Genomic DNA, 51996 nt, shown 5'->3' with positions numbered 1-51996 from the left:
TTTAAGGGAGGGTGTTAAGATTTAAATGTTTTATTTCATATTTATTAATATTTATTGGAAGCTCTAGTCATTGGTAGGAGTTGTGGTTAGTGCTAGCTTGTGATCCTATTTTATAGGAGTTGTGATTAGTGCTAGCATGTGATCTTATCTTATAGGAGTTGTGGTTAGTGATAGCATGTGATCCTAATTTATAGGAGTTGTGGTTAGTGCTAGCATGTGATCCTATTTTATAAGAGTTGTGGTTAGTGCTAACATGTGATCTTATCGTATAGGAGTTGTGGTTAGTGGTAGCACGTGATCCTATTTCATAGGAGTTTGTGGTTAGTGCTAGGATGAAGTGTTCTGATGTAAAGCCTATTTATAGGCTCTTTTCTTATCAATTTTTAGATAAGAGCTTTACCATTTTAACTTGTCTCTTTTGTTTTCTCTTACCTTTGTATCAACACATGCCCTTGTCATACCTTGTGAAATTTACTTTTTTTTTTACTCTCTTTTTCTTAGAGTTGTTTAGATATTTATATAAACGACACCCTCAGTTTTTTTTTACTTGAATAATAATAGAGCCTTAAATCTTTTAATTATGTTTCATTACCAAACCTGTATTGGCCCCTTCAACCCATAATTTCTGGTTCCAGCCCTGCTTGTAATAGTGGCAAATAAAACTTAGTTTATACCTTTGTTTGCTCAAATGCACGAATAATTTTGTCATAATAAGCTTCTCTATTCCAATTTTTCATGTATTTATAAGATTTTATTGGGATATAATTCGCTTCCAATTAGTCACACTCACAGTTTTCAATCACAAATCACTATAATTTGATTTTTATGTATTTTATTTGTTAGCTCATTGCTCTCTCTAGGTTGGTTGTTTGTGTGTGAATTTTAGCTCTCTCTAGGTTGGTTGTTTGTGTGTAAATTTTATCTAAAAATGGTCATGATTTATGATTTCTCTTATCTGCATTCAACCAAATTTTTGACATTCCCATGCATGCAATTGTGTGTCTTGTGTTAGGATTCGCAAATTAATTAGGATTTATAATTAATGTGTTAGGATTCCCAAATCTATTGGGATTTCTATTTAAATTATAGTTCCCAAACTGATAGGGATTTCTAATTAATGTAACCCTATGGGGCTCTTTCATTCACGCAATAACATAATTAAGGGCCTTTGGCTAATTTGGGGGTAGATCCCCTTGAAGTGATCAACCCTCTATTCTCTTTCTATTTTCCATCCTTTTGATTTCTCCAATTTCCTTATGATAAAACCCTAGGGTCTTATCAGTTTGTTGAACTTTAATCTATTTAGCACCTTGGCATTCCATCTGAGCAATATTGTGGTAATTTAAATGTTAATTGCCTTGTTTTGACAATTGAAACGTAGGCCTAGTCAAGCACCTGTGAGGAGTGAGTTAGTTATTGTTTATGGCATGAAAAGGGGTACGGGTAGGCCTAAATAACTCGGAATGAGGTAGTGAGGAAGGATTTAACAGTCCTTAATCTAATAGAGGAAAACACTCTCAATTAGGTGAATTGGCGGAAAAAATTCATGTGGCCAACCCCACCCAGTGGGACTTCAGGCTTCTTGTTGTTGTTTGTTGTTGCCTTGTTTTGACAAGTATCCTGGTCCAAGATTTTCTCCTGCTCCGTTTTTTCAGCTTTGGTCCATTGTTTGCTCCAAGATGGGGTCTCAAATTTTGTTCTTCAGTTATTCTTCCATTTAAATTGTGAAGATGAGCTTTTCACGTAATATGCTGCAAAATGCAAACAAATAAAATGGGAAATTGTATCGTGACTATATTACATTTTTTTTCATTTCTTATATTTTATTTGGCTGGTTTTGGTTGGTTTAACAAAGTTCTTTAAAAATTAAAAGAATTTATGTGCTCAAGAATGGTGTCTTAAATTCACTTTTCCATCTCTTTGGCAATTGGGGTTTTGGAAGTTCATTCATTTAATCAACCTTGACTCATGCACATTTTTTTTTTTTGAAAATAAAATTTTCATTAGACAAAAGACTTCAATTTAGGTTGCAAAAGAACCTAGTTGCTCATGAATGGCTTGGGAGCTTGGCTCGCTAAGAACTCGCTCAAGATCGTTCATTATATAAACAAATGATTTCTAAGCCAATTTTGAGGCTTGTTTAATAAACAAGTCGAACCTGAACATGAACAGGCTTGACTCGTGGGTGGCTTGGTTATAGGCTCTTTTGTGCTTATTTAACTTGGTTTGGCCACATGCTTCTTTAGCTCAAACTCCAAAACTTGAATTTAGTGATGGTGCCAGTGCCCAAGGGAAATAGGTAGGCTTGGTGGGGGCGATAAAACTTCAAAGAGGTCTTAATGAGAGCACCTTTTTCACCTTGTTGTCAACAAATCTCTAAGAGCATCTCGCTTGTCACAGTGAGAGATTTCGAAAGAAGCAAATTGTTTGCGATTATCTCGGTAGCTCAGGTAAGGACTTGTTAGCTCGTTCATTTGCATAATGAACAAGTATGTTAAAGTTTGGTTTGAGCTCGGTTAAAAAACTTTGAGGAGGTCTTAGTGAGAGCCCCTTTTCACCTTGTTGTCTTAACAAAACTCTAAGAGATATCACTTGTCATGGTGAGAGATTCCAAAAGAAGCAAATTGTTTGGGATTATCTTGGTAGCTTGGCTAGCTAAGGGCTTGTTAGCTCATTCGTTTGCATAATGAACAAGCTTGAGCAAGTATATTAAAATTTGGTTTGAGCTTGGTTAAGAATTTAATCAACGAGCTTGACCATGGCAATGCTTGGGTTGCTTGCAATCCTAAGTATGACACTAAATCTTTAAAATTCATATGGTCCTAAGGTTCCTCTGTCTTCAAATGTGATATAGATCATCCCAACAAAAGAACTATTTCTCATTATGGTTTTGATTTATTCCTTGATGAGTTACTGGTCCACTAGTCTTCATTACTCAGTGGAGAGAGATCTTGAGGCTGGTCTCCCCACCCTAAATTCACATTGATGACCCCTTCTTCAGTTTCTATGTTCTGTTAATCCAAGAAATTACAATAAAATAGAAGACATTTTCTTTCTAAAATGAAGCCTTTTTATTTTGATTTATTTAGGGTTGATAATCTTAACATCACTAGAGACTTAGCCTTGTCCTGTAGCTTCATAATTTTGTCCTAAATTCAAGGTAAAGGGCTTAGGTACTCCATGAACTTACTCGGGTCCCTGGAAAAATTATGTGAGATCATTGATTCTGGGTTTCCTTATTATAGTGACCTTTTAACCTGAAGCCACTTTCTTTGTTATAATACATGAAGCAGCCGGACTCCTCATTTCTCTGCCCACATACCAGATTCAACAGTTTGAAGGTCCTTTCATTATGCTTCATGGAAGAAATGGACTGCACAATGAAAAAATAATTAGATTATTGTTTTGAAAAATGAAGGTGTAAGGTGAAGCGCTTTAACCCTTAAGAGGTGAGGTGTAAGCTTTAAGGCATTGGGGTTTAAGCCATTTAAGAATTTTAGTTTTAGATAAAAATATGTAAATAAATTACATATATTTTAAAAATAAAGAAAATAAGAAAATGACTTATACAATGTAAATAAAATCAAATATAGCGAAGTACTTGTTGGCTATTCAAAAAATTGCTGACTTGAATTCATTACGTAAATCATAACAAGGGATAGCTATAACACTACAAAGTTCAAATTATTTTCAACATCTAAGATATAACTCTCAATTATTTTGGAATGACTGAGGTTCAAGAGTTTTAGAAATCAATTCATATTAAAACATTCCTTTTTATGTAAACATGGAGTTTAACCTTTCTAGCCAAATCTGACTTGAGAATCATACATCTAAAATGCGTAAGCCTCAACTAAAAAGGCAGAAAAGGCGTGCCTTTTATGCGAACTTGTAAGCCTCAGTGTGTAATGTGTTAGATTTTTTGCGATTTGGTATTTTAGATTGAGCCTCAAGGCATTTTGGGTATTCCTTGCCTTGAAGCAAGCGTCGATGAGCCTTATAAAACGTTGATTTAGATTGTAAAATATAATAGACATTGTTAATCGAAGTTGATCTGCGAGTGAGGTTGAGCATTTGACAAGTATGATTTGATGCATTATGTGAAATAATCCTTGTGCTTTAACCATTGTCCAGCATTGAGTCTTCTTCGTAACAGTGAGAAACTCTGTCTTGCTGGTAATTACATTTTTGAGAATACCAAGTACCAACTTCCACACGAGCTAAACCTTTTCAGCCCAAGCTAGAAAGATATAGGAAATATTTTCAATAAGAGTATTTGAATTTAAATGCCTTTTCACATGTCATAATCTCTTTTAAAAGATATCAGGCCATAAATAAAAGATAAGTTAGTTATGGGAACCTTAGCACAACTGGATGTAAATGTTTTTTGACATGCTATTGCGAAGCTCAGAATATTATTCCAGCACCCAGACAAGGAAGCATGGTTGTAAAGCCATGAATGTTTTGATTTCTGAAGAGACTGTTACATCAAAAGAAACTAAACATATTTTGAAATACGTCTGGTGCAGAGCATTATCCTGGAATTACAGCCAACCCATAATTCAGGAGAGAGAGAGGAGAGGAGAGGAGAGGAGAAGAAGGAAGAAGATACAAGGGGGAAATCACATGTTCACTTTGTTAAAGCTTGTTATAAATTGTTAGCCCACAACCTAACAGCTTAGTCTTTTTAGAAAAGAATATGTTATTTTAATAATTAGGTTGTGTTAATGGGGGTATCTTAAGACAATATTATTATTAATAATATATAAGAGTGCAGACCTGGAGCTGTATGTAGACTCCAGGAAACTGCTGCTCAGTTTTTTCCTCTCCTTTTCTCTTTTGCTCTGCCCCTCTCTTCTCCATCTCTACCTTTTCAACATGGTATCAAAGCTAGTTTCCAAGACGCCCTGGGTTCTTGTATTGTTAGCCACGGTTATTGTGTGGTTTTTTTTAAATATTTTATTCTCTGTTATGGGTGTTATTTATCATTCGTTTATCTCTCCACGTGTTGTTGGGCTGCTTGTGCAGGGGAGTGTTAAAGCTTGATATGCATTGTCAGCCTACAACCTAACAGCTTAAGCTTTTAGGTAAAGTGGTATTCAAATACGCTTCAATTCATATTCATCAAAAATCACCTCATACATGGCTTTCATTCACTTTATATGAAAGCCTATAACCCTGAAGATACATGAAAGTACAAAAAACCCCTAAATACACGAAAATTACAATCCAACCCTTACACATAATCCAACTACTATTAAACTAGACCCACATAATAAATTAATTAATTAAACAAAACCACCCTTGTCCAATTCTTCTCAATTAATCCCCAACGAGGGTCTATCCCTGGTCAGTCTTCTTGTCGTACATCAACATTTCTTGCTTATCTTTTTTCATCATCCACTGCTTTGAATATGGTTCATATGTCATATTTTGTGGTTATTATGGTTATCTGAGCGACAAATTAGACCTCAGGGTTGGTGGGCTAATAAAATAATGCAAGGCTTTGCGACTTTTGTTAGAACAATGTTAGTTGTACTTACTACTTATCTGTAAGTAATTCATTTTTGAAGGATGAAACATCAGAAGATGAAGTGAGAGGTGTGTATATTGCTGAACCATCTGCTACTGGATCCGTAAGTGGAACTCCTGAAAATGAAAGCTTTAATCCGGAGATTGTCAACACTGACTCACACATGGATGAAACAGGTAATTGGATTTATTTCCTATTCCATTCTTAACCTTTTTGCTAGAATCCACGTGCAAGAGAAGCATCTTTTCTATGCTTTCCTTGTTAACAATCTAATTTGATTGAACCAGGTACGAACCCTTTTTATTCTCATCCATGAACTTTATGAGTTGCACGAGTTTAATTTCATAAAAACCACCCAGGATTCTTAGCTGGTTAAATATGCTTTGTTAAATTTATTGTATTCAATCGAATAACTAATTCAGAATTAGGGCCCGTTTAGTTGTGGGAAATAATTTTCATTTTTCAAAAAAAATTACAAAAATTTTTGCTAATTTTTCATTTTTTGTAGATAAAAAAAAATATTTTGGGCATTATTTACTTGTGGAAATAGTTTTATTTTTCATTTATAATTTTTCAAATAATTATAAAAAAGCCCTTTTTTTTTTTTTCCAAATTTATATGGAAAAGTTGGAAAACATCCTTTCATTATTTTTTTTAGATTTCTAACTCTTTACTTTGCATATGGGAACATGGAGTTTAAATCTTAGACTTAAATCATTTTTGTGGGTTATGTATTAAATTTCTTCTAAATCTAAAAAAATCGAAATTCTAGTCCTAAAATTCATGATTCCGAATATTATCTTATATAAATTTTGGAAAATTAGAAAGCTAGTCGTCTTTTTTGTGATTATTTTGAAATCTAGAAATAAAAAATGAAAAAAATATTTTGCACATTTGAAGAAAATAAGTTAAAATTTATATTTCTTTGGAAACATAAAAATTGGAAAATGGAAATGGAAAACTAAAAATTGGAAAATGGAAAATGCTTTCCACAACCAAACGGGCCCTAGCATGCTTAATAAGAATACATTATCATTTCTTTTTTCAATGTGCGCACTTTTTCTAAATTTTTTTGTAGGACAGGACCTTCTTCCCCAGGCTGAAGGAGATCGAACTGCTTGGAAAGACATGGATTTGGGTCAACATTCTAGTCCAGAACGGGTGGACAATGCTTTTAGGGACAATGATGGGAACTCGAACAGTGGAATAAACATTGAGAACAATCTGTTCCAGGAGAAAGGTTGTGAAACAGATAATTAGTTTCTCACTGTTTTCTCACTCTTAGTTTACATGTCACTCTTTTTTGGGGCTAATGATGCATGTTGAATATGAACCATGTGTAATCACTTCTTTTCTGGCAAAGATAGTTTAGGCACATTTTTATATTCAGTAAAACCCATTAATATCTTGAGATAAATCAGTATATATTTTGTGACAATGCATGCTTTTATTTCCAGGAGAGGGCCATTCTCTATCAGCTAAAGGAGGAGAAAAAGCCTGGAACAATCGCCTCCCCTCACCTGAAAATGTGATCAACTCCCCATTCCCAATGAAAAATGTCCCAGTTCGGAAGCGTGGACCGTGCCATGGGTGGATCGGTAAAGATGAAGATAATGACGTATTTCTGGAGTTAGCACCAGCCACACTGCCAGAAGAATTGAAAGTTTTGATTGCTGGGACTAGCATGAAGAGGGAACAAAGATCACGGTGGGATATGAGGCCCAATGGTACTTAAGCCTCCCTTCTTCTCTGCATGTGCATTCTTGCTCTGGATATTGTAGTTGTTTCATATTATATGGCACTGCTGCTAGTGGCGCTTGGATGGTAATTTTTTTGATGAATCCTTGCGTGTGCAGTTCATGTTTGTTGTATGGTAGACCTAGGTTTACTTTTGTAAACCTAGTGGTGCTGAGATGTACCATTTATACTTTTCTGATCTACCCTCTCTCCAATTCTCTTTGAGACCCTCTTGTGGAAATTGGATCATCTGTGCATGAGCTTTTATATATAGTATTAGGAGCGTAGTGTTTATTGTTAGCTCTTTAGATGAAATAGATTTGTTTTCTTTGGACAGTGGTTTAAAGATGGTTATTTGCCAGCTTGTTTGCTCAATGTTGTGTGAAGCAGACGTCAATTTTTTAGGAAGTCCTACCATCCTTCCCCTTGCATTTCTGTTAGGACCTGCCTTTTTGACAGGACCTTTAATTCTTTAAGACGAGAGTATACCATTTTGAACTCACACTGCATTTGAAATCAAGAATTTTGAGTTTTAGATTTAAATTTGTTTGGATTCGGATTATTCAATACAATTTTGTATTATAATTAGATTAAACCCAGACAAACTCAAAATTCCAAGGCCTCTTTCAAACACAAGGTCAAAGATTTTGAACTTAAAACTTTTGATATAAGCATGTCGGGTGGAAATAATTGGTTGTCCTATGAGAATACAAGAGGAGATACATTAGCTATTTTTTTTGGATGGCATTGATGGACCCCAATTGCCAATGCCACCAAAAAATTTAGTTTATATTTATCTAATGTTTTTGGATTTGGATTTTTGTGAATTTGAAAAAGATGTAATATAAAATTATATTAAATTTTGTCTAAATTTACTCAAATTTAAATATGAAACCTAAAGTCTATGTTTCCAAACACAATGCTAGTTTTTTATCTCTTATAATTTGTGTTATATATAACAGCTTCGAACATGTCAACAAACCAAGCTTACAGTTTAAAGGAATGGGTTTTTTTTTTTTTGAAAACGTTTTTCCTTTTTGAGGATTTTAGCTTATAATTTTGAACATGTGAACAAATCAAGCCCATAGTTTTTAGGAGGTTTTTTGTTTTTTATTTTTTTGGCCGGGGGTGGGGGTGGGGAAGATTTCACCTTATAATTTTAGTTAAAAAAATTTGTTCTTGTTCACATTGTTTAGGATGCTTCACACATCATTTATTTTTTGGAAGATGTACACAACGAGCACCAGCAATGTATAGTGACAATACATCATTGTTATTTTAATCATATTGTGTGGATGGATGGGTGGGCATCCAGATAAATGAATTGATTAGACTTTTGTAAACTTCTTAATTTTTTTTAAAAATGTATCTTGTTGAGTTACACGTAGAACAATGTTTGATTTGGTAAGTAGAAGATTTAAAGGTATATATTTTTAAAAAATTTATTTCATGAAAAAAAATTAAACACTTAAATTAAAATAATAAATTTTATTCTTATCTTGTAATAAATTATATCTTTATTTATAAGTATTAACAAAAAAATATATGACAAGAAAATATTATTCATCTTAAACTAAAGTTTTTTATTTATATTGTGAGTTAATTTATCATATAGTCGTGTTCTTTATAATTAAGAAGGTCAACTCAGAATTAATTATAACACTATAACTGAATTTTGTAAAAATTAGAAATTAGAAATTATTGTACCAATCAATTGATTTCACAATTTGTCATCAAAATTGAATAATCATCAAAGAAAAATTATTCTAATAAAAAAAATTATGGGCAAAGTTCTCTTTCTAGGCTTTATTTGAAAGTTAAAACTTTGGAAAGTAGTAAAACATGAAATAAAAGGAAATAAATATTTTTTAAAATTCACTATAAGAAAATAAACATATAGTAAATAGATAAAAATATATATTTTAAATCTTACATGTCTTTTATATTTTGTTTTTCCTAATCAAAGAAATTATATTTGAAATAAAAAAATATAATAAAAACTAATTTTCTTTGAATTTTTTTTTTCATTTTTTCTTTTAAGCGTTTGACAATTACACGTGTATGATCTTGATTGGCAACTCCGGGATCGGCTTTCAACATTAGGCGCGGGCAACGAACAGAACAAAAAACGGATAATTCCTTCCATTTCATCGTTACTCAGAACACCACTAACCACGCGGCCGCGCCTCCCATACTCCAAAGATAAGATTTAAACCCTCTCATCGCGTTCTTCCATCTCTCTATCTTCCAAAACCCTAGCTCCCTTCAATTTCTCATCGAAACCCTTAAGTCGGAGAGTCAATGGCGTTTGCTTCTTCGTCGAGTTAGAGAATTGTTTGCCGACGCCGCAGATGAACTTTCCGGTGACTTTTCGCGGGAACTTCTGTCCCCTGTCGCCCTGCAGTTCTTGTTGTTACATTCGTTTCGTGCCGGTCACGATATCTTCGGTCGTTTCGCGAAGAAAAGTTTCGAGGTAGCATGTGCTTTATGGTCATTGTAACTCTATATTTATCTGAATCCGTTGCTGAATGTTTGGTTTGGTATTAGGTTAGGGTTTCGCAGGAAGCGGCGGGTTGTTTGCAGTGTGACTGATACAAAGACTGAACCCGACAGCGATAATGATAAGGTGCTTCAAACATATGCCTATGCTCTTTATGAATTTACGACCTAGTTGATTCAATTTACTTACCTTTGAGGCTCAGTATTAATTGTTTTCTTTGAATTACTAGACTATGCGTTTTTCTTTACGTGATGCTTAATCGATGCCTTAATCTTACCTCAGATTTAGCTACCTCTAAGTAGTGTTAAAGCTTGCCTTAAAACTTTCTAGGAAGAAGTACATGAAGACGGAGGAATGCCACTTTCAAATGATTCCTCCACAGAGAACAAGCCACTGCTTGAAAACCAACAAATGGCCATTGACCAAGTAACATTCAAGTTCTTCTTTTTCCCTTCTTGTTCTTGGTGTTGTTTAATATTTTTAGTTCGTATAATCTTATGTGGGTTTATGCTTGAATATGATTGTTTGATAGGACAACGACCAGTTTGTTGGGGGACGACCTATTTCAGACAAGATTGTAGACAATAATGATGGAGAAACTAAAGCCAATGAAGGTGTCCAGGTATTCATGTCTTTATGTTGACATAAATGCATAAATGGATGGGAGGCAGTTTTATTTGCTCCTTTTGTTTCTGATAGTTGCATGTCTGCATCATTGAACAAGATAAAATGATAAATTGAGTTTCAATGCCTTCCCACTTTCAATGAAGTTTACATTGGTGAGAATAGCTTCTATTTATTAGAGCCCGTATAGATGAACTTGATTTGTGTTTTATTTCCTTCCATATTGTGGAAGATCATGCTTCCTTCATGGGCTTGTTCAGTAGCAGTTAAAAAGAAGGGTATATACTTTTGTTTATCATAAATGACAGTGAGATTGACCCCTGACCCAACAGTGTAAGGTTGTTACACTTAAACTTGAAGGTTGAAGGTTTAAGTCATGGAAGCAACCTTCTCCAAATGTGATGGTAAGGCTGCATACATCATGCCATCCCAAGACCCGTGATATGGCATCTGAGCCTTGTGGACAGGGTCCAGTGGCATTTGTATTTGCATTTAGAAATGACATTTAGTCATTGCATTGTATATGAAACCATTGGCCCTTACACTATTTAGTTTAAAATTTTCCCATGAACTATCATCCTTGGACTTCAGACATTCATATGATATGTAGTGTTGGATGGTGCTTCAACATGTGAGTTCCATTGTGTTTATGGACCTTATGATATAATTTTTAGTAACACTTAGTAATTTAGTATAGTCTAGGTAGTCCTCAATTCTTGATTTCATTTCAGTTTTTTTTTTTCCTTAAAAAGATCAAGCAAAAAAATGGACTTTGTTTAGTAGGCAGGCATTAAACTTCACTTACACTGACCCATGCATTAATGTTTTGACAGGATCAGGATGTTAGTAATTTAGAAGTTGCGAGTGGATCACCTCTGCCAGGTGTGAAGGTGATTGTAATAAGAGTTGTTATTCTTTTTATTGGAATATTATAATCGTTTGGAAATACTTGTAGAAAATTACTTTTTAGGAAAAAGTACTTATTTGAAGAAGTATTTATCTAAAAGTAGTCTAGAATTACTTATTATAAGTACTTTTTTAGATAAGTACTTTTTCAGAAAAATACTTTATCAGAAAATACTTATTTTCCTAAAAAAAAGTAGTTTGGAAAAATAATTTTTGAAATAAGTACTTATTTAAATGTAAACCAAACACTACTTTTTTAAACAAGTACTTAGTTGAAGTATTTTTCATAATAAGTACTTGAACTTTAAGATGTTCCAAATTGGGGCTAAATATCTCGTTTTCCTAAACAGCCACAGCAGCTGGATGATTCAATCAGGATTTCAAAGGAGACAATTGAAATTCTTAAGGACCAAGTGTTTGGTTTTGACACATTTTTTGTTACAAGTCAAGAGCCTTATGAGGTGAGTGGGCTATATAAATAGCTTTTTCTCTTTTTTTATTGACTTATGTTGGAGGGTTGAAGGGGAGCTTAGTGCAACTGTAAGGTTGTCGCCGTGTGACTTAAAGGTCATGAATTTGAGGCGTGGAAACAACTTCTTGCAAAAATGCAAGGTAAGGTTGTATACTATAGACTCATTATGGTCCATCCCTTCCCTGAACCCCGCATATGTGGGAGCTTTGTGCACTGGGCTGCCCTTTTTTATGTTGGAAGGTTGCATAAATAAGGTAGGGAGTTACAAGATGGATTAGGGACCATAATTAGTGATAAAGTTCATAAATGATATTTGGTGGAAGATTTCCTTCAAGAGGAAGTCTAAAATAAAGAAGATTTTGACCATTTCTTGTAATTGTGCTTCCTAGTTTGTCTATGGATGATGACCTTCATGGCATGTTTCATTTTATTTAGCCATCCCTTTAAATACTGATTCATTGTATTACCCCATGAGCACTAATGAGTAAGAATACCCTCACCTCAAGAATGTGTCCTCTTTGATGTCAGATTGATAAAAAAATTTAACCGTTCAAGTAATTGCAACAAATTTTATTGATTTATATAGCCATTACATTAAATATTGATTCATCTTACCGCCCCATCAATACTCTTGGTAGAATGAGTAGGAATATTCTCTCTTCTAGAGTATCCTTAAGGAGGTCACTACAACATTGTTGGAGTGGCTTTGTTGTTGGATTGATTCAAGAGTTGCCTAAGTATATGTGAGAAAACATATAAATGATTTATCTATTGAAGATATAATGCAATTGCCAATTAATAATTTATTCAGTTGTTTCTTTTAACTATTTGTGGAGCACACGCTGTGCAAATGCCATATTAATTTAGACACGAACAATAATAAAATTAGATTTATATTAACAGAGCCATAATTGAATTTTCAGTTAATTATATATAAGCCCATATATTTCTACTTAACATTGAGTTGAATAAAATAATGGTAATCCATATGCGTGTATGGAGATATTTGTAGAATTTGTTTGATGCATATTTTCAAAACTTATATAGATAGTTAACCTAAAAAATAGCAGAAAAATAAACATCAATTATGAATACACATGCGCATGCGTACGCATGACACATGCAATGTAATAAGCCTATTTTTCTTGAAATCCAAAACTATCATATGGAATTAGACAAAAAGCACAAGATTGGCCTATGCAACAAGAGGGGGGGGGGGATTCGAATTATGCAATATTAAGTTAAAAAAATGTAAGGCAATGTGTGAATGATGATCCCAGTGAGCTCTCTCATTTCTTTTGTGAATTTTTTTTAGAATCTCTAATATATTTTTATTGAATCTTCAAGTTCTAAAAAAAATTTGTTTATTTTTTTTGGTAAGTGAATTTTTATGGAAGTTGTTCTTTTTTTTTAATCAATTTTGAATTTTTTTTTCTGAATTTTATGAAAATATTGGGATTTTCTGAACAGTTATGATTATTTTTTTTGGGAATTTTATGGGTTTTTTGAAAATTTTGGGATTTTTTTTTCCGTCTATAATATTTTTGTTGTTTTATGATTTTATTGGAATTTTTGAAAATTTCTAATTTTATCAAAATTCTAAAATATAATTTATTTGAAAACTAATTTTATTTATTATTATTTAAAAAAAATTGATTTCATGATTTTCTTCAAAAGAAAGTAAAAGAAATGAAACAGAAATCATTAAAAGGAGGCTGGGCTGAGCCAATCATCCATCGGAGTTGGGCTAACTCGGAAACCTCACTTCGATTGAACACGACAAACTAACCCTGTGAGCTGCCAACATCCCCTCTCTCCATCAATGCAGCCCCCTGCAAACACTGTTGCCTGGAACTCATTCATCATAGCAGCTGCAGGCTTTTCATCATGTTGCAAAATCCCTAGGCATCGCAAATCTGCTGGTGTCTCTTTGGCTGACACTGTCCTCCTTGATGATCGATAAGCTCCTTAATTTGATCCACAAATTGCAAGCATCTCATGAGAGATCAAATGCCCAACCTCCTTGTCAGCGTTTGTTGGTTGCACCACACCATTCTCGCCCATGTATCCATATAGCTGCTGCTAATGGCCTGACAGTAGTTTTCTTTTTTTCTTGATTGAAATTTGATATTGTTTTCTGATTTTCAGTTGTTTTCACTAATAGGTTTTCCTAATTTTGTGTGTGTGTGTGTGTGTGGGTTTTCCCTTTTAAATTAAAATTTTAATGATTTTTTATGGATTTTAAAAGGGTTTCATCACCAGGTTCTTCTGAGCATCTGTGATCAAACAAATCTTTTTTTTTTTTTATCAGTAAAGGAAATCTATTGGAAGGGCATCAAAGGGGTGCCAACCCAAAGTACAGACAGTCAACCACCCTGAAGGGTGTCACAAAAATAAAAAATTACACTGTTATCATTTACTACAAGTCCACTATGCTAGCTAGTAAGTGCAGTAAACCACTACTTTTTATTGATTTAAAGCTGTGAGATTGAATTTTTAAACACTGTCCTCTCTTTCCAAATGCACCGAAAAATTGCTAGAGGAATGAGAGACAAAGCCCTTCTGTTTCCCTTCGTTGCTTGAATCCTTCCCCAGGCCCAAAGCTCCCCTGCCACAGAGCTGGCGGTAATCCATTGTTTGATAAGAGTGAGAGCCATATCCAAAGATTCCTGGTGCATGGGCGATGAAGAAGGATGTGCTCAACTGATTCTGCATCAGCCATGCAAAGGGGGCATCCACTGGTGGTGGAAAACCCCCTTCTCTACAAGTTGTCCAAGGTCACGATCTTTTCATGAGTTGCCTTGGTAAGATAGGCAACCTTTGTAGGGGAAACTGTCTTCTAGATCTGTGCCCAAAGGGAGTAAGTGTTGTTTGACTCCAAGGGAAAAAGTCTCCTGTAGGAAGATTTAATAGTGAAGACCCCTTCTTATCTAAGGTCCAAACTGGATGATTTGTAGTGTTTTGGTGTTGGAAGTAGTAAAGATTATTGTAGAAGTCAGTGAGCTGATGAAGTTCCAAGTCTACACATTTTTATGGAAGGGGATGTTCCAGAAAACCCCTGATTTAATGTTTGAAGGTGTTGACTGATGTGGGCATCTTTATAGCAGGACAAGTTGTAAATGGCTGGAAATAAGACACTTAGGAGCCTCGTGATCACACCGCACATTGTGCTAAAAATAAATGTTGCCCCCATTGCCAACTTGGAATCTAATACAAGAAAAGAAGTTATTCCAATGTTTCTTGATGAATTTTCACACCCCTACACTGTGTGATCTTCTGCCAGCCTGGGGGATCCACTCATTATGCTCTAGCCCGTATCTTCCTGGCAATGATTTTCCGCCAAAGATGATCTTTCTATGTCATGAATCTCCACAACCATTTCCCAAGAAGGGCTTTATTGAAAATGTGGAGGGACTTCAAACACAAACTGCCTGAACAAATAGGTCATTTGACCATGCCCATTTGACAAGGTGGAGAATTCCACCCCCAAGCTTTCCCACAGGAACCTCCTTTGAATATTTTCAAGGCTCTTGGCAACAGAAGCTGGAAGTGGGGGTGGAGGGGGGGACATGAAATAAATGGGAAGATTTGTCAAGGTGCTTTTTTGTAAGAGTGAATTTGCCACCTTCTGACAAAAAGTTCCCTTTTCCATCTTGCTAGCCTTTTCTCGAACTTCTCAATAATGGGGTCCCACACTCCTTTATCTTTGAGTTTGACCCCAAGAGGTAGCCCAAGGTAGCTGATAGGGAAAGATGATCCCATCTTACAGTCCAAAAGTTCCACAAGGAAAGACCCTTCTAAAGTATCCCCAAATAGAATAATTTCACTTTTTCCAAGATTTACTTTCAAGCCCGAGACAGCCTCAAATGCTGCCAAAACACATCACAGATTTAGAATGTGGAGAGGGTGATCCTCACAAAAAATGGTGTCATATGCTAACAAGAGATGTGAGACCTCCATGGACCTTCCATTTTTGCCAACTTTGAGGCCTTTAAGGAACATCCTTCAGTAGCCTTTTTCAACGTATGAGACTCCATCAGCACAATGGATAAGAGAGGGTACAAAGGGTCTCCTTGTCTCAATCCTCTAGAGGAGTGAAATTAATCAATAGGGTACCCATTGATGAGCACTGAGAAGATTGGTGTATTGATTCAATGGGTGATCCATCTACACCAATGCTCCCCAAAACCCGTTTTTTTTATAAAGAAGATAGAGAAGAAAGTTCTAGTTGAGATCAAGCTTACACACAAATCATTGTTCTTTCAGTGATAGTCTGCTGCCTTTTGTAATGGTTTTGAGCCCAAGATCCACCTAGTACACATCCTGTGTGGGACCACGATATGCTCTCTTGTCCAAATTTGTGACGCCCTTGTCAGAGTGGCTTACATCTCTATGTAGGATACACCCACATGATAGTACCCGCAGGGTGACTCTAATACCAAACGGTCTTCGCCCCAACTGCATTGAGGTATTGTCCTCTTTGGTCCACGGGCCTCATGGATTTGTCCTATAAAAGGCACCTCAATAGTTGGAGTCCAAATTGTCCTTATAAGCCCAATATCCTTAGTACACATTCGATGTGGGACCATGATACTCTCTCATGGCATCTGATTTAATGTAGGTGTTGTGGTGGGTGGTGTTGCGACGTCTCGGAGCGCGGGTGCCCCGGGTGGCGAAATGAAAATGTTGTTTATAATTTTCGGGGAAAATAAGGAATGTCGGAGTCGCCACTAACCTTTTAGTGTGGTTAGAACACATAATTACTACCCCGTTAAGGGTAGAGTGAGTCTACGTTATCAGAGCTGGGGTCGGGAGTTTGGTTACGCGAGGGGAAGGTACGAGCACCCCCTACGCGCCCGTTCTTACGAACGATACCTAACTTATTTGAAATTATCCCTAAGTTAATTTAAAAAGTCTTTCACATTACTCCTCTATTAGTGGATTTACAAATATACATGCAATATAAATAAATAAATAAGTGAATCATACAAAAATATATGTACTATATATATTCCCTCAGAACTAAAGGTACGTGAAATCCTAAAGCTCATACCCTAGCTTTAAAATCATAGGGATAAAAATTAAGAAAATCCTTAAGAAAATACATCCCCAAATTTTGAAATTGTATTGAAATTTTTATAGAAAAATTCTAGTATGGGAGGTTTTAATGTATAATAATAGGATAATAAGTGACAAATTATCATAATACAATATATGTATCAAGATACTAAAGACACTAGAAAAGGTAATACCATATATATTAGAAATAATATATATATATATATATCTTAATAGATAATATCTAATATAAGCATAATAATAATACCGTAATATTCTATATATTATCACTAAATATAATAGCAACTTACCTAATGTAAACCAAAATGTCAAACTTGACCTAATAATTGATATCCTTATATATAAATATGACAAAGTACTAGAATATTGATACTAAGTATGTTAAAATACTAATACGAGTAGGCTTACATTAAATATAACCATAATAATGAAGAAAACCCTATGCAATAAAAAATAGACACACATCAATGATGAAAACCCTAGCACAATACAAATAAGCCAACAAAAACTTACACTTAAATACCAAGACAACTTTACTTAAATATTAAGACAACTTCTAGCCATAAAAAAAAAAACTCTAAAGTAATAATAATGATCCCTTAAACATGAATATCCTCTATATATATACAAGAATCCTACAACAATATTAGATATCAAGATTTAAACTTTAAACATTAAAACAAATTCCTACAATAAAAATTCTACAATAATAATAAAGAGGATGAACATGAATATTAATTACAAGAACAAATATCATAAAAAAAAATTTTTATTATTTAATATGCATAAACAAAAACAATAAAAATTTAAATATGAACAAAAATCCTGCACCCAAGAAGAATAAATTAATTAGTATCTACACCAAATAAAAAGTTAAGCAACAATAAAACTCTTTTTTTTTTTTTTGAACATGAATATTAATAAAAAGAAACCTGCAACTCACAATTTTAATATAATAAACAAAGAAAAATTCAAGCTTTACATAAGGTGTGTGTGTGTTGCTGTGTGTGTGAGTGTGTGTGTGTAGAAAGAGTATGCAGAGGGAGGCAGAGGACTCACCATGGGAGATGGAGACGGCAGCTCTGTGATGGTCGGAGATAGTTAGGTGGCGGCTGGTTCGTGGTTGGGGCTCTCAGTAGCAGGGGAACTTGTCGCGAGGTCGCCGGAGTTGCAACGGGTGGAGACTGGTACGTGGCTATCGGAGCTTCGACGGGGCTGTGACCCAAGGAGGAGGGTCTCGGCTCTGCTGTGGTTGCTGCGATGCTCAGGTGGAGTTTGGTATGAAGTAGTGGTTGATGGGGTTACTGGAGCGTGGCTGTGCTGGTTGGCTGGAGAAGAATGGTGGCTGGCCGGAGAATCCTGGTGCTCAGGTTTGGTTTGTTGGAGTTGATGAGGTTCGCCAGCGATGGTTCGAACGGGGATAGGATGCAGCAGGTAGGCGGCCGCGGCTGAGATGCTCTGCTGTTGCTGGTCTGCCGGATTCGAGGCGCTTGTTTGAGGATGTAGCAGTGGCCTAGAATGCAGCTGGAGTCTAATGGTGAGGGACTGAGGAACGTGAGGGATGTTGCTGGGAGGCTATCGGGAAGAAGAAGAAGAAGAAGAAGGAGCAGGTCTTTTTTCTTTTTTTTTTTGCTTTGGCTCCGTGCGCCCCCGCCCTGCTGTGCTTAGCATCAAGCCTTTATATAGGCTTTTTTCCAAACCCTAATACGACTAATAAATAATAATAATAATAATAGCAAAATAATAAAACGAATAATAAAATAATAATAATAGTACAAATAATAATCATAATAATAATACTAATAATAATACTAAAAATAATAATAATAATAATAATAATAATAATAATAATAACAACACTAATACTAATAATACCAATAATAATAATAACAATAATAATAATAATAATGATAATAATAATACAAAACAAAAATAATAATGATAGCAAAAAAGATAAAATAAAATAAAATAAATAATAATAATAATAATAATGATAATAGAAAAATAATAGTAAAGTACTAATAATACAGGAAAATAATAATAGTAATAATAATAATAAAAATAAGGTAATAATAATAATAATAATGAAAATAATAAGAGGAGACCCCTTGTTCTATTTGGTTAGAGCAAAAATAGGGTGTCTACAGCTGCTCCTCTTTGTAGGTTTCGTTGCTTCAATGTAACGGTAGGAACTTTCCTACGTTTTTTGTAGCAACAAGTCTGCATAAATAAAAGACACCTATTTTAACTAGGCCAAATGACTCCCTATGGCTTTCAGGTTAATCAAGAGTTGTTTATTTCTGCCAACCAGGGATGATTTGCACTGAATGTAAGAATCCAGGCGAGAGTATGCAACGTTTGTCTTGCACTGGATGTAAGAATCCAGGTTGAGGTACACAGGGATGACTTGCTGTGAATGTAAGAATCCAAGCCGTAGGGATACGATGATCCGAGCCATAAGACACAATGATGGCTTGCTTCGAATGTAAGAATCCGAGCCGTAGTGGATACGATGATCCAAGTCATGAGACACAATGATAACTTGCTTCGAATGTAAGAATCCGAGTCGTAGGGATACGATGATCCGAGCCATGGGACACAACAGTGGCTTGCTTCGAATGTAAGAATCCGAATTGTAGGGATACGATGATCCGAGCCATGGGACACAATGGTGGCTTGCTTCGAATGTAAGAATCCGAGCCGTAGGGATACGATGATCCGAGTCATAGGACACAATGATGATTTGTTTCGAATGTAAGAATCCGAGCCATAGAGATACGATGATCCGAGCCATGGGACACAATGATGGCTTGCTTCGAATGTAAGAATCCGAGCCGTAGCGGATACGATGATTCGAGTCATAGAACACCATGATGACTTGCTTCGAATGTAAGAATCCGAGTCGTAAGGATACGGTGATCTGAGCCATGAGACACAACGATGACTTGCTTCGAATGTAAGAATCCGAGCTGTAGGGATACGATGATCCGAGCTATGGGACACAATGATGACTTGCTTCGAATGTAAGAATCCGAGCCGTAGGGATATGATGATCCGAACCATGAGACACAATGATGACTTGCTTCGAATGTAAGAATCCGAGTCGCAGGGATACGATGATCCAAGCCATGAGACACAATGATGGCTTGTTTCGAATGTAAGAATCTGAGCCGTAGCGGATACGATGATCCGAGCCACCTCAACCAATAACAAGGTGTGAAAGCAAAATTTGGAAAGTTGTTACTCTATTTGAAAAATGCACTTGGGTTAAGGTCCGAATGTCAATGAATGACTCCCTTTGTCTTTGGGATTTGTTGCCCCAGTTTTAAAATAAATCAATGTGTGTCTAGGGTCAGGTGCGCCAGTTTCCAAGTAAATCAATGTGCGTTTGAGTTCAGCTACCCCAGCTCATAATTTAGCACAATAGGAATCTCTCAATCAAGGATGTCAAGTAATCATTCGAAATCTTAAGACAAGTGTGAAGGGTGCTCTATTGCTACTTGTGATGCTAGAATGTAATGATATGCGGATATATGTATGCATGTTGCTAACCTACGATGCTAGAATGCAGTGATATGTTGCTATTGATATGCATGTTGCTAATTTGTGATTTTTCATTTTTATTTTCTTATTTTTTATTTTTTGTGCAATGCATGAAATGTATGGTAATGCGTGAAATGTAAGGGGACGCATGAAATACATGACAATGCATGATATGTAGGTAATGCATGAAATGCATGATGCTGTATGAAAAGCATGACAATACATGAAACGTGTGATGATGCATGAAAAGTATGGTAATGCGTGACATGTAGGGTAATGCATGAAATGCATGACAATGCATGAATCTTTTCTCCCAATGCGCTTGTGATTGATTACCTCATCTTTGATCCCTACATGAAACTTGCCGCATTTGAATGGATCTGTAACTGATTTTGACTAAATTTTCTTGATTCATCCGGTCATGGAAGTGATTGACTCAGCTCAAATGAAAATAAAAAAATCTGCCCCAGTTGAATGGATCTATAGCTGATCTTGACCACATATTCGTATTCCAATCTGATAAGAAGGCGCTTGAATGTGATCTACTGAAACTCAACTCGAAATTTGCCCCAGTTAAATTCATCTGCCACCGATCTTGACTCTATTGTTGGATTCTTTTTTAATAAGCAGATCTTTGAAACCTAACATAACATTTGCCCCAGTTAGGCTGCTCTTTCTCCATTAAGTATCTTTTTCGTAGAAACTTTTGGGGATTTTTGAACTCTTTGACTATCCATCCTTTTTTAACACTCTGAAGAGTAAGAAGAGTTTTTTTTTTTTTGAAACGAGGAATGATTATTCTACTATGACATCAACTTGCTACATCAAAAGGCCACACGCACCAAATAAATGTTTTACCATGTTTCAATGCTATCATAGGAGAAAATTCATACCAGTATTCAAAATACGTATAACGTTTATTTTCCAGCCTAGACAACTGTCTTTCTCTTCGACTACCCCAGTTCCATCAATCCATGTTTTCATCTCAAGATGATCTTTAAGACTCGGGACGAAACATATGCTTAGGGATGTAGGCTTTCAGAATAAAAGGGAAACTAAGGCTAAAAAATTTCACCCCAAATGATGTTTTATGCCCCTAGTTCGAGTTGAGGCGCTTTGCAAGATGTTGACCGAACTTGTTATTTAAACAAGCTGCCTACGTACCTTTTCAGGATCAGGTCATTACATATTTCAAACTCAACATTGAGTCTGACAATTCATTTGAGACAACATCTACCAATCTGGTCAGGACTTTCATTCGGATCGTAATGTAGGCTAGGGTACGGGTTGAAGAAGAAAAGAGTTAAATAAAGCTCAAAATCATCGATTTCATCAAGAGTAATTCGGTCAAAGATCATATATATAGTATGCCCCTTATTTTCTTTTTTCTTCCTCTTCTTCTTCCTTTTATTTCTTTCATTTTTGATCTCCTTTTTCTTCTTTTACTGCAACTTTCGTTTTTCCTTTTATGAAGAAATCTTAACTTCATTTTCATTTGAACTTCAATTGGGACCAATCTTTTTAAAACTGCCCCAGTGTGGGGTGTGATCCTTTGACAGGTTAATCAAGAAACAAATTTTTTAGACTCAAAAGGGTTCGCAAGGGATTTCTTCTTTGGACTTTCTTTTGGGTAGCAGAAAAATGACCTACCATCCTTTTGGTGATGATTATTGTCTCAAATGATTTGCCAAACGCTAAGGTACCCATGCTCAAGTTAGATTGTTGGTAATCTGACTTTTAAGAAAAAAAACTGATTTAACATTCAGGCTCAACTTGGTTAACAAATGGTAAATTATTGTTTGAGTTTTTTTTAGGGATAACCGGTCGGCCAAAGAGGGTCATCCATCATTTTATCAAAACATGAGTGATTAATTGAGGGGAAATTATCATAACAGCACAACTTCGTTGCATTCCTTGGAAAGTAAGATACTTTTTCATAACATTTGTATTTGATGATTGTTTCATCCTTCTCTACTTTCGCCTATTGTTTTAAATTTTCAAAATTAACAGCTCTTTCTGGCTTGTGAATACTGGCAATATTACTTTCCCTATTCTCGCATGAAACATAAGAAAACCAAATTCGACAACTGGACTCATGATGCAAGTGAGATAACAAAGTGCATAATTCATTTTATTAAAAATAGAATATCTTCCGAGACACGGGCGTCCACAGATTACAAAAGGCAAATAACAATGGGGAAAACAAAAGAACATCAAATGAAAAGGATTAGATAGTCCAAAGCTCGCTACTCCAGCACTTTAACCTCTGTAGATAACAACTGAAACCATTGATTTGGGAACCTCCCTGATATGTTAACCACTTCCTTCCTCGTGTTTGGGCAAAGGATTCCCCTAGACTCCCGGTTGCTTGTCGTCAAACACTAACCATACCGCATCTCTTAACGATTGCACTTTATGCTTGAAGGCCCAACATCGATCAATAGTATGGCCGGGAGAGTTAGCATGGTACTTGCAACGAACCCCAGGATCATACCATTGTGGAGGGTTCGTAACGGGTATCCCAGGGATTGAAGATACCATCCCTCTTTCCCACAACTGAGAAAATAATTCGACATATATCATGGGAATGGGGTCCACTCTTCGGAAGTTTCTGGTCACATTCCTGTCTCGTGCTTGCTGATTCGGCGAGATTGGCGTGAGCCTAGGAGTCATGAATTGGGGCCTCATGCCCGTATGCACTGTTTGATTTACTGCAAGCTCAAAACCAAAGTTTCTCTTAGACCATTGGTTCCCACTTCTTGGGTACTAATTCTTCCAGTTAAATTGCCCCTGTATCATTTGTGCTTCTTCCCTCCTTCTTCCTGTTAGTCTACCTTTTGCCCGAACTAGTTTCTGCGCTACTATCCTTGATTAGGCCTGCCTTAATATCGCCTTCAATTCTTCCTCCGACAGCCACAATATCCATAAAATCGTGGGGAATTGCTCCTCGAAGATGTGTGCGGTAGAGGTCTTTTAATGTGCTCACGAACAAGGAGCTGACCTCTCGGTCACTCACCTGGGGGTCCTCCTGGATCGACATATCTCTCCACCTATAAGCATATTCTCTGAATGTTTCGGTGGATTTCTTCTCCATTTCTTGTAGATTCATTCGATTAGGCGCCATTTCTGTCACATGGTGATAGTGAGTGACAAAGACATTGACCAAGTCCTTCCAAGTGCGGATCCAGACCTTATCTTGCTGAATGTACCAACGGATAGTGGACCCGGTCAAACTTCTTTGAAAACAATGCATCAATAGCTTTTCATCATCTGAGTAAGCGGCCATTGCTTGACAGTACATCACTAAATGCGTTCGAGGGCACTGGGTCCTGTCGAACTTTTCAAAATCTGGCATCTTGAACTTTGGCAGCATGGTGACTTTTGGCACTAAGCAAAGGTTATTTGGATTAACGGAATCGAAAGCATTAGATCCTTCCATTGCTTTCAAGCGCTCTTCCAATACGTCACAGTGACGCTCGGTCTCAGATTTGTTTATCCTCATATTAGAAGGTACTAATGGAGGAGTTCCTGCCACTGGGAACCCCTGTGCTAGCACAGTAGGGATGAAAGGAAGCATATTTGGCAGTAGACTCCCCATGACACCAGGTGGTGGAATTGATATTTGTCCATGATCTGGGGTGAACCCTGGGGGATGAGTGGGGTCCACATCTACTTTGGGATCAACCTACACCGCCTTTCCTTTGTTCATAAGTAATTCCAGGACCTTACTTACCTTATCATTTATCTCTTATTGTCCTTGTTCTAGACCCAGGAACTTGTTTTCCAATTGTCCACTCATTTCTCTTGCTCTTCGCCTGGTGTTGTACTGATGGGTGGTGGTCTCAATTTTGCTTTATGTTACTCAAACGACCTCTTTGATTAGGAACTGAAAACCAAAAATTTCCTTTTTAGAGTCATGAATGTACAATTATGTACTACATGAGTGAATGTATTTTGATACATGATTAGGGTATGCAATAGGTGTTTATGCATGAATGCAACTAATGCACTTATACATACAAATAAAGATATGAGCATGCATGCAGCATATCGTGTATGACTATGTATGAAATGAAGTGCATGAATACGATGTAACCTAAATGACTACTTAGTCAGAATTCTAAAAAAATTCCACTAATGAAAGATTTCGAGATTAACACGACCATTGATGTGCCACAATTTCAGTTCAAATCATCCCTCAACCATTGCTTTCCTTGTTGATGGTCCATGTAGCTCAGATTTTATGAAGGGTCAGATTATGATCTGAGGTTGGGGTTGACCCAGGGTAGTCAACCCGTTGGATTTGTTCAATGTGGACTTGTGAACTTTAGTGTGCACTTGGGCCTCGAGTATTTTAAAATACGGGCTTCAATGTATTTCATGATGAGATCATGCCCTAGTTTTAAAAGGACTTGGACTTGGATTACTTAAAAAATATTGGCCCGAATTTTTAGGTAATAGGGCCAAAGCCAAGCCTAGGCCTAATTTTCAAAAAGGGTCAAACCCAAATTTCAAAAATAGGTTTCGACCCTATTACCTAAAAATTCGGGCCAACATTTTCTAAGTAATCCAAACCCAAGTCCTTTTAAAACTAGGGCATGATCTCATCATGAAATACATTGAAGCCCGTATTTTAAAATATTCGAGGCCCAAGTGCACATTAAAATTCACTAGTCCACATTGAACAAATCCAACGGGTTGACTACCCTGGGTCAACCCCAACCTCAGATCATAATCTAACCCTTCATACAATCTGAGCTACATAGACCATCAACAAGGAAAGGAATGGTTGAGGGAAGATTTGAACTGAAATTGTGGCCCATCAATGGCCGTGTTAATCTTGAAATCTTTCATTAGTGGAATTTTTATAGAATTCTGACTAAGTAGTCATTTAGGTTACATCGTATTCATGCACTTCATTTCATACATAGTCATACACGATATGCTGCATGTACGCTCATATCTTTGTTTGTATGTATAAGTGCATTAGTTGCATCCATGCATAAACACCTATTGCATACCCTGATCATGCATAAAAACACATTCACTCATGTAGTACATAATTGTACATTCATGATTCTAAAAAGGAAATTTTTGGTTTTCAGTTCCTAATCAAAGAGATCGTTTGAGTAATATAAAGCGAAATTGAGACCACTACGCATCAGTACAACACCAGGCGAAGAGCAAGAAAAATGAGTGGACAATTGGAAAACAGGGTCCTGGGTTTGGAACAAGGACAAGAAGAGATAAATGATAAGGTAAGGTCCTAGAGTTGCTGATGAACAAAGGAAGGCGGTGCAGGTTGATCTCAAAGTAGATGTGGACCCCACTCATCCCCCAGGGTTCACCCCAAATCATGGACAAACATTAGTTCCACCACCTGGTGTCATGGGGAGTCCACTGCCAAATATGCTTCCTTTCATCCCTACTGTGCCAGCACAGGAGTTCTCAGTGATAGGAACTCCTCCGTTAGTACCTTCTAATATGGGGATAAACAAATTTGAGACTGAGCGTCGCTGTGACGTATTGGAAGAGCGCTTGAAAGTAATGGAAGGATCTAATGCTTTCGATTCCGTTAATCCAAATGACCTTTGCTTGGTGCCAAAAGTCATCCTGCTGCCAAAGTTCAAGATGCCAGACTTTGAAAAGTTCGACGAGACCCAGTGCCCTTGAACGCATTTAGTGATGTACTGTCAAGCAATGACCGCTTACTCAGATGATGAAAAACTAATGATGCATTGTTTTCAAAGCAGTTTGACCGGATCCGCTATCCATTGGTACATTCAGCAAGATAAGAATCGGATCCGCACTTAGAAGGACTTGGTCAATGCCTTTGTCACTCACTATCGTCATGTGACGGAAATGGCACCTAATCGAATGAATCTACAAGAAATGGAGAAGAAATCCACCGAAACATTCAGAGAATATGCTTATAGGTGGAGAGATATGTCGATCCAGGTGGATCCCCCGGTGAGTGACTGAGAGGCCATCTCCTTATTCGTGAGCACATTAAAAGACCCCTACCGCACACATCTTCGGGGAGCAACTCCCAACGATTTTATGGATATTGTGGCTGTCGAAGGAAGAATTGAAGGCGATATTAAGGCGGGCCTAGTCAAGGATAGTGGCGCAAAAATTGGTTCGGGCAAAAGGTGGACTAACAGGAAGAAGGAGGGAAGAAGCACAAATGATACAGGGGCAATTTAACTGGAAGAATCAGTACCCAAGAAGTGGGAACCAATGGTCTAAGAGAAACTTTGGTTTTGAGCTTGCAGTAAATCAAACAGTGCATAGGGGAATGAGGCCCCAATTCATGACTCCTAGGCTCACGCCAATCTCGCCGAATCAGCAAGCACGAGACAGGAATGTGACTAGAAACTTCCGAAGAGTGGACCCCATTCCCATGACATATGTCGAATTATTTCCTCAGCTGAGGGAAAGGGGGATGGTATCTGCAATCCCTGAGATGCCCGTTACGAACCCTCCTCCACCGTGGTATGATCTTAGGGTTCGTTGTAAGTACAATGCTAACTCTCCTAGCCATACTATTGATCGATGTTGGGCCTTCAAGCATAAAGTGCAATCGTTAAGAGATGCGAGATGGTTAGTGTTTGACGACAAGCAACCGGGAGTCTAGGGGAATCCTTTGCCCAAACACGAGGAAGGAAGTTAACATATCAGGGAGGTTCCCAAATCAATAGTTTTAGTTGTTATCCACAGAGGCTAAAGTGCTGGAGTAGCGAGCTTTTGACTATCTAATCCTTTTCATTTGATGTTCTTTTGTTTTCCCTATTGTTATTTGCCTTTTGTAATCCATGGACACCTGTGTCTCGGAAGATATTCTATCTTTAATAAAATGAATTATGCATTTCGTTATCTCACTTGCATCATGAGTCCAGTTGCCAAATTTGGATTGCTTATGTTTCATGCGGGAATAGGGAAAGTAATATTGCCAGTATTCACAAGCCAGAAAGAGCTGTTAATTTTGAAAATTTAACCCAATAGGCAAATGTAGAGAAGGATGAAGCAATCATCAAATACAAATGTTATGAAGAAGTATCTTACTTTCCAAGTAATGCAACGAAACGGTTGTGCTGTTCTGATAATTTTCCCTCAATTAATCACTCATGTTTTGATCAAATGATGGATGTCCCTCTTTGGCCGTCTTGTTATCGCTAAAAAGAACCCAAACAATAATTTACCATTTGTTAATCAAGTTGAGCCTGAATGTTAATCCATTTTTTTTTTTTAAAAGTCAGATTACCAGAAGTCTAACTTAGGTATGGGTACCTTAGCGTTTGGCGAATCATTTGAGATAATAATCATCACCAAAGGATGACAGACCATTTTTCTACTACCCAAAAGAAAGCCCATAGAAGAAATCCCTAACGAACCCTTTTGAGCCTAAAAAATTCGTTTCTTGATTAACCTATCAAAGGATCACACCCCACATTGGGGCAATTTTAAAAAGATTGGTCCCAATTGAAGTTCAAATGAAAATGAAGTTAAGATTCCTTCATAAAAGGAAAAACGAAAGTTGTAGTAAAAGAAGAAAAATGAGATAAAAAATGAAAGAAATAAAAGGAAGAAGAAGAGGAAGAAGAAAGAAAATAAGGGACTTACTACATATGTGATCTTTGACCAAATTACTCGATGAAATTGATGATTTTGAGTCTTATGTAACTCCTTTCTTCTTTAACCTATACCCTTAGCCTACATTACGGTTCAAATGAAAATCTTGACCAGATTGGTATACATTGTTGTTTCTAATGATTTGTTAGACTCAATACTGAGTCTGAACTACGTAATGACCTGATTCTGAAAAGGTACGTAGGCAGCTTGTTTAAATGACAAGTTCGGTCAATATCTTACAAAGCGCCTCAACTTGAACTCGGGGCATAAAACAATATTTGAGGTGGGATTTTTGAGCCTTAGTTTCCCTTTATTATGAAAGCCTGCATCCCTAAGCCTATGTTTCGTCCCGAGTCTAAAAGATCATCTTGAGATCAAAACATGGGTTGATAAAATTGGGGCAGTTGAAACTTGGGTGACCTAAGGAGGAGGGTCTCCGCTCTATTGTGGTTGCTGCGATGCTCGAGTGGAGTTTGGTCTGAAGTAGTGGTTGATGGGGTTACTAGAGCGTGGCTGTGCTGGTCGGCTGGAGAAGAATGGTGGCTGGCCAGAGAATCCTGGTGCTCGGGTTTGGTTTGTTGGAGTTGATTAGGTCCGCCAGCGATGGTTCGAACGGGGATCAGATGCAGCAGGTAGGCGGCTGCGGCTGAGATGCTCTACTGTTGCTGGTCTATCGGATTCAAGGCGCTTGTCTGAGGTTGTAGCAGTGGCCTAAAATGCAGCTAGAGTCTGATGGTGAGGGACTGAGGAACGTGACAGATTGGATGCTGCTGGGAGGCTATCGGGAAGAAGAAGAAGAAGGAGGAGGAGCAGGTCTTTTTCCTTTTTTTTGCTTTGGCTCCGTGCGCCCCCGCCCTGTTGTGCTTAGCATCAAGCCTTTATATAGGCTTTTTTCCAAACCCTAATAATAATAATAATAATAATAATAATAATAAAACTAATAATAAAGTAATAATAATAATATAATAATAATAATAATAGTACAAATAATAATAGTAATAATATAAAACAAAATAATAATGATAGCAATAATAATAATAATAATAATAATAATAATAAAATTAATAAAAAATAATAATAATGATAATAGCAAAATAATAGTAAAGTACTAATAATACCAGAAAATAATAATAGTAATAATAATAATAAAAATAAGGTAATAATAATAATAATGAAAATAATAAGAGGGGACCCCTTGTTCTATTTGGTTAGGGCAAAAATAGGGTGTCACAGGTGGCATAGGAGATTTGGAGTAGGGAGGAGGGGGGGGGGGGAGGGGTTAGGAAATATTGCGAGTGGGGGGGACCAGGAGGGTTTTACTTGTGGTGAAGAGGAATGAGTAAAGGATATTGGTGATAGGGGCAAGTATGAAAGTGGGAGAGAGAGAGAGAGACACTTGTAGCCATAGAAAAAAAAGACCACATGTGGGAGGGATGATAGTAGAAGGGATAAGGGTAGACCTAAAATAACTTGTAATGAGATAGTAAGGATTTAATAACCTTGAATTTGTCGAAAGAAATCATCTATGATGGAATAAATTGACAGAAAATGATTTATGTAGCCAACGCCACCTAGTGGGACTTAAAGCTTGGTTTGTTGTTTTTTTTTTTTTTTTGAATTTTCCTTATTTTATTTTTTTAATTATTATTTTTAAATTATTTTTTTTATTTTTTTAAAATTTTTTGAAATAGAAAAATACCTCTTTGTCGTTTTTTGTCTTTTGTACCTTATTATAGTTGATCTTTTTAGATTTAAAAATATTTTTTGTATTTAATTTTTTCTGCTCTTTTTTTGACTTCTTTATTTTATCTTTGTCAAATTTTTTTGATTTGTTTAATTTTTTTAATCTTAATATTCTTTTTGAGTTTTATGATTTTCAAGTAAAAATAGTAATAGTATTAATAATACAATAGTAGTAGCAGTAGCAGTAATTGGGCAAAAGTTTTTTTTTTGGATAATAAAGGAAGTTGCATTAAGGTAGAGAATGTACAGTCAAGGTGAGAAATACTAAATCCCCAAAAAAATAAAAACAAAATAAAAATGAGAAAGTAAAAAATAAAAAAAGTAGAACAAAAATAGAAAATAACAACTACTAAAATCAGCCGAGAAATCCCCTATTTAAACCTTTCCCATCATATTTCACCGAAAACTTCGAATTAGCTAATTCCCTCGAAACCTTTTTCACCTTGGATTTGCCACCATCAAGCCTAACTTCATTACCTCCTTGATCAGACAACATAAGGCCCAAGTCATCCAACAATCTCTAAGTTTCACCGCCCTTCTCAGGAATTTTGTCTTGAATGGGAGTATGCAAAATTCCATCCTTACCTTCTTAAAATCTTTGAGATCTCCTCTTCAAATAGATTCTAAACCTTCTCATAGAGGAGTGGCACGTAAATTAAATCTCCGAGACGATCAATGGAAGAATCGGAGGAATTTCTACTCTGTTCCCTAATGTAGCCCAATAATAGACTTTTTTCGCATTCAAAATCACTATTCCCTATGTTCTCATTCGAAACATCTCCCCCTCTCTTACTTTCCTTGCTCAAATTTTCCCTCTCATTGATTGGCTCTTCCCATATACTTAATATCCCTTTGCAACCCCTCACTATAATTTTGCGTTTTCTCACCGAAAAAATCTCGCTTACCTTCGATACATTTTCTCCCTTCAAAACCCATTTACATTTCCTTACAATGAACATATACCTTACTACTATTCGAATTATTCGAACAAACTCCCTTTCCAACTTTATATCTCACCGAACCAAAAATGAAATCTTGATTCTTAAAATCACAAGAATCGAATTTCTTAAAATTAGACTCCCCCTTACAATCCTAGAGCTCCCCCTAGTGTCATTTCCCTCCAGCCGAGGAGAAAGAGCGTACCTATCAGACCTTTCTCCTTCCGTCTCCTGCAATTTGCCTATGTCGGAGCATCCCTCATCATGGCCATCAAAGATGTTATTAGAAGAAGAACAAAATACTGGATCATCTTGTACACCATTTGGAGATGTACGTTGTTCGATTTGTTGCTGCTTTGAAGGACGATAACCCCCCGTATCCTCGCTAGTCGTAGACAAAGACAAAGAGACTCCCTGAACATGGGCTCCCTTATGTTCAAGGAACTGTAGAAACTCTTGCGCCTTCCTGGTTAAGTGGCCTTTCTGCTTTTTTGATGAAGCTTCCCCACTACCCAAGCCCAGTTTTAAATCAAGAGATTGCTGTTGGGCTTTCTTAATCAATAGGCCCAACAGAGAGTTGAATAGGTTCTTATTATTTTCAAACAGCCTCCAAAGTAACCAATGTCAATTGATAACAAGCTAGGCCCAGCCCACTCTATCTTCGCCAACCCGTCTTCCACGCAAGAAACCCTAGCTAACTCACTCTTTGCCTTTCCGTTATCCACATAAGAAACCCTAGCTGCCTCTGGTTTCAACTGCTCAGCTGGCAATGTAGCCTTCAATGCCGTCGGTTGTTCTTGAGAAGATAGCTGAATAAAATCCCCTTGTGACCTTTCCCCGCAATGAGCACAAACCATCTCTTGTATATTCTTAGAAGTCGATCGACCTCCTCTGTCACTTTTGCTTCCAGCAGCAACCGGGCTCCAGGAGTGATTTCCACCGATCTTTTTGCTGTCTGCTCTATTAGAGCTTGCTGGAACTAGAACTCTCCAATGCAACAAAGGCATCCCCGAACCGAGACCACCCTTCCCCTTTCAGCCCTTCAGAAACAAAGATGGAATACTTCTTTCCCCTCCAATTCTTGTCCTAATGCTAAGAATTTCCCTTCCCTAATCGCATGAATCCCCATCCAATAATCAACATAACCCACCCTGAATCGTCGAGACCCTTTGCCCAAACTACTAGCAAGATTTGAGAACCCCTAAGAAAACCATAAAGCTGCTCCTGAAGAGAGACAAACCCATCAATCGCATTTTCTATTCTTCTCAAGAACAAACACAGCTCCAACCCTCCCTACCTGGATTCCCCTTTGATCTGGATAGAGAGAACGCCCACCATCACACCTAACTGTTATCATGGAACAGACATGAGAGAGAGATGAGAGATGAAAGGCTGAATGCAGAAGAAAGATGACCATAGCAACATCTTGTGCCCTCCATCACAAGAGTCCCTTTTTTTTTTTTTTAATTTGAGTTTTAAAATTTTATATTCATATTTTTTAGCATAATAATGACAAAAATAAAAATAACTATATCGACAATGATGTCGAGAACAACATAAATAATAAATATGTATGAGGAAAAAAATAATGAAAATTAAGGTGGAAGGGGGTCTTCTTCCTGCCATTGTAATTGAGTGGGCTGTTGATTGCGGTTACAATTATGGTAATAGTCGGCATGGCAATGGTGGAAGGCCATCGAAATGAGAGAACCATGGAAGGAGGGAAGACCCCCCCCCCTCCCTCTTCTTTGTTACGGAATGGGTTGTTGATAGTGGTTGCAGCTATAGGTAACAGATGGAGAACCATGGAGGGAGGGAGAAGGGGCTGTGGCTCTAGTGGTTATTATTGTTTTGGGAGGGAGGTTTGATGTTTGCTTTTTTGTTTTTTTTTGTTTTGGGTTGGGGGGATGAGAGTAGCAACAGGGTAGCAGCGGACACAGGATGGGCTGAGTGGGTGAACAGTTAAAGTTTCAGAAAAGGGGGGGGGGGGCGCTATTCTAAATAAAAAACTCGCTTTTAACAACTTCGTTTTGGGCATTTCCTAATTTTTTATAAAATACTTCTTAAAGGAAAGAATACATTAGCGACAGGTCCAAAAAAAAAAAATCCAAAAATTTTAGAAAAACCCCAAGGAATTAGGAAAAATCTCAGTTTTCAGAAAACAAGTTGTGGACTACTCTTGACCTTCCTACTCCCCTCTAGGCCGCATGAAACGGTAGCAAAATAGTATGCTAGAAAATTGCATAAGCATTCAAAGAATGAGAGAGGTAGGGGAAGAGGGAGGAGAAGTTTCATGAGAGTAGGAATAACGATTCCCAATTTTTACCATAGGAATGTCTATTCCTTTCTTATTCCTTGTTGAAGGAGATAATAAGGAACGTACAAGGAATAGCTATCACCTCTATCAAATTTTACGCTATATTCCATCTTTTCCAAGAATAGTTATTCCCTTGGAACAAATGTAACGTAAAAGCTGTGCTTTGCCATGATCCAATCAGTATTACTACTCAAGAGTGAAATGAAAAGAGAAAATACAACAAGAAAAATTAATAAAAAGTGAAATAAAGGAAGAGGGAAAAAAATGAAAAGGAGAGAGATGAAGTATCACCTCAGTTCAGAGGGTGAAAACATAAAAAGAAAACAATACAAGACTAGGTAGGAGGAGAGGGGTCTTTGAAAGGACTTTAGGCTCATCCTAGATGACTTGAATTACCTTAATTCACTTTGAGTCACAAATAGATAGCAAAAAGAGGTTAGAATAGAGAGAAACCAGAAGGGAAACACAATCTGAGAGAAAACAGGGAAGAGAAGAGAAGAGGAGAGAGAAAAAGAGAGACAAGGGGGTGGTGTTGTATTTTCTGGGAGGTATTTTTGGCTATCTCGAATAAAATAGACCTCCCACAATTATGTTCCTTAGCATATACGTAGACATATCCATGTATACTTGAAAATTAGATTATTTATTAGAAAGCTAAAAGTTTAAAATAAAATTTTTGTATCCAACACTTTAAGCTTCCAAAAGAACCATTTTTTTTGGAAAATCAAACAAATGAAGATTTTTTGGGAGTTCCATACTCTAGAACAAGTTAAGGAATTCTATGTTTTTAGAACTATTCAAGGAAGATATAAAAGTTAGTGGATTTTGTTTATATTATTATAGGGGCCATGGGTAAAGGTTTTAAGAACTTTTGTATTAAATAATGACTAGCTGAGCACGCACTATGTGCATGCTTCACGACTCCCTAAATTTTTATTTTCAATTTTCAAAAAATAAATATAGAGAAAATAGGCAAGAGTCAAAGGGTATTTGGGCAATTATAGGGGAATTTAGGCATCCAAATAACCAAACCAAGCTTCTCTGTTTTAAATTTAAAAAATAATTGTTGAGAAAATGGCAAGAGTTAAAAGGTATTATAGCTTGATTAAGAGAGCAGTTATGAGGTAATTATAGGGGTGTCTTGGGCATTGAAGAAGTTGGGAAGATCCCCTTTCTAGTATTAGAGATGGGTGTGTTTGCTTTTTCTCAATGGTTGGATTTGAACAGGAACCAATTGGATATGTTGGGTTTGGTATATTTTGGCTGCCTACTTGGGTTTGAATGGGTTGGCTATTGAATTGAATCAACTTATATGATTCAAGTTGAGAATCATACAACTTTGACAACTGCGTTGAGTGTCTTGGCTGATGATGGTTTTGCATTTGTTACGTTATATCTCTTTTTTCTTGTTGTATTAATTATTTTCATATAATCTTTAGCATAAATTACCATTGTTACAAGCTCCTTAATATTACTGTCTTACTTTACTAGGGTGGAATACTGTTTAAAGGAAACTTACGAGGGAAAGCTGCTGAAAGTTATGAAAAGATAACAAGAAGGATGGAGGTGTGTAAACCTTATTCCTATAAAATTTTTAGTGCTATTTATTATTTTTAATATTATTCATTATTGATGTGGGTTTAATTTATTTTTTGCACATTTTCTGTATGCAGGATAGATTTGGGGATCAATATAAGCTTTTCCTTCTGATTAATCCAGAGGATGATAAACCAGTGGCAGTTGTTGTTCCAAGAAAGACATTGCAACCAGAGGCCACCGGTAACCATTTCGCCCTCATTCTGGTATTTCCTTTGATATATCGTTATAGAAAATTCCTCATGATCAGGTTAGGTGCGAAGAAATGGGCACTAGTTATTTAATGTAATTATTAAATGTTTGGTATTATTTCTGCAGTGGTCCCGGAATGGTTTGCAGCTGGGGCCTTCGGATTGGTTACTGTGTTTACTTTGCTTCTTCGGAACGTGCCTGCATTGCAGTCCAACTTATTGTATGTGGTCCTTCTTCTACATTTTAATCTTATATCTTAGGCACACAAATTATTATTTATCTATTTATCTATAGCCTTGCTTTGAAGTGTAAAACAAACTATTGTAAGTTTATTTTCCTTTTAACTTTTTAACAAATTAAAATTTACTTTTAATTATTTTGAATTTCAGAAATATAATTTTGCTACATTTATTGCTGTTAATCCATTAGAGTTACGAATTTTGTTTTCTGCCACCCAGTGTTGTGGACTGGTATCTATAAAATGCCATTGGGATGTTGTTGTAGCATCCGATTCCTTGTGGCTTGGTTCTGAGCTCTTAGTCTCCCTGAGCATAGGAAAGTAATTCTTCACATTCTTTGTTGATGTTGAGTTTGTTATGGTCTGCTCTTATTTCCTATTGTGGTTTTTTTTTTATCTGTTATGGGGCTGCATGTGCAATGAACTGTGAGATTTTTTAGTAAGATAATATTTGTTGTATGCATATTAATTATCACTTTAATATCTAAATGTCCCAGATCAACTTTTGACAATCTTGGCTTGTTGAAGGATGGCCTTTCTGGAGCTTTTGTAACTGCACTTGTTTTGGGAGTACACGAACTTGGTCACATTGTGGTTGCAAAAAGCACTGGGATTAAGCTTGGGGTGCCATACTTCGTACCTAGCTGGCAGGTGAGTCTTATGCTAGACAACTTTCATACACTGATCTCCATAGGAACCTTTTTTTCTCTTTTTGTTTTTGTTTTTTTTTTTTATAAAAAAATTGGGGTTCACTAAGAAGAAAATTTTTGCTCCTGTACCATAAGCGAGTGCTTTTTAGCATGCACAGCACAATATCTTTTTCACACGGGTGATTATAACCTGTTCTGGCATCTGGAGGTGCTGTTTTAATCAGCTTTTGAGTAAGAATGGTACATGGTGGTTGCTTGATTGATGTGTGTAGCAATTTCTATTCTGGGGTTTCCATAGACTCAGAATGGGTGTTATACTATAATTGAATGGAGAAGAATTATTTTATTGGAAAAAATCAATTAGGTATGTGTCAATTTTGATTTTTTTATGTCATTAAGGAATCAGAATTTGAGATTCAAACCCAAAATGGTTCATGAATTAACAGTTAACTGTTCCCTATTTTAACCCTTGTTACCTGCAGGCTGGGACTACTCTTTGTAATCCTTGTGGGAAAAAAACTAATAATCAACATAGAATTTCATGTTTGTACAGTTTCGTCTGGTCAGAGACTGCAAAAATTGCCTAAATATATATTAGGGATTAAAACCTTCAAATTTAGTTCAACAATATTCATGATGCTTATTCCAGAAAGTACTTTCTTTGATCATTATGGGTTCTTTTAACTTACCTGTTAGAGCAGCTGGATATTTGCCTTATAATGAGGCAGATGCCAACACATCTACTGATCTGCAAGGATTTAAAATATGAATAGAGTCTAATGAGCCAATGGTGGCAGATAGGCTCATTTGGTGCTATTACAAGGATTGTAAACATTGTATCCAAGCGTGAGGATCTTTTGAAGGTTGCAGTAGCTGGGCCTCTGGCTGGGTTCTCCTTGGGTCTCATTCTTCTGCTTTTGGGGTTCATCATACCTCCTAACGGTATTGGTGTTGTCGTCGATGGTTCTGTATTTCACGAGTCACTTCTTGCTGGGGGCATTGGTAAGCAGTTTGCTCATTCATCTGAGATTTGTGTGTTCATGTGTGTGAGTTTGCAATGGTTGGATATATTATTAGGGCAATTTGTATGCTTGAGCACCCCATATTTGTTTAAAATGGCTTTTATGTGTTTGCATTAATGCTTTCTGGTGAGAAAGAATGGGATTAAAGAGTGAGTCTGCTTCTATTTTACAGCAAAGCTTCTTCTTGGCGATGTTCTGAAGGAAGGCACTCCGTTGTCTGTGAACCCACTTGTTATATGGGCATGGGCTGGACTTCTCATTAATGCAATCAACAGTATCCCTGCTGGGGAGCTTGATGGGGGACGGATTGCTTTTGCCATATGGGGAAGAAAGGTATACCTCAATAACCCCACACCAAATGTTGGCATGGCTAGTGACCTGGCCTTGGTCCCTCACTAAAACACTTGATCCTGGGCGCCTGGATATTTAAGAAATCAGAAGAAATTAAGGATACACGAATTAGAAAAGGTATTCATTCTATTGACGCCGCATTTCATTTGGCAGGCTTCAGCTCGCTTCACAGCTGTCTCAATTGCTCTGGTGGGAATATCTTCGCTGTTTAATGACGTGGCATTTTATTGGGTAGTTCTGATATTTTTCTTACAGAGAAGCCCAATTGCTCCACTGTCTGAGGAAATCACGGACCCAGATGACAAGTATGCATTCCTTGGAGTTGCTGTCCTGCTCATAGGTCTGCTCGTTTGCTTGCCATATCCCTTCCCTTTCGCAAATGAAGCCATTACAAATTTTTAGTAATGTAGTCCACACTATAAATACTAAAAAAAAAATGTCAACGCCCACGGGTCTCGCCAAATCCCTTCCCTTCGCCACAGTAAGTATATATTTTAAGACAAATGAGTTCAAAACTTGCAGGGTAACTGATGTATAGCTAGGCATTAATTGTTCATAAGCTTTTAGTATGTTTATTGCTTAAATTCAATAGTTTTTGAAGCTTGTTACGAGGAAAAAAGAAAAAAAAAAACAGCAATTAAAGCATGTGTGAAATAAGGAAGTTGGGGGGGGGGGGGGGGTTGTGTTTGGTCCTTACAATGATGGTTGGATGCGGAGGATCCTCGTTCGAATAGAAACGTGTTTGAGGATGTTTATTTTTTTTTATTTTGGGGGGTGGGGGTCGCGAACAAGGACATGTTTTGGGTTTAAAGAACACGAGGTGATTTGAATGCGTACGATCGGTGCGCTTTAATCGGGGTCATTATTCATGACCATGACCAGCACGCACGGCGCAAGCTTGAGTGGGGGATTGGTTCTAGTAGGGTCCCCAAGGGCAAGAAGGCAAAACTCCCTTTTCCCCATGCGAGTCCCCAAGTCCAACCGTCCTAGTCCTAGCCTTCTTGAAACTCATTTTCCTTAAAATTTCGTTTAGTCGGTGACCTTAATTCTTGTACCCTACCGTTTGATTTGCATAATCAGACCTGAATTGAAATGAAATGAAATGAAATCTCAGGAATTGAATTGTGTTTTCATATTTATTTTGCAAAATCAAGGTCGAAATTGTATTTTTCTTGTAAATAGGGAATCATGATTCAAGTTCAGATAGTGTGTGAAAATGGATTTTCATTTTACGAAATTATGTTTATTTTGTAATAAAAAATTTTAAGAACAATAAATGCTAGTTATATTTTTACTATTATAATTAAAATAATAATAACTAATAATAATTATAATACCAATAAATAATATTTATTATTATAAAAATAATAATAACAAATAACAATAAGAACAATATTTATAATAAAAAGGTCCAAAAGATTGATAATTTTTGTTTTAACGATAATAATTATTGAATAATAAAATGGATAAAATAATTATTATTATTTTAAGGGTAATAATTATTACAAAAGTAATAAAAAATAATAACTAATATAACTACAATATAAATAATGTTTATTATTTGAAAAATAATAATAATAATAATAATAAAAGAGAAATGATAATAAAAAGAGGCGAAAACAAATATTATTTTAAGGATAGTAAAAAATTATTTATTCTTTTAAGGATAATCTGTAACGACCTCGACCCGTCACGTGGGCTGGGGGAGCTACTTTAATGATGTCTGTGTACTTGATACCATATTCGTCATATATGAACATACATACGCAGTGAAAATAAAATACAAAATTCTCAAATTACATTACCGGAGTTTCAATTATCTTTATACATAAATATACCCATAAAACTAAACAAAAAGAAAATCTCAATCTACACACTATCTACATAAAATTTACACCACTAGTTCGACTCCTCTAACCTGCTAGATCCGATCTCTAGAATTTCCTAAAAAGACAATTTGTAAAGTAGAAGTGATGCACAGTTCAGTATGAGAAAGTCTAAGTTAATGTCAGTGTGTGATCAACATGCATTTAATGTATAGAAAATAACTAGTTCACTAAGCAGATGGACATATTTATGTAAACATTCTTATTTTACACTCACATACACAATTAGCCGAAGATAAGGAAGATTATTCGTCCATACAAGTAGCTTCCCTCTACTCTAGTACCATTATTGCTACTAAAACACTCACCTTTCTCAGTAAACCCTCAAAGCTATCTTATTAATTAATCGTATTCGCATAAATTAACAGATTTGCATATAAGACACTCCCTGTGACAAACACGTCATTTACTTCCCCATGGCACGGGTTGTGCGGCCCAATGGCTCCCTATTGTCCTGGGAGATCTACTTAGACAATAGTCATCTGTACTCTCTGCTAACATACTCCGCGAGCCTATGCAGCTCTAACTACTAGTCTAATTGTCCTCACCTAGGGAGTGCATTCACCTCACTTAGACAAATCAGACAAGACCACCTTACACTCAGCACAGGTGTGGGCGCACACGACCACATATTAAATATCTAGTAACGGTACCGTGCTCACAATACACTAGTCCCTAGGGTTCCTTAAGCATATTATGTAATTTTGCTAATAAAAAATACCATTTAAAATATTAATTCACATATATTCCATGTTATTCCAAAATCTGGCCCTTGGCTAAAATATATAACCTGGCTCAAATCCGTTTAAATAAAACCTTGGTCCTCGGCCGTCAAATCAAAGTTCTGCATTTTTCACAAGTAGTTCCAGTATTTTTCACAACCATTCCAGTATTTCTCAAATAATCAAGTATTTCAAAATCTCAAATCTAGATATACAATAATCCATACAAATTAAATCATCCGCCACACAATTTTCCACATTTTAACATATCCATATAAACAAACAAGTTTTCTACCATTCATTTTATTCAAAAATATCATACCATATATCCTAAGTTTGTAAAATCCATTTCGAATGGCTGATTTTTAAAATAACCTTTAAATTTCTAAATATATATATAAACATAACAATAAAATGGATTCAAATTTCATAAAATTACTAACTTAACTTAATCCCCTTACTTGATTCCTAAAAAACCTAATAACAACCCGGCTAATGCCCCAGGCGTTCAAAAACCCCTAAAATCCTGAAATTCAAATTTCACTACATTATTCATCACAATTCTTAGAGTAACTTTTCCTAAAATTTCCCTAGGTTCTAAATACCCTAAATAGCCTACTAAAGCCTAAATCATTAAACTTACCCCCGATTTATGATTGGTACCCCGGAACTTCAATTCGAAAACCCGCTTCAGTTAGATTATAAAGAATCTCCCCATGAATCTCTTGACAATTTTCGTTCATTAACTAGGCTTATAGTTTAAGGGAAATTTAGGTAAGTTTGAGAATTGACCTTACCTCAGAAGATATGCCTACGCCACTCTTACGACAGATCCGCTTCAGTAGAAGTGTCGGTGGCGGCGAGTAGAGTGCAACGGTATTTTCGAATTTTCGATCTACCGAATATCTGAAACGAAATTGAGAAGAGTGGGAGATAGGGGACGAAGGGAATAGAAGACGCCTCTACTTCTTCCTCAGGAAAGTAAATTCTTTCTAGGAAGGTTATATAATATATATTTTATTATATTATATTATTTAATTAATAATAATAGTTAATTAATTAATTAACTTTTTTAAAAGAAATTAAATTTTAATTTTAATTTTAATTAATTTTTATTATTTTTATTTTTGATTTTTGATTTTTTTTAGGATCACTACATTCTCCCCTCCTTACAAAAATTTCGTTCTCGAAATTTATTAACGATTATTAATCACATTTTTAACTCACTACCCATGTCTACAGAAGAGTCGGTAGTCACTCACTTAGCGGTCCCATCCCACGTTTATTAACTACCCTCACTTACGGCGGAGGAATACTGTGGTTACAATACCGCATTTGAGAAATTACAATAATCATAATAAAGTTTCCCAAAAACTATCCATAATTAAAACTATACACAACTAACCACACAACCTACTCTAATCCCTCTTTATATAACCATACCTTTACCTGTCTGACACTAGCCCTCGCTGAACAGCTGCGGGTACTTCTAGCGTATTATCATTTCTAACTCCCTAGAAGCCTCCTCAACTGTATGATTTCGCCACAATACCTTCACTAACAATATATCCTTAGTACGCAGTTCTTGTATTTTTCGATCCAAAATTTGAACCGGTACCTCCTAGTATGCCAGAGTATCCCCGATCTCCAACGATTCATAACTGATTACATGTGAGGGGTCTGGAACATACCTCTTCAACACGGACACGTGGAACACATCGTGTATCCTGGACAGTGCTGGGGGTAGTGCTATCCTGTACGCCGCCGAACCAATCATTTCCAGAATCTCGAACGGCCCAATGTATCTAGGGCTCAGCTTGCTTTTCTTTTCATACCTCATCACCTCATTCATCGGAGCAATCCTCAAGAATATTATATCACCTACTTCGAATTCTAGCTCCCATCAGCGAGTATTCGCATAACTCTTCTGCCGACTCTGGGTTGCCTTGATCCTTTTCTTGATAAGTTCGACCTTTGTAGAGGCCTGCTGAACAAGTTCTGGTCCCAAAATCTGTCGCTCGCCTACTTTATCCCAATACAACGGAGATCGGCACCGACGACCGTACAATACCTCATATGGTATCATTCCAATGCTAGTCTGGTGACTGCTATTGTATGCAAACTCAACCAACGACAGATATCGGATCCAATTGCCCCTAAAATCTAACACATATGCTCGTAGCATATCTTCGAGAATCTGAATGGTTCGTTTGGACTGTTCATCTTTCTGAGTGTGAAATGCAGTACTAAAAGTGAATCGCGGATCCCGATCTGAAACGATGGACACGGGCACACCATGTATTCTAACTATCTCTTGAACATAGAGTTCTGCTAGCTTATCCATAGAGTAATTGGTTTTAACTGGAATGTAATTGGCAGTATTCGTCAATCTATCAACCACTACCCATATGGCATTTTGCCCATGTAATGCTGAAGGCAATCCCAATACAAAGTTCATCGAGATATGCTCCCACATAGGGATGTCTAGCGATTGAAGTGGTCCCGCTGGCCTCTGGTGTTCTGTCTTCACCTGCTGACATGTCAAGCATTGACCCACAAATTTAGCAATTTCCCTCTTCATATTACTCCACCAGAACGATTCTCGCAAGTCTCTATACATCTTCGTGCTACTCGGGCGAACAGTATAAAAAGAGCGGTAAGCTTCCCCTAGAATCGTCCTCTTTATCTTTGCGTCATCTAGCACACATAATCGAGTGTGAAATCTAAGAACTCCATCCTCGACAACATTAAAGTTTGTGTGCTGCTCATCCTGTATCTTTTCTACTATCTCCATGAACTTTACATATTTCAACTGAGCTGTTCTGATTCTCTCCCGTAATGTCGATTGAACCATCAGACTAGAAATGAACGCCTGATGATTCCCTTCTACCAATTCTACACCCAACCTCTCTAGGTCCATCACGATATGATGAGAAACCATAACTGCTGAGGCTGACGTACCCCAAGATTTCTGGATCAATGCATCGGCTACCACGTTTGCCTTTCCTGGGTGATTGCTAATGATGCAGTCGTAATCCTTTATCAACTCGAGTCATATGCACTGCCTCATATTCAACTCCTTCTGGGTGAAAAAATACTTCAGACTCTTATGGTTAGTAAATATCTCACACCTTACACCATAAAGGTAGTGTCGCCAGATCTTCAACGCAAACACAAATGCTGCCAGCTCCAAGTCATGTGTAGGATAGTTTTTTTCATACTCTTTCAACTGACGAGATGCATACACAATGACTTTCCCCTGCTGCATTAGAACGTAACCAAGTTCCTTTTGCGATGCATCACTAAGGCAGTGACTAGACGCTGCTTCAATTCCTAGAAGCTCTGCTCACATTCATCGGTCTAGTCAAACTTCACATTCTTTCTCGTGAGTTATGTCAAAGATCATGATAATCTGGAGAACCCCTTGACAAATCGGCTGTAATACCCGGCAAGACCTAGAAAACTTCTGATTACCTGCACGTTCTTCGGCCTTGCCCAATCAATTACAACCTCTACTTTGCTCGGATCCATTGAAATCACTTCCTTGGATACCACATGACCCAGAAATGCAACCTGCTCTAACTAGAATTCACATTTCTTAAGTTTAGCAAATAACTTTTTTTCCCTGAACACCTGAAGTACTAGCCTCAGATGAGCTTCGTGCTCCTCAGGGCTCATTGAATAGACCAAAATATCATCTATGAACACAATAACAAACTGATCTAAGTACTCGTGGAATACCTTATTCATCAGATCTATAAATACCGCTAGAGCATTCGCCAACCCGAACGACATAACTAAGAACTTGTAATGGTCGTACCGAGTATGAAAAGCAGTCTTCGATATATCAACTGATCCAACCTTCACCTGATTATATCCAGATCGCAGATCGATTTTAAAGAAAATCTGCGTACCCTGAAGTTGATCAAACAGGTCGTCAATTCGGGGTAATGGATACTTGTTCTTCACCATTACCTTATTAATCTCTCGGTAGTCATGCACATCCTCATCGACCCGTTATTCTTCTTCACAAACAACACCGGTGCACCCCAAGGCGATACACTCGATCTGATAAACCCCCTGTCTAGAAGCTCTTGTAGTTGCTCCTTTAACTCCCTTAATTCAGCTGGAGCCATTCTGTATGGGGCTTTAGAGATTGGTGTTGTCCCTAGGATTAGATCAATTGCAAATTCCACCTCCCGATCAGGAGGCAACTCTAGTAAATCCTCTGGAAAAGCATCAAAGAACTCCCTTATTACTAGGATATCTTCCAACTTGAGTTCCTCTTTTAGCGCTTCCTTTACCATTGCAAGGTAACCCTGACATCCCCCCAAAAGTAACCTCTTTGCCTGAATAGCCAAAAGGATCCGTGGTGCCGAACGCACACACGACCCAACAAATACAAACTCCTGCTCCCCACTAGCTCGTAGATCTTGTGCCTCAGGTTTTTCTTAAATTTCTTGGCCTTCCTTACTTCATTTAGGACCAGAAATGGAGCGAAACGTGACAATTCCACAAATTTAGCCACATATTCCGCAACTGTCATATCCCCTGGGTCAGATTAGTAAACTCCTTAATCTTTTCCTCTCTTACAGATGAAGGAAAGTACCTATCAAAGAACAACTCCTTGAATCTCTCCCAGGTAAGAGCTATCTTTACGACCCTCTGATCCTCAAGCAGCTTCGCAGAAAGCCACCAGTTGAGTACAACTATAATCTCCTCTATCTCTTGTACCCAATTCTCTGCAACCACAGGATTAGGTCCTCCTGGAAAGGCTGGAGGGTTTATCCTTATAAATTCTTTAATGTTGCAGTCCTGTCTGCAGGTGGACAGTTTTGTTCCCTAGGTTCCTTCTTCATTTCTGCTTTAACTTGACAGACGATACCTTAGAGCACCTTAGAGGTATCTATTTCTTCCTCACTATAGGTCATTGAATCCTCCCTTCCTTCAACCTTTACATTCTCATCTCCAGAATCCATCCTGAAAATCGGACAGAGAAGAGATAAGAATTTCATATCATAACCCTAAACAACATAATCATTAAATTAAATCTAATAATAATCCAAAACCTCCATATAAGGACCAGTCTCACAATTCAGAAACAAAAACATCTAAGGTTTACTGTGCCTTTTTTGAGGCCGTCGACTGCTTCAGAAAAATCACAGGAAATCGTCGACGTATTTTCACTTCTAAATTGCAAAACATAATCCTATACTTCCTTACACCAAACCTATTTCTCAATACCTAACCTATTCATCTCCTATTTTCATCCTAACTATACTCTAGTATAAATCATTTCCTAAATAAGTAATGTCGCCAGATTTTCAATGCGTGTACAATTGTAGCCAATTCCAAATCGTGAGTAGGGTAGCTTTTTTCATATTCTTTCAACTGTTTAGAAACATACGCTACCACCCTACTATGTTGCATCAATACGCAACCAAACTCTCTCAAAGACGCGTCATTGTAAATCACATACCCATCACCTCCGGATGGAATTGTCAATACTAGTGCAGTGACGAGCCGCTGCTTTAATTGTTAAAAACTTTGCTCGCACTCTTCATCCTACACAAATCTGGCATTCTTCCTAGTTAAACGTGTGAGGTCTTGACAAAACTGAAAACCCCTCAACAAACCGACGGCAATAGCCTGTTAGTCCCAAGAAACTTCTAACTTCTTGCACGTTCCTTGGCCTGACCCAATTCACCACCGCATCAATCTTGCTGAGATCCACTAAAATACCATCTCCTGAAATCACATGACCCAAGAATGTCATCCTTTCAAGTTAGAACTCACACTTGCTAAACTTGGCGTAAAGTTTCTCCTCCCTGAGAGTCTGCAGTACCTGTCTCAAATGCACCTCATGATCCTCAAAACTCCTCAAGTAGACCAATATATCATCAATAAAAATTACTACAAACTGGTCTAGATACTGGTGAAAGACTCTATTCATTAAGTCCATGAACACAGTTGGGGCATTCGTTAGACCAAAAAGCATAATGAGAAATTCATAGTGCCCATACCTGATCCGGAAGGCTGTCTTCGCAACGTCCTCGGCTTTTACCCTCACTTGATGATACCCTGATCCGAGGTCGATCTTGGAATACACCCGAGTACCCTGGAGCTGATCAGACAAATCGTCTATACGAGGTAGAGGATACTTGTTCTTAATAGTAACCTTGTTTATCTTCTTGTAATCAATACACATCCTCATAGTCACATCCTTCTTCTTTACGAACAACACTAGAGCTCCCTACGGTGATACACTGGGTCGTATAAATCTCTTATCCAACAAATCTTGCAACTGATTCTTCAATTCTCCTAATTCAATTAGATCCATACGGTAAGGAACTTTAGAGATCAATGCTGTCCATGGAGACAAATCTATAGAAAAATCTATCTTGCGCTCGGGAGGCAACCCTGGTAGCTCCTCTAGAAATATATTGGGAAATTCTCGCATGACAGGTGTACTGCCAAATTTCGATTCATTTTCTATCACTTTTTTTACAAAAGCTACAAACCCTTGACTTCCATCTAGGAGCAATTTGGTCACCTACACAGCAGATACCAACTACGATGGCGCACGAACACTTCAACCCGTAAACCTAAATCCTTTTTCACTAGGGGGTCTGAAAACTATTTCTTTCTAATGGAAATCAATATTGGCATAATTAATTGCCAACCAATTCATACCCAGTATTACATCAAATTTGCACATCTCTAACACGATCAGGTCTGCTGGTAGCACTCTCCCTTAAATTTCTATAAGATAGCCTCTGAGTACCCTTTTACACCTCATCACTGACCCAAACGGTGTAGCTACTGACAGTTCTCTATCTAATAATTGAGTCTCATTTCTAGATAATTTAACATAGGATACAGAGACAAAGGAATGAGTAGCACCTGAATCAAATAAAACAATAACAGAATGTGATAAAACAGTAAATGTGCTTGTCACCACATCCGTGGCAGCTTCAGCATCATATGTCAATGCGTAAACCCTCGTCGGGGCTACATTCATCTGTTAGCCTCCACGAGGCGCCTGATATCCTCCTCGATAAGGCCTGGGAGCTGGAACCTAATTTTGAAGTCCTGGACATGCACGTGCCATGTGATCGGGTCTCCCACAATGATAGCAAACATCATTCCCAACCCGACACTCCCCCAAATGCTGTCTCCCACATGTTTGGCATACCAGGATAGTTGGCATACCCTGATTTTCGCGAGGTCCTGTCGTCTACCACTGATCTCCCCTATCACGACCTCCTCTCCATGAACCCCTACCGGAGTCTACCTGAAAATCCTAAGGTGCAGGCCTCTTCCTCTGACTATGTGCCACTATACCCCTCTGCATACCACTCTCAATGATCGCAGCCTTTTCTACAACCTCCATAAATGTCTGAGCCCTAAAACCAATCACCTGCTCAAACAAGTTCTGCCTCAGTCCCTCTTCAAACTTTCTTACCTTTTTCTTTTCATCTGGCGCTAAATGCGGGGCAAAACATGACAATTCGATCAACCGAGCCGCGTACTGAGATACGATCATCTACCCCTATACCAGGTGCATAAACTCTGCTGCCTTCACGCTCTGAACAACCAAGGAGAAATATCGCTCGAAGAACAGCTCCTTGAATCGGTTCCAAGTCACTGAGACTGGGATCGATCTCTGCTCCTTTATCAGTCGCGCTGATCTCTACCAGCCTTTCGCTTCTCTTGTCAATTTAAACGCCGCAAATACTACTTTACATTCATCAGTACATGGAAGCACAGCCAACGTCTCTTCAATATCTTGGACCCAATTTTCAGCTACAACTGGATCATCTCCCTCAACAAAGGATGGGGGCTTTATCTGCGTAAACTGCTCGATCGTGCAACTACGCTCCCAGAACTCCTGGTCATCTCAGCCATCACCTGCTGAGTGACGCTACGTAGTACAACATCTGTATCTCCTCCATCTATGCTGGAAGGTCCTGACCTATCCTCCCCAGCATTCGTGCTACTACTTCCTAGGTCCAACCTAAAAACAAAGAAGACATTTTAAAACCTTATTGCCTATATAATCTTTATCTATTTCATTCGACTAAAATCCCGTATTCAGGTTTTACTATCTTCCTTGTTCTAAATTCAGAATCGGGTCCTGTAACTTAGACACACGACCCGACGATAGTTTACTATGGTTTTCTCGAAATCGTCACTCCAGGAAAAACACAGAAACCATCACGGAAAATCCTATACCCAGACTATAGAACAAACCTCAAATCATTTCCTATATTCTGGTATTGCTTCTGCTACACTCTAAAGTCTACAGAACCTAACAACCTCGGCTCTGATACCAAATTATAACAACCTACTATATTTTATGAATATTTTATGACTTTCCAATAATAAATATGATGAAATTCCATATCTCGGATACCTTCTGATATATATATATATATATATATATATATAATTATCAACCTATGCAGCAGGAAACTCTATCCATATAACCATAAGCACATAATTACACGATACTAGAGTGCTAAGATGTTCCCCAAAATATACATATACAACTGTACCTCATAAACACCCTCACTTAATACTAGAGTTATACAAAAATCAATCTCCCACAAATACTCACTCTACTGACAGGGCAGGATTGAAGGCCCTCTACCTACGAGCCTAATTTGCTCGCCTAACTAGATCACCTGAAAAATGTTAAAGTAATGGGATGAGACGACGCTCAGTAAGACGAAATATGTTATTACTAGTATGTCGCAAGTGAATTGCATTTTTATAAAAATCTGATTCTATAAAATCATAAATAACTGAAACTGGGAATACGGGTATAGATAATATATAATACCACCTTGTTCACGTTGCTTAACATAACTGTATTTATAGGTTTTCTATTCATAATACTTTTAACATACATAAGTACGTCCTCCATTTTTGTAAACTATATATACATATAAATACTGAAAAACTTTCCTTGTGGATAACTGAATGTCATGATTTAACCCCTCATGACAAGGTTGTGTGGCCCGTAGGCGGGATCAATCACTAGATGGTCTTCCAAGATAAACCACTATACTTCGTCAGTCAGATCGGCCCTTCTCAACCCATATCTGATGGGGAGCCTGTCCACAACATAGGCACGATCGACTTATCTACCACGTATTATCTGAATAAGTGGTTGCACTCTGAACTGTATATAGCTACAGTATTGTGCTCTATAAACTGTATCTGTAATGGTCCATTAGGATCTGATATTATATAATACATCTCTATATACAACTATCTGCTTTACCATGATTCTGTAATAACTGTATTAACCATGACGTTGTAGCAACTTGTAAGTATATTAACTGTATTTATGATATTAACTATAAATTTATATGTCATGGTACTGTAAGACTGTATAATCATGGTATGCTGTAAAACATATTCCCTGTTTGTATATTCTGTAAAATATAATCCTGAAAATTCTGTAAAACATGTTTTTGTATAAATACTGTAAAACATGATTATGTACTGTATCCATATTCTCATGCCACGCGGTAATTTAAAATATATTAAACATATTTGATAAACCATATAAATTTCTACTGTGAATAATATTCTAGTAAAATGTATAATTTGTACTGAAAACATACTAAAATAGCCTAGCATAGCATATTTCTCTTACCTGATTCTTGCTACAATCTCCTACTGTACGGGCCTTATACTTGCAGGGTTTCCCACTCAATACCCTGAAAATAACATCCCCCAAAACAAAATATTAGTATTTCATAGCATACTACGTTTCCTATAACTTTGGGAAAGGTAAAAACTGGATAAAATACCTTATCCTGAGATTGGGATGAATTCCAAATCAACTTCTCCAACGATCAGCTCCGACAGACTTGCAGAGAACTTTACCAGGAGCGTCGTGGTGGCCTTAGATCTTCAATCCAGCGAAAAACGGAGTCGGGATCGAAGAAAGAAGGGGAGGGAAACGTAGAGAGAGAGAGAGAGAAAAAAAAAAAAGGTTTCTGCGCTGAAAATTTTGTTAAAAATCCGAGTTTCAGCTATTTATAGAGCCAGACTCATCGACGAGACACGTCACCTCGTCGACGAGTCTTATAGAAAGTTTGTCGACGAACCTGCACCCTCGTCGATGAATTTCAGACTTTCAAAAATCCTCTCTCAGTATCTTCTCATCTACGAGACAGGTCTTCGTCGATGAGATCCTGAAGAACCCTCATCGACGAAACCCCTATGTTCGTCAACGAGGCCTGGAAAAATTTCTTTGGTTATTACACATAATTTCTGCACTATTTTATAATTTTCCTGAAAACTGGAAATACATGTTTATTATGAAATAATATAATATTCCATAAGCATACTTTTCATGGTAAATAATACTCATATCACACAATATGGATAACATTTTGGTGTAAAATTTATTCTAAAATCATATTTTCTGATAAAACATATCTAAATCATATCCCTATTCATAGCAGTATTTCCTAAACATAATTCTACAATATACATATTTTCCTGAAATCAAATGTTGTAAAATAATGAATAATTTTTCTATTAATCTACTTCCAGGTACAGCGTTGATTTCTAAAGCACCATACCGAATGGTGCTGACAGAGTTGGCAGAATTGAAAGATCAGTTGCAGGATTTACTTGATAAGGGCTTCATATGGCCTAGTGTATCTCCATGAGGAGCCCCAGTGCTATTTGTGAAGAAGAAAGACGGGACTATGAGGATGTGTATAGACTACAGAGAGATTAATAAAGTGACTATCAAGAACAAGTATCCTCTACCTCGTATAGATGACTTGTTTGATCAGCTTCATGGTACACGGGTGTATTCGAAGATTGATCTCAGGTCGGGTTACCATCAGGTGAAGGTGAGAGCAGACGATGTATCGAAGACGGCTTTCAGGACGAAGTATGGGCATTACGAGTTTTTGGTTATGCCATTTGGTCTGACGAATGCTCCTGCGGTATTTATGGACTTGATGAACCGAGTCTTCCACCAATACCTAGACCAGTTCGTAGTTGTTTTTATTGATGATGTGCTAGTCTATTCGAGGAGCTATGAGGAGCATGAGATACACTTGAGGCGGGTTTTACAGATGCTTAGGGAGAAGAAGTTGTATGCCAAGTTCAGTAAATGTGATTTCTGGTTCGAGAAAGTTGTGTTTTTGGGGCATGTCATCTCAAGAGACGGAATTTCTATAGATCCCAGTAAGATTGAGGCGGTGGTGAACTAGGCTAGACCGAGGAACGTTCAGGAGATCAGGAGTTTCTAGGGGTTAGCCGGTTATTACCGTCGTTTTGTCGAGGGGTTCTCAGCCCTATCAGGGCCTCTGACACGACTTACCAAGAAGAATGCCAGATTTGAGTGGGACGACAGCTGTGAGTAGAGTTTTCAGGAGCTGAAGCGGAGATTAGTCACAGCGCCGGTATTGATCATCCCATCTGGGGGTGAGGGTTATACCATATACAGTGATGCGTCCTTAAAGGGACTTGACTGTGTATTGATGCAGCATGGCAGGGTGGTAGCGTATGCATCTAGACAGTTGAAAGAGTACGAAAAGAACTACCCTACCCATGATCTTGAGTTGGCTGCAGTAGTACACGCACTGAAAATTTGGAGGCATTATCTATACGGCGAGCAGTGCGAGATTTTCTCTGATCATAAGAGTTTGAAGTATTTCTTCACCTAGAAAGAACTGAATATGAGGCAGAGAAGGTGGTTAGAGTTGATTAAAGATTTTGACTGTACCATCAGTTATCACCCGAGGAAAGCAAATGTGGTAGTTGATGCACTGAGCAGGAAGTCTGGAGTATCAGTATTAGCAGCTATGGAGATCCAGCATCTAATCATGATGGACCTGGAGAGACTTGACATCGAGTTGATGAAGAGTAACACCCCAGTATGTATTGCCAGCCTAGTGGTACAACCTACTCTGCAGGAAAGAATTAAAGCCGCTCAGAAGGAATATCCAGAGTTAGCAGAGGTGATAGACAGAGTACAGAGTGGGCAGGGGGAGGAGTTCAGTATGGCAGACGACGGAGCTTTGCGGTTCCGTTCCAGACTGTGTGTTCTTGCTGATGTTGACATCAGGAAGACTATTCTAGATGAGGCTCACAGATCCTTGTATACAGTTCACCCCGGCAGTATGAAAATGTACAGGGATCTGCGAGAGTTTTACTGGTGGAGTGGAATGAAGAGGGAGATTGCTGAATATGTAGCCCAATGTTTGACGTGCCAACAGGTCAAAGCTGAACATTAGAGGCCGGCAGGGCAGTTGTAGCCGTTATGTATCCCGAAGT

At 37.3% G+C, this 51996-nt stretch overlaps 2 protein-coding genes across 5 annotated transcripts in view; both read left to right on the top strand.

The window, feature by feature from the left end:
- LOC131166994 (uncharacterized) overlaps positions 1-7570 on the top strand; it is a 14380-nt gene extending 6810 nt beyond the window's left edge. For both annotated transcript variants that reach the window (XM_058125709.1, XM_058125708.1), the window contains exons 4-6: positions 5574-5709; positions 6612-6773; positions 6991-7570. In XM_058125709.1, the coding sequence (XP_057981692.1) occupies positions 5574-5709; positions 6612-6773; positions 6991-7268 (576 nt within the window). In that variant the 3' untranslated portion in view covers positions 7269-7570. The remainder of the gene's footprint in view (positions 1-5573; positions 5710-6611; positions 6774-6990) is intronic.
- A 1831-nt stretch (positions 7571-9401) lies between these two features.
- LOC131166992 (probable zinc metalloprotease EGY2, chloroplastic) lies at positions 9402-37657 on the top strand. Of its 3 annotated transcripts, none has more exons than XM_058125704.1 (13): positions 9402-9743; positions 9818-9896; positions 10101-10196; positions 10303-10392; positions 11228-11284; positions 11651-11761; positions 34516-34590; positions 34698-34803; positions 34939-35032; positions 35548-35701; positions 36498-36702; positions 36895-37055; positions 37227-37657. In XM_058125704.1, the coding sequence occupies exons 1-13, from the start codon at positions 9622-9624 to the stop codon at positions 37473-37475; spliced, it is 1599 nt and encodes a 532-aa protein (XP_057981687.1). In that variant the 5' UTR covers positions 9402-9621; the 3' UTR covers positions 37476-37657. The 3 variants fall into 3 exon arrangements, with proteins under 3 accessions (XP_057981687.1, XP_057981688.1, XP_057981689.1); XM_058125705.1 differs by having other exon boundaries at positions 9616-9743; positions 9823-9896; XM_058125706.1 differs by having other exon boundaries at positions 9616-9743; positions 9823-9896; positions 10053-10196.
- The last annotated feature ends 14339 nt before the right edge of the window (positions 37658-51996 follow it).

The sequence above is a fragment of the Malania oleifera genome, chromosome 10, assembly GCF_029873635.1.
Source record: "Malania oleifera isolate guangnan ecotype guangnan chromosome 10, ASM2987363v1, whole genome shotgun sequence".
Taxonomy (NCBI): Eukaryota; Viridiplantae; Streptophyta; class Magnoliopsida; order Santalales; family Ximeniaceae; genus Malania; species Malania oleifera.
This window is presented reverse-complemented; position numbering and strand designations above follow the sequence as displayed.

Coding starts and splice junctions, on each gene's coding strand:
- LOC131166992 (XM_058125704.1), top strand. CDS start 9,622: ATGAACTTTCCGGTGACTTTTCGCGGGAACTTCTGTCCCCTGTCGCCC. Junction 9,744..9,817: donor TCGCGAAGAAAAGTTTCGAG/GTAGCATGTGCT, acceptor GTTTGGTATTAG/GTTAGGGTTTCGCAGGAAGC. Junction 35,033..35,547: donor GCATTGCAGTCCAACTTATT/GTATGTGGTCCT, acceptor TAAATGTCCCAG/ATCAACTTTTGACAATCTTG.